Below are 72,089 nucleotides of genomic sequence, written 5' to 3'. Positions count from 1 at the left end.
CAATGAAATTTTAGTAATATTTAATAAATATAATATATTTTAAAGCAAAACAAACAGAAACCATCCAAGTATAATGTCAAGTGTTGCACAACATTATTTAGAAGGAGCCATCAGACAGATAATAATTATGCTATCCTATGTCTCTTGACATTTCCCTGAGAGCCCACGGTCTTCAGGAACCATGATGCTCAAATCATACAGTCTCCAGGCTGAATTACACATTGACATCTACTGGTTACGTGTTGTCCCTCACCTCTTCATGTCACAGCATGCACTGCTCCAAAGCAGGCTGTTGTGACCACAAATGGATTGCAATTTTGAATCTGTTTCTCAGTGTTCTTGGATCGTTAGTGGGATGTGGGAATGATTAAGTTAGAAGATGTTACTCTCTTTACATGTAAGGGGATATTTTCAGAACTAATTTCATATTAATACAATAACAGACGCTTCTTAACACTATCTTGCATACGAGTATCTTGGAATGCTTGTTAAATATACATCTATGAACAATGAGAATGGTTTCTGATTTAGAAATATAACATGGAGAATTATATTTTTATCAAGCTCCACATGATGAAAATATGAATTTGGTCCTCATCATCAAATTACTGAATAAAATGAGATCTACCAAGGCTCTATGTTTAATAGACCATATTGAAAACTGTTGATTTAAAAAAAACTGTCGATTGAGGCTCAGTATTTGTTTATGTATAATGGAAAGGAAGCCCCACTCCTCAACATTTTAGACAGAGAGGGAGCAAGAAAGCACAGTCTTGGAAGGTCACATTGGAGAGATGGATACACCCTGGGAGAGATAAATGGGGTTCATTTCCAAGAACCACTGAACAGGAGAATGGGGCCAGGGAGCTTCACTTCCCATGGTGGTGTTGACTCTTTCACATCTCACTTTCTCTCCTGCCTTTAAAGCCGAGCTTTTCTGAGCCCATGAGGAGGTTTTGTCTGCACCTTCCCACAGATTTAAATCACTGTATACATGTACTACCCATATTTAGTGAACAATAATAGTCTCATCCTCAGGCTGGGCTCCTGTGATGGTGAGGGCAGCTTTCTTCCCAGAGATGGATCTAGTGAAGCAATTAGGGACCCCAGAGGGGTGGCTGTTTGTGCTGTAGATAAGCATGCGAGGATCCCGGCCTTGGGTCTGCTGGTACCAGCTGGGGTAGTTACTTGTAGAGACTGACCCAGAGCTGAGGCCACATGTGAGTGTGACTGTCCCTCCTGGAGACACTGAGAGTGATGGATCTTGGGTGACCACAGTCTGAGAAGCTGCTCCTAAGTTCAAGAGGAGAGAAAGGTGTTGATATGGGAGACAAGGGTCGAATGAGTCCCTGTTTTAAGAGCTCCTCTCAGATGTAAACTCTTTTCCCTGACCTGAGCCATAGGCAAGGAGCCCAAGAAGAAACACTGTCCAGGCCATGGTGGGGACCCTCACAGACTACAGCCTCCTTAGACTCCTGGGATGAAATGGGGTGTCTCTGGACCTTTTCATGTCTCCTGTCCTATGAGGTTAAGAAAGCACTTCATGCAAATCAGCTTCCTCTCTATCCCTGTCTGAGAGTCACCAGCATGTCTGTCCCCTAGGAGACTTTGAAATGAGCAGATACTGGGACTTCACACGCACAAGTGACTGCAGGGTGACCTGAGACACTGGGTGTCAGGAGGACATCTTTCAGCAAATGACCGCCATACTGTCTCTAGTGACCTCTGTCCCAAGGTTCTTCTCTGGAAAGCCTGAGAGCTGAATGAGGAGATGGGTGTGTTCTCACCTCCTGGCCCCACATCTACCTCACCTCAAACCTAACCCATCCCTGGAACATTTTCTTCCATCCCCAGTGACATTCCCTCTTCTGTCCTTGGAGGGTCTTAGTAGTGCCCCTTCCAAGATTGAGGACACTGGAAATCTCAGAGCCCCTGTAACAGAGGTAAGGGCAGTGGTCTCCTCTCAGTTAATCATGGACCTGGTCTGCGGTAGTCCCCGGGGAGCTGAACAGGGATGTCTCTTTATCAGAAATGAGGATGACATTGTGTGAACAAGTGATGCTCATGGAGCATGTTGAACTCCATTCCCTTTTGTGTTCTGCTGTTGATTGTATTGTATGATTGTCCTGTTCATCTATCATTCCATGAAAATCATGTCTGGACAGGTTACTCCATGCTGTAGTAGAGGACGAATTATGAGGCCTGTGTGATTCAGAGCTGAGAGCTCTTGTGGCTCCAAGGCCTTAGGTGCAGGAAAGTCACCCACAGTGAGGTAGCCACTTGCTTCCTCTAGTGTGCAGGACCCAGTCATAGATTTTCTTGGTCTTCCTCACCCAGACCCTGAGTCTCAGGATCAGCCCACTCACACCCCCTGCTGGCTTCAGACACTATGTCCCCAGCCTGAATTAACCTTCCCAGACCTCCTAGAAGGACCTCTGACCTTTGCAGTTGGACCTCTGATGTCACCATCCAGGACAGTAGAATGAGCAGGTCAGCTCTGTGGGGTTGAGCCATTCATTTTTGCAGGGCATCGATTCCCTCAATTGGACAGCTAACTGGAATATTTATGTCTCAGTATGTTTCAGGTTTTCCGGACACTGGAGTTTGCATCTGCCTTGTCCCTGGTATCATTACTGGGACTTAATGCACTTGAAGTAAGCTCAAGATTTAAAGTCTCTAGAGAAGCCCATTGGTTCAACCTGAGTAATAATTCTTCTTGGATTACCCTTATAGGCTGACTTACTTGGTTTTTGCTGTTGCTGTCAGGGTCTCCTGCTAGGTTGATCAGCCTCCATGATGCATGTCTTGGCTTTTATCTCTGTCTTTGCAACAAGAATATCATGCTTTGGGATCCCTGGGTGGCACAGCGGTTTGGCGCCTGCCTTTGGCCCAGGGCACGATCCTGGGGACCCGGGATCAAATCCCACGTCGGGCTCCCGGTGCATGGAGCCTGTTTCTCCCTCTGCCTGTGTCTCTGCGCCTCTCTCTCTCTCTCTGTGACTATTATAAATAAATAAAATTAAAAAAAAAAGAATATCATGCTTTGAGGGATGACATGTCATTTTTCCTTTGGTTACTTCTGTGGGTTCTCATTTATTCCTGGATATTACCTTTACATGATTTATTTTGTAATGACTTGTTGAGACGTTTAAGATATTTTTGGTCTACTTGTGTAATTTTGCTCAGTACAAAGGTTGATATAAAATTACATTGGTCTTGGGCAGCCCACGTGGCTCAGTGGTTTAGCGCTGCCTTCAGCCCAGGGCATGATCCTGGAGACCGGGATCAAGTCGCACGTCGGACTCCCTGCATGGAGCCTGTTTCTCCCTCTGCCTGTGTCTCTGCCTCTGTGCGTTTGTGTATGTGTGTCTCTCTTTAATAAAGAGATAAAATCTTAAATAAATAAATAAATAAATAAATAAATAAATAAGTAAATAAATAAATAAATAAATAACATTACTGTAAATGGTCTATAAAATTGAAATTAGAAGCCTGGGTGGCTCAGTTGGTGTGTGTCCTCATAATCTCTGGATTTAAATAAACTATGAATTTCATAGGGAAAGGATCACCTGTAATTACCTGAGCATTTCTAGACTGGCAACAGCACCAATAAAATAAAAGAGGTTGAAACACACGATTCCTGAATTGACTTTTCTAGCCCCTTTCTTTTTTAAAAAAGGTTTATTTTAATTCCAGTTAGTTAACATACAGTGTTATAGAAGTTTCAATTTATAAGACAGTGTTTTGACACTTCCATACATCAGCTGGTGATGTCTGCCTTCCGTTCAGATTATGATCTCAGAAATCCAGGATAGAGCCTTGCACTGGGCTCTTTGCTCAGTAGGGAGTCTGTTTCTCCCTCTCCCTCTGATCATCTCACTGCTCATGCTCTCTCACTGACTCATTATCTTAAATAAATAAATAAATAAATAAATAAATAAATAAAGTCCTTTACAAAAATTAATATGATACCAGTGCACCCTCAGTTCCACTGCCACTTACTTCCTGAAGAGATAACTGATAAGAGTCTCAAAGATGTACTCTAGTAATATATATAGACACACTCCCACACATACACACACTGTATATATTACATAACATAATTTTGTTTTTGCTGTAGTTCCATTGCTCCTTATACAACATAATCACTAAATTTTTAAAAATATATTTTATTTTTTTATTTTTTTACTTTATTTTTTATTGGTGTTCAATTTGCCAACATATAGAGTAAAACCCAGTGTTCATCCCATCAAGTGCCCCCATCATAAAATAAAAAATAAAAATAAAATAAACTATATTTTTTAAATATTTCATTTATTTATTCATGAGAAAGAAACAGAGAGAGAGGCAGACACACAGGCAGAGGGATAAGTAGGCTTGAGCATGGATCCTGAAGTGGGAATCGATCCTGGGACCCCAGGATCATGTCCTGAGCCAAAGGCAGGAGCTAAACTGCTGTGCTACCCAGGGGTACCCTAATCACTGATTTTTAACAAGCATTAGGATACTTCACAAGCATTAGGATGCTCTCCTTTTGATTCATAGTTCATCATTAATTCATAGGATAATTTACCATAATTTTGCAACTTTTCCACAAAGAAATATTCATTTTGGTTTCAATTATTTGTTATTGTAACATGTCTTAAGTAGATGTACCTGTATATTTATCTTGGAGTATATTAACTAGATAATTTTCATTAGAATTAATTTCAAACATTTGTAACACTGATGCAGGTCATATGTATTTTTAATATTTGAAAAGCATTTAAAATTTATGTTCCAAAATTGAGCAATTTATACTCTCATCATCAAAGTATGAGATATCCTATTTCAGCAGACAATTTCAGTGGATAAAGTCAAACTAAATATCTTCCAATTTTATAATTAAGAAATAATTTCATTGTTCAGTTGTAATCCACTTATTAGTGACATTTCCTAGATCTATATGTTGGTTTTTAGATACACTTTTTTCCCCCAGGGCTGCCATAATAAAGCACCACAAAATTGGTGACTTAAAACAATAAAACTGCATTTCTGCTGTCCATACACAACTCCAAAGTTTGTAGGGAGTGGCCAGATCTGTTTGGAACCTGCAGAGGAGTCCTTCTTGCCTCTTCATAACTGTAAGAAATTTGAAGACAATTTTTGGGGATTGCTGTCTGCAGCTGCAGAACCACAATCTCTGTCTCCACCCTCTCATGGATGCCTCCTTGACTCCATCTGACTGTCATGTTACAAGCACAGGAATCAATTGAATTAGGAGGTCACCCCACCCCCTTCATCACCACATCTGTACCAGTTATATCTGCAGAACCCCTTTTCCATAGAAGGTCATATTCTAAAGTCCTGAGGTCTACAATTTCAATATGTGTTCTTTAGTAGGATACAGTTTAAATGAGGATATTAGGAAAGAAGAATTTTTTTCCAAAAAGGCTTATAATTTTTATTTATTTATTTATTTATTTATTTATTTATTTATTTATTTATTTTAAATTTTTTATTTATTCATTCAAGAGAGACACACAGAGAGAGGCAAGGTCACAGGCAGAGGGAGAAACAGGCTCCATGCAGGGAGCCCGACATGGGAGTTGATCCCAGGACTCCAGGATCAAGCCCAGAGTGGAAGGCAGGAGTTCAACCGCTGAGCCAAGGTGACGTCCCTTTTTTTTCTCTCAAAACATTATCATTACTATTTTTAAATCTGCTACGCAGTTGGATTGCCCTGAAATGCCATCTAATAAAGTAAATATTAAGAGAATACAAAATGAGGATTTTTCTATTTTTCATTTCTTAGCTGTAAAGGAAGATTTTTTAATGTTCCCTTTTTTCTTGAAGAAATGTATTTAGCCTCCATCTATAGTTCTGATCCAACAGACATTTTATAATACAAAATACCTAAATTTGGGTTTTTGTGAACTAATGCCTCCTGAGTCACTCATACACTTACTCGATGTTAGGATTCACACAGGAATGGAAATCAATCCAGACCCTTCCCATCCCATCTCCCTATGGCTGGTCTGCATGCATTTATGGTGCTCTGGGCTCAGGTGTTTGGCCATGAGATGTCAGTAATCACATGATATTTGTATCCACAGTGGATGAAACAAAGTGAATGTCTCCCTTCCTCATCTGGGTTTCTCACTGGGCCCAGCACCACTATAGTGTAGCCGCAGGTGTACTCAGTCTCGGCCTCAGGCTGAGCACTAGCAGATGGTCAAGTCAGACTTGTTCCCAAGAAGGGAGCCTGAGAAATCAGTATTTATTGTTTTTATTATAAATAAATGGCCTAGACTTGGCCAATCTCTTCCTGGATCCAGTATGGATAGTGTCCTCTGCTGGAGGCATAGGTGAGAGTGACTGTTCCTCCTGGGGACATGGCCATGAAGGCTCCTGAGTCACCATGTCCTGAGAATCTGTCACTGAAATGAAAACAGACTCTTATTAGGAATGGAGAAGAAAGACAGTGGAATCTCTCCTAAGGATGCCTCTAAAATCTCTATTAACGGGAGAAGTGTCCAGGAGGGGGAGGAGAAGGAGAGGAGTTAACATCATGATGTGGAATTTCCACATATTCCCCTGCCTTGAAACTGGCTCTGGTCTCTGAGATGTCTCTTTTCTATTTAAGTTTTTCTCTATATTTCAATTATCTAACACCATGTGTAATAGGAGTACAATTTAGTCATTCAAGACTTAAATAAATCAGCCAGTGCTCATCACAAGTGCACTCCTTAACCCCCCACCACCTTTTATTTATTTTAAGATTTTATTTGTTTATTTATTCATGAGAGACAATCAGAGACACAGACAGAGGGAGAAGCAGGCTCCATGCAGGGAGCCTGGTGTGGGACTCGATCCTGAGTCTCCTGGATCAGGCCCTGGTCTGAAGGTGGCACTAAAAACCTGAGCCACCTGGGCTCACCTTTTAGCCCAGGCTCCCCACCACCTTTTAAACCCATCCCTCTACCCACCTTCCATTTGGTAAGCATTAGTTCTCTGGGTTAAGGGTTTGTTTCTTGTTTTACTGTCTTTTTCCCCCATGATACTTTGTTTCATTTCTTAAATTCTACATGAGTGAAATTATATATTTGTCTTTCTCTGATTGACTTATTTCACTTAGCATTATACTCTTTAGCTACATCCACTTCTTTGTAAATGATAATATTTCATTCTTTGTTAGGGCTGAGTAATATTCCATCATTATATATTATATATAATATTCCATCATATATAATATATAATATTCCTTCATATATGTATGATATCTATATCTATATCTGTATCTATATCTATATAAAACTTCTTTAACCATTTATCAGTTGGGCTCCCACTATAATTTGGGTATTGTTGAAAGTGCTTCCATGAAATTCTGGGTACACGTATCCCTTTAAATTAGTATTTTTGTGTTCTTTGAGTAAATACCTAGGAGGGTAATTGCTGAATCATAGACTATTTCTATTTTTAATGTATTGAGTATCCTCCAGACTGTTTTCCAAAGGAGCTCACAAGTTTTACACCCATCATAAGTGCAAGAAGGTTCCTTTTGCTCCACATCATTGCCCACACCTGCTGTTTCCTATGTTGTGTCTATTAGGTGTTATGACTGGAGGGAGGTCATATCTCAGTTTAACTTTGATTTGTATTTGGGATGTTTCCTTTATCTCCTCCTCAGCTCCAGGGATGAAGGGCATGCTTGGTGGTATGTTATGCAAATAGGATCCCACAGTGCCATCTGATTCTAGATCCTCAGCCCAGCTAGTAGCTTCCATCCAGGGAGGAGTTCTGGGGTGGGTGAGATCTATGGGTTTGTCCCCTGGGAGGAGACAGCTGCTGTCATCTCTCCCTCTGCAGTGAGCACCAGTGCAGGGCCCAGGCAGGTGGAACCATTTCAGTGGGTTTCAGTCCTTGCCAGCTCTGAGCAGGTGCACAGCGCCCCCTGCCGACAGCCTCAGATCAGTCAAGATGGTGGGAACTGCGCAGAAGGAATGGAGGCCATTTTTTGTTTCAGCAAATAAGCAAGAAAACAAACAAATGAGAAGTGGTGCCTATCTTGAGTCCCTCTGGAGAGTTTCCCTTTTTCGATGACTTCTGTTACCTTTTTCAGATCTAAAATTTCCATTTGGTTTGTTTTGATGATTTCTCTTTAATTTCTTCATTTCTATTTTTTCCATTTGTTTGAAGAGTGTAATTTTACATCACATGGATTTTATGATACTTGCCTAAAAATATTTGTCCAATAATTACAGCATGTGAATGATCTCAGTGTTGGTGTCGGTCAATTCTCCTTTTTCATTCAAGATTTTATTTTCCTGGTTCTTGACATGTCATATTTTTTTTATTGGCTCCTGGATATTATGGCTATTATATAATGTGATGCTTGGTCCTCAGTTACTTTTCTTCAAACTAGTGATCCTCCCTCTGAGGTGCAGCAGCAGTTGAAAGGTGTTTGTGTTAGTTTCCTGGTGGCTCAAGTGAAAATGTTTATCACTCTGCTGCTTACTCTCTGCTGGAGAAGGTGGGGCAGTGATTGCCACCTCCCATCTCCCATCAGGTGGGGGTGTGAGACAAGCTCTTTTCTGAGCCCTGTCAACACCATGGTGGGATGCACAGGACTGAATGGAGCTGCTTTCTTTCAGGGAGTGGATCCTCTGCCCCCCACTGCATTCCTTGTCCTCACTGACACCAGGGAGCACAGGGTCAAATGCAGGTCCAGCTCCTTTGCTTCCTGCATCAAAGTTCAGTGATTTTATGCTCAGGGAGAGCCCAGGCTCAGTTCCTCAGTGTTCAGACAGTTACCAGGAATGGGTATATGACAAAAACCAGCTTTGCCGTGTACACTGCATTCATTCTCTCTGCTGAGCAATGAGGTTCAGATGGGCTCCCCAGGACCTGCCAAAATCATGGGTGGGAAATACTGGAGTGCAAACTACCAACTAGGCCTGCCTTGTCCAGAATTGTTGATGTTCCCATGCGATGGAGGCTCAGCTATCTCCTGAGTAGCTGACACCATGGTGGGTGGGCTTTGCGGCACTGCCTGCTTCTGCCAGGAGGATATGAACACCATGTCTCTGCTGAGCAATAATGTGAAACCTGCATGAGGCACAGTTTGGGGATTCATTAGTGTGTGCAAGTGTTGGGCAGGTTTGTCCAAATATTTACTCCACTCAGGCCAACTTATCTTCATATCTTCTTACCAGAGGAGTTGTTGCTTTTGGTGTTTTGGTGTTTTTGGTTTGATTTTCTGGATCTCAGGCTCTGGATTATTCTTGTTTGGAGGAACCTACAGCATCTTGTCTTATTTGTGGGGGACATCATACAAGAAAAAGAACCAGGGTATGCACTGTTGTGTTTCCCTCAATTTGTTTGAACTCTTCCTTCTTCCTTCTTCTACCTTCTGATGTCTTCCTATGCTTGTTTGTTGTCATGTGTCAGGACATTTCAAATGTAAGAGAGAGGATCAGGATGAATGGTAGCACTTCCTACTGTCCAGAACTGAGGATCCTCATGGTGCCTGCTCTGAATGCTTTCTTCCAATGCTAGGAGGGCAGGGATCCTGTTGAGCTGCTGCGATGGAGGTGATTTATCTTGACTCTCAAGCTGTATAATTAAAAGACAAAGAACTTGATTTTTTTTTACATTATTCTATACAGGGTAATAAAAAGTAAATATATTCCATAACCAAGAACTCAATGTGAGACGTTTTAAAGGCCGGCGGGAAACCAGCATAGCATAAATGTCTGGCTTTCTGTTCTTAAATGCAGAAGAGTGGAAAGAAGAAATTTTTATTCCTTCTTTCACTTATTGTTTGTGTGTAGAGTTTTTTCTGCAATAATTTCATATTTAGAGAAATAAATGCAAATATAGGATAGATATCTCTATTTTTCACCTAGCTTTTTCTAATGTAACATTTGTGTTCCTATGATATGTTTATAAAAACAAGTACTTGCCAGTGGTCTGATCATCTTGCGAAATTACAGAATTTATCTAGATTTCAAAGTCTATTTATTTATTTATTTATTTATTTATTTATTTACTTAGTTATTTTAACACAGTTTTGCCTGAAATCAATCCAAGTAACAACATTGCATCTATTCATCAGGACATACTAAAATCCTCCAATGTAGGAGTTTTCAGTCTTTCTCTGCTCTTGATTTTGGGAATTTGGAAACAGTTGGTATGCTACTTTTTTAAATGTCCCAGAATATGGGTTTATCTCATGTTTTCTTATGATTATGCTAACGTTATGGATTTGGGGGAAAATAACAAGAGATGAATTGATGTTCTTAATACATCATAGGGAAGATGTGTCATACTAACATGACATATCATTGAGCATATGGATGGGGGCAGTCCAAATTTGCTGATTCCTTTTCTGTTCATAATCTATCTGATGCCAGTCTACTGGATTTTGGCCATTCTGATAGGTGTGCAATGGTAGTTCATTCACGTTTGGATTTGTTTTTCCCCTATGATATGTAATATGTAACAGAATATCACACGTTTAAATTCCATCTGCCTATCTCCTTCTGTGAAATATCTGGTAACGTCTTTTTTCTAATAAATTTATTTTTTATTGGTGTTCAATTTGTCAATATGCAGAAAAACACCCAGTGCTCATCGCGTCAAGTGCCCACCTCAGTGGTAACGTCTTTAACTTACTTTTTATTCACGTTTATTTTTTCTTGTGCTTTGTTTGAGAAGTCCATTGTATAGCTTTTTTCCTTCTTTCTTTCCTTTTTTCTTTCTTCCTTTATATATTTACCTCTCTTTGTATCTTTTCTTTTATTCCTTCTTATATATATTTGTATTTTTGTATTTTCTTTTATTACTGCTCAACTCTCCTGAAGTTTGGAAGTTTATCTGAAATACATTCTGTTTCTGGTTTATTGATGTTCCCTTAGGTTTTATTTTTGTCACTATTAAGGGAAAATGGGACACATCTTCTCTTAGAGATATTTAACATCACATTTTGCAGTCATGCAGATCATACTAGATGTGTTACCATACCAGTCATGGCACCAGCTGTTCTCCATCGGCTCCCGTGTACTTAAAACCCCAAGTGTCTGTGTTCTGCTGCTATAATCTTTGCTATGAAGTTAGCCAAATACACCAGTGTTTCTAATGACTCAGTGAAGAGGAAATAACTCTGCTCTGGAGTGACACCAGGGTTGGTAGTAAAAGTCCTTATGATGATCCCATCTGGAGGCCTAGAGAACACACAGCCTGAATCCATACATGCTGCAAATGAACTTCCAAACAACAAGCCGTTTTGTTCAGGTCCAGTGGATTGAGGACAGAACTAAGGAAGTTTGGTCTCAATTCCCCACATCTACTTGTCACCTCTACAGGGATTTCAGCATAACCTGGCACTGAGTTGACCTCTGCCAGCGCCCAGGGTGATTACCAACCTAGGGCCATCTAAATCCACTATTAATGGTGACATGTCCCCAGAGTATCCCATAATTCCACAACTCATTACAGTTCTGCATAGGTTTCCCTTATTATCTTGTGTGTTACTGTGTTCTTCGTTCTGCTGTTGCTGTATGAGTCCCCCTGTAACTGTCATTTTTTGCTCACAAGTATTGATTTAAATTTTGTTGTGAGAATCATCATAGGCATAAGGATAATGAAGAGGCTAGTTAAAATGTATTTCCTTTGGGGTGCCGGGCAGATCAGTTGTTTAATTTTCCCACTCTTGGTTTTGGCTCTGGGCATGATCTAGGGGACCTGAAACCTAGCCCTGTTCTCAGCTATCTGTTCAGCTTGGAATCTGCTAAAATTTCTCTCTCCTTTCCTTCTGCCCTTCCCGACACCTTCTCTCTTTTCTTTGAATTATTATATTTAAAAATAATATATTATATATTTAACATATATATTTAATGCTTACATATTTTATGAAATATAATTACAAATATATTATATTTATATATATTGATTACAAATTAGATGCAAATATGAATATATTTTTTCCCTAAGTGAAAATCAGTTATCAAGGATGAAAGAATAGCATATTCCAGTTTAGCCCCCTGAAGAAAAGTTTGAATCTGTAAGGCAACAGGAAGACTGGGGTGATGACAATCCTATGCAAATGATGGGAGCAAAGGAATACAAATGACCTCCCTCTGCATCTGCATCTTTTCCCTCATCACTGAAAGGAACTCCTTTTGATGAGGGAGGAGGTAAAGGGAAAAATCAGGACAGGACGGTGAAGCCCCAGTACTCTGCTCCCTGAGGACTCACTGATAGCATTCCTATCCTCCTCTCCTCAAGGGTCTCTCACCTTAGACCCAGGTAGCAGGTAGCAATACTGGTGATTTTTTTTAAAGTGCAAATTTGCCCAGGTATGGGTTTGTCTCCTCCTGCCTGAATATCAGTTCTGAAAATGACTCCATGGGGATTGAGGATGAAATGTGACTGGAGAAAGTGAGTCAGAACTGAGAACTCATGAGACTCCAGGGACTCCTGTGCAGCACAACACACTTCACTGAGGACATGGCCTGCTGAGTTTGCAAGAATTTGTGTATTTTCTTAAATGTCTGTTTTCACAGGACCCATGCGACAGCGCCCCCTGCTGCGCTAACATGCTTAGCTCACCATCCCCTCTGACACCACCCAACACTCCTGGGATGGTGTCTAGACTGTGCAACTGGATCATTTTAAGGTCACTGCCCAGGATATGAGGAGGTGCCCCCTGTCGCCTTTGGCCCTGACACTTATTCTCAAATCACTAATGGCCTCCAGACATTAAATACATGATGTATTGCATGTGCTCATATTACCAGATATTTCAGAATTATCTGACATTGAGTTGTTTCTTCCAGGTGCCTGAGGTCTTTACCAGTCTAACATCATCTTGAAACAAGTAAGGGCACGGAGAGGGCACTTGATGGGATGAGCATGGGGTGTTATGCTATATGTTGGCAAATTGAACTCCAATTAAAAGAAGTATGTAAAAAAATAAAAATAAATATAAAAAATGAAGTAAAAAAAAAAAAGAAACAAGTAAGGGTCATAAGGTTCTCAGGGTACCAAGCTGGTTCATACCTTGTAATTATTCTATATGAATTCTTCTTTTTTAAAAAATTTAAATATAGTCTTTTTTATTTTTTTATTTTTTAATTTTTTTAAATAATAAATTTATTTTTCATTGGTGTACAATTTGCCAACACACAGAATAGCACCCAGTGCTCATCTCGTCAAGTGCACACCTCAGTGCTCATCTCCCATTCACCCCCACTCCCCTCCCTCCTTCCCTTCCACCACCCCTACTTCATTTCCCAGAGTTAAGAGTCTTTATGTTCTGTCTCCCTTTCTAATATTTCTTACCCATTTCTTCTCCCTTCCCTTCTAATCCCTTTAATTATTATTTATATTCCCCAAATGAATGAGAACATATAATGTTTGTCCTTCTCCGATTGACTTATTTCACTCAGCATAATGCCCTCCAGTTCCATCCACATTGAAGCAAATGGTGGGTATTTGTCATTTCTAATGGCTGAGTAATATTCCACTGTATACATAAAATACATCTTCTTTATCCATTCATCTTTTGATGGACACCGAGGCTCCTTCCACAGTTTCGCTATTGTGGACATTGATGCTAAAAAAACGGGGGTGCAGGTGTCCCGGGGATTCATTGCATCTGAATCTTTAGGGTAAATCCCCAGCAGTGCAATTGCTGGGTCATAGGGCAGGACTATTTTTAACTCTTTGAGGAACCTCCACATAGTTTTCCAGAGTGGCTGCACCAGTTCAGATTCCCACCAACATTGTAAGAGTGCTCCCTTTTCTCCCCATCCTCTCCAACATTTGTGGTTTCCTGCCTTGTTAATTTTCCCCATTCTCACTGGTGTGAGGTGGGATCTCATTGTGGTTTTGATTTGTATTTCCCTCGTGGCAAGTGATGCAGAGCATTTTCTCATATGCATGTTGGCCATGTCTATGTCTTCCTCTGTGAGATTTCTGTTCATGTCTTTTGCCCATTTCATGATTGGATTGTTTCTTTGGGGTTGAGTTTAATAAGTTCTTTACAGATCTTGGAAACTAGCCCTTTATCTGATATGTCATTTGCAAATATCTTCTCCCATTCTGTAGGTTGTCTTTGAGTTTTGTTGACTCTATCCTTTGCTGTGCAAAAGCTTCTTATCTTGATGAAATCCCAATAGTTCATTTTTGCTTTTGTTTCTTTTGCCTTCGTGGATGTGTCTTGCAAGGAGTTACTGTGGCCGAGTTCAAAAAGGGTGTTGCCTGTGTTCTCTAGGATTTTGATGGAGTCTTGTCTCACATTTAGATATTTCATTCATTTTGAGTTTATCTTTGTGTATGGTGAAAGGGTGTGTTCTAGTTTCATTCTTCTACATGTGGATGTCCAATTTTCCCAGCACCATTTATTGAAGAGACTGTCTTTCTTCCAAAGGATAGTCTTTCCTCCTTTAATGAATATTAGTTGACCATAAAGTTGAGGGTCCACTTCTGGGTTCCCTATTCTGTTCCAATGATCTATGTGTCTGTTTTTGTGCCAGCACCACACTGTCTTTATGACCACAGCTTTGTAGTAGAACCTGAAATCTGTCATTGTGATGCCCCCAGCTATGGTTTTCTTTTTTAAAATTTGCCTGCCTAATCCTTATATCAGATAAACTAAAATTTACCCCAAAGACTGTAGTGAGAGATGAAGAGGGACACTATATCATATTAAAGGATCTATCCAACAAGAGGACTTAACAGTCCTCAATATATATGCCCCGAATGTGGGAGCTGCCTAATATATAAATCAATTAATAAGCAAAGTGAAGAAATACTTAGATAATAATACACTTATACTTGGTGACTTCAATCTAGCTCTTTCTATACTCAATAGGTCTTCTAAGCACAACATCTCCAAAGAAACGAGAGCTTTAAATGATACACTGGACCAGATGGATTTCACAGATATCTACAGAACTTTACATCCAAACTCAACTGAATACACATTCTTCTCAAGTGCACATGGAACTTTCTCCAGAATAGACCACATACTGGGTCACAAATCGGGTCTGAACCAATACCAAAAGATTGGGATCATCCCTTGCATATTCTCAGACCATAATGCCTTGAAATTAGAACTAAATCACAACAAGAAGTTTGGAAGGACCTCAAACACGTGGAGGTTAAGGACCATCCTGCTAAAAGATGAAAGGGTCAACCAGGAAATTAAGGAAGAATTAAAAGGATTCATGGAAACTAATGAGAATGAAGATACAACCATTCAAAATCTTTGGGATGCAGCAAAAGCAGTCCTAAGGGGGAAATACATCACAATACAAGCATCCATTCAAATCTGGAAAGAACTCAAATGCAAAGGCTAACCTTACACCTAAGGGAGCTAGAGAAAAAACAGCAAATAGATCCTACACCCAGCAGAAAAAGAGAGTTAATTAAGGTTCGAGCAGAACTCAACGAAATCGAGACCAGAAGAACTGTGGAACAGATCAACAGAACCAGGAGTTGGTTCTTTGAAAGAATTAATAAGATCCATAAACCATTAGCCAGCCTTATTAAAAAGAAGAGAGGGAAGACTCAAATTAATAAAATCATGAATGAGAAAGGAGAGATCAATACCAACACCAAGGAAATACAAATGATTTTAAAAACATATTATGAACAGGTATACGCCAATAAATTAGGCAATCTAGAAGAAATGGACGCATTCCTGGAAAGCCACAAACTACCAAAACTGGAACAGGAAGAAATAGAAAACCTGAACAGGCCAATAACCAGGGAGGGAATTGAAGCAGTCATCAAAAACCTCCCAAGACACAAGAGTCCAGGGCCAGGTGGCCTCCCAGGGGAATTCTATCAAACGTTTAAGGAAACCATACATATTCTACTAAAGCTGTTTGGAAAGATAGAAAGAGATGGAATTCCTTCAAATTCGATCTATGAGGTCAGCATCACCTTAATTCCAAAACCAGACAAAGACCCCACCAAAATGGAGAATTACAGACCAATATCCCTGATGACCATGGGTGCAAAAATTCTCAACAAGATACTAGCCAATAGGATCCAACAGCACATTAAGAAAATTATTCACCACGACCAAGTAGGATTTATCCCCGGGACACAGGGCCGGTTCAACACTCATAAAACAATCAATGTGATTCATTATATCAGCAAGAGAAAAACCAAGAATCATATGATCCTCTCATTAGATGCAGAGAAAGAATTTGACAAAATACAGCATCCATTCCTGATCAAAATCTTCAGAGTGTAGGGATAGAGGGAACATTCCTCAACATCTTAATAGCCATCTATGAAAAGCCCACAGCAAATGTTATTCTCAATGGGGAAGCACTGGGAGCCTTTCCCCTAAGATCAGGAACAAGACAGGGATGTCCACTCTCATAACTGCTATTCAACATAGTATTGGAAGTCCTAGCCTCAGCAATCAGGCAACAAAAAGACATATTAAAGGCATTCAAATTGGCAAAGAAGAAGTCAAACTCTCCCTCTTCGCCAATGACATGATATTTTACATAGAAAACCCAAAAGTCTCCACCCCAAGATTGCTAGAACTCATACAGCAATTTGGTAGCGTGGCAGGATACAAAATCAATGCCCAGAAGTCAGTCGCATTTCTATACACTGAGACTGAAGAAAGAGAAATTAACGAGTCAATGCCATTTACAGTTGCATCCCAAAACATAAGATACCTAGGAATAAACCTAAACAAAGAGGTAAAGGTTCTATCCCTAAAAACGATAGAACACTTCTGAAAGAAATTGAGGAAGACACAAAGAGGTGGAAAAATATTCCATGCTTATGGATTGGAAGAAATATTGTGAAAATGTCAATGTTACCCAGGGCAATTTACACGTTTAATGCAATCCCTATTAAAATACCTTGAACTTTCGTCAGAGAGTTACAACAAATTATTTTAAGATTTGTGTGGAATCAGAAAAGACCCCGAATACCCAGGGGAATTTTAAAAAAGAAAACCATATCTGGGGGCATCTCAATGCCAGATTTCCAGTTTTACTACAAAACTGTGCACACGGCTTTCCATCCTGGAAGTATCTGGTGCAAATTTTTCGAAGTTCCTGTTTTTCCAGGACTGGGCTCTCCTGTCCTGGAGGCTCTCTGTGCCAGGTCTTAGCCTAGGGGCCTATCCCCCCTTGATTCTTATTTATTTATTTACTGACTTATTTACTTATTTATTTATCTGTCTTCCTACCTTCTTAGAAGCACAAACTCTTCTCTCTGAGGGTTCCAGCTGTTCTCCCTTTAAGTCTCAGGCTAAATTCATAGTTTTTCAGGATTATATGAAAGTTATCTAGGTAAGTTGGTGGGGACAGGGGACTTGGGGACCCTACTCTTCCGCCAACTTGCTCCATCCTCAATGGCCAGAGTTTCTGACTCACATATTGCCCTCTTCGATATAGCTGTCTTCTTGTCCTGATTCTTCTTCAACAGATCATGAGTCACAGAGTTCTTCACTGGATTTATATGATGTACAGACCATTACCCTGATGCACATTGGTGGTGTCTGCCTACTCTCAGTGCCCATGTCCTCCCATGGCAGGCCTCCTTCACCCATATTTCATGAATCCAGACCCCAAGCTTCTACCCAGTCTGTGTCACTGACTGATACTGCATGCCTGTGCCTCACTCAGACTTCTTTGCTCTGACTTCAAACCAACTCCCTTCACCTCATCCTCCTGAAAGACAGGTGAGCCCTGTGGACACAGCATGATTCTCCAAGGGCTGAAATCCATTCACATGTTTCCATACTGGTTTTTTTTCCTAAAATTTCCCAGCATAGCAAGGACATTTTATTGCAATAAATGTATTGGTTAGTTCTGGAAAATTGACATCATCAACACATTGGATATTTGACACATAAGCTAGATATATTTGTACATGTATTTAAATCCTTAATGTCTCTCATTAATAGTTTCTAGACTTTAGTGCATGCAATTTTCAAAGCCTGTCAAATTTATCCTTACACGTTTCATATTTTAACGATATTATAATTGGCTTTACTTCTAATTTTCATTATTGATCTTTGATGACAAAATAGAGAAGAGAATTCCAACCTACATATGGAGCCTGCATCCCAGCCCCAAAATGAAATGCTCAGACAAGAAGCAAGACTGAGTCTCTCTAAACAGCCTGGAAGGCATTGACTGAGTCAACATTTTAATCTTCACCTGATTTGTTCATTAAGATCCATTTACCTCCATGCATGGGACTACATCTAGTGCAATATTAACAGGGTTAAAGAATACTAGCAATGGATTCATCTAAATTTTGATGTGAACAAAATTAATAGTATCAGTTCAGTGGTCTGAGGAAAATCAGGTTCTAACAGAAGATGACAATGGAAGTCACCCCGTGATCCAAACTTGTTCCTGGTCTTTGCTTTGGGTGGTGCACCAGGTCAGGAGGTGAGATTTTTTTAAGATTTTATTTATTTATTCATGAGATTCAGAGAGAGAGAGAGAGAGAGATTGAGAGAGAGACAGAGACACAGGTAGAGGGAGAAGCAGGCTCCATTCAGGGAGCCCAACTTGGGACTCAGTCCCAGTTCTCCAGGATCAGGCCCTGGGCTGAAGGTGGCACTAAACCGCTGAGCCACCCAGGCTGCCCCAGGAGGTGAGATTTATGTCTCACTTCCTAGTGGGTTTGGAGCACAGAGGAAGCCTGAGAGTTTCCATGCCATGTAGCACACTAATAATCATTTCTTGCTTCATTTACTGGAAAATCAGAAGATGGTAAGTGACTGTACCCCAGCTTAGAAGAAAGTGTCCCAGGTCACAGGGACAAAATTTTCTCTTTCCTTTGAGAAATTGTGTGTCCAATGGGGCTATTCTGAGTGACTCTGACCACATAGAGGATGAAAGACCCTCCATTCCCAGGTTGGTCCCCAGGATGGACCTGGGACCAGGGCATAAGCAAACAATAAGTGGAATCACAAGAGTAGCCTAAGCACACAGCTTCTGGGGTGGTCACTCACTTTGCACATGGGTAAGTAGATTATAGTCTCACTTCCCCACAGACCCTGTAGCACTGTGGGTGCATTGAGATTGTCATCCCATGTTGAACAGTAATAATCAGCCTCATCCTCAGCCAGGAGCCCAGTGATGGTCAGGGTGGCTGTGTTGCCAGAATGGGAGCCAGAGACTTGATTGGAGATTCCCGAAGGTCGATGTTTTTACAACACATGATGGTTCTGGGGCCTGTTCCTGGGAGCTGCTTGTGCCAGCTCACATAATAACTACCCATGCTTGAGCTGCTTCCAGTGCAGGAGATGGTGACCCTCTGGCCCAGGGCCCCAGACACTGAGGGTGGCTATGTCAGCACAGACTGGGCCCAGGACCCTGAAAGGGGGAGAGACACAGAGTAGGTGATGCTGGAGTCTGGAGACAAGAGGAAGAAACAGATGCCCACGTATCCTCACAGGGCCTCTTCCCCTGTCCCCACATCCAGTCACCTGTGCAGTGAGTAAGAAGGGTGAGGAGCATAGGGCACCAGGCCATGGTGGAGGTCATCACTGATCCTGCCTCTGTGGTCCCACAGCTGAGCATACCTCCCCTCATCTCTCCTTCCCTTCTTCATCCTCTAAGAGAGGGAGAGGCCGTCCATGCAAATGAGACCCGAGTTCCCTGACCCCTCCCTGGACCTGGGTCAGGTCTCTCTGCCTGAGGATGTCAGGGGGGTGGGTAGAGGAGGGGCTTTGTTGGGCCAGGGGGTGGGGAAGTCCCAGCTGTGAGTCCTGTGCATATGGCACAGACAGTGCCAGGTGCTGTTCCCAGTTCTGAACAAGCCTGACTCCTCAGAAATAAGTCTCAAGCACATTCTGGAGTCCATAAAGTACCACACCCTGCATAATAATGGGATTAGTGACCATCAGACACAACTCCTGACTCCAGAGCTTTGTCCACTCTCCTCCTCCTTTGTGATCAGGACATGTGTCCCATCACGTGGCCTCTCATCACACATTGTAGATTTTAGGTTTCACTCTAATTGCTCGATGTGAAACAGTCCATGGCTCGCTTGGCTCTTCATGGGCCACTCAGGTCTTAGGTGATTTCTCTATACCAATACCTCTGACATCACTGTCTCATCCAGAGGAGTGAGGGGTCCCCATGTATACATGGCCTCTTCTGCACAGGATGCTAAGACCTTCATCCTATATGATCCCCCTGCTTCCAGCCCTCCCCTTCTCTGAGTTTCCTAAAAAACTGAAGATCCAGGGAGCGAGACTCTCCAGGTTGTGGGTGGAAGCTTTCATGTGCATTCCTGGAAAGGCTACACACTGAACATCGTTGTCATCTCTCACTCTTTTCACCTGTTTAAAATAATATTTCTTCCCATCTTGTGGGCAGTGACTCCTTCCTAGGATCTGTCATCCCTGCATATGAACACAAGTCCGCTGGAGCCCTGCCATGTGGGGTTGTGTGTGCCACTGACTTCAGAGCACAAGTGGCAGATCTGCTGGGAAGTTCTAGATGGGAAGCTGTGACAGTGGCAGAAACTCTGACAAGAATCCAGAGAAAGAGTTTCCGTATTGGGCACCCCCTTGACCAATCATGCACTTAAAATGGATTAATGTTCTTTTCTAGAATCTCTTCTGAATAACACTGATAAAAACTCAATGATGATGTCAATATAAAGATACATGTGGAATGACTAGTATATTGTACCCAAATCTGTTCCTATTGCAAGGAGACTATGGATGGAAGTTGTGGTTAAGACATCAATGCAGGTGCCTGGGTGGCTCAGTGATTGAGCATCTGCCTTTGGCTCAGGTCCAGATCCTGGGGTCCTGGGATTGTGTCCCACATCTGGCTCACTGCAGAGAGCCTGCTTCTCCCTCTGCCTATGTCTCTGCCTGTCTCCGTGTGTATCTTATGAATAAATAAATAAAATATTTTTTAAAAGCTGTGTAGAACAAAGAAATATGAAAGCTTTGGCTTTCATTTGAATAGACGTATATAAACATTTTCCAAAATAATTTCTCTTTTTTTCCACTAAGATTGTATCCTGGGTCTAATCGTTCTGGTAGGAAATCCTGAAGTGGTGCCCATGGGCCACCATGAGGACCCTGTTGTATGAACTTCAGAGCCACCTGAGTGCTGGAATTCCCAAAGACAGATGAGCTTCCAGGATGAGCAATTCATTGTCCCATTCATATCTGGGGTGGGCACAGCTGGGGCCCAGGCACCTGTGTCCAGCACGTTCAGGATAGAGCAATTGCTCATTCAGCCACCTACAAGTAGGAGAATGAAGTTTTATTGGCAAAAGCCACTGGGACCCAGAGTTTCTGTCAAAGGTCTCCTGTGAGTGGTGGAGAGTGGAGATGAGGGGAACGTGTCCTAAGGTCACAGTCCCTGTGGTTCTGACTTGGTCAGAAGACTTAGCAGATGTCCAGCATCTTTGCAGGTGTACTGGGGTAACTTGAGGGAGTGGCAGCCCAGCCCTGAGAGCACAGGGAGGGTGGATCCCACGTCCCAATGTGCTGTGAGCTCTGTGGGAGTAGCCCTAAGGCTGGGGTCCCAAAATCAATGTACTGATCAGCCTCAGGTGTTGACTGGAACCTAGAGATGGTCGGAGGCTGAGCTGACCACAGGGACAGAGACTCCCCCTGGGAATCCTGAGGATCAGCCTTGTCCCAAGGAGCAGGTATTTAGAGCACATCCTGTCTTTCCTGGTGACAGGACCCCATTCACACAAGATGTCACCAGTGTCTCCTGCTACTGTGGATTTGGCCTCCTGGAGATTGTGAAACCAAGGACATCTGGGTAAGCACAGATTATCCTGACTTCTAGATGGATGGAAAAGACCAGAAACTGCATAGCCAAGAACAATATAAAACCATAAAGGAGACAGCTGTGTGTGGGGGTGGGGCACAAAACTAGGTCAAGTAGCCCACACTCCCTTTGAAGCCTTCTCCACACGCTGAAGGTTTTCCTTTTATCTCAGGTCCTGGAGCCTGGATTTCAAGGCCAGTGTCTTAAAGACCTTCTCCATGGGGGAGGATTGATTCACGCAGTGAGGACTCATATGAGAGCTGACCTATGAACATGTCCCTGAATCAGAAGTCTGGATCTAATTGAGTGACAGAAACAGGAAGGAGAATATGAAAGGTTGCATGAAGCCCTACTTTCTGGTCATTCTCCTTCCCAGGGATGGACCCTGGAGACTGGAAACTACAGCAAGGTCATTTCTGGTTTTCACTGAAATACTGACGTGGAGACAGAGCTCAGACCTCAAGAGTCAGAGGGAGAGATCAAAGCCTGAGGGACAGAGGAGCAGAGGGAAAAGAGGAGGGAGGGTGGGGAGGTGTTGTTAGGTGTTGTCAGGGTGGGGACCTGCAGGATCAGGTCCAAGTTAACATGTAGCTGGTTCAGAGAGAGGAGACTGTCCCTGTGACCAGGATTATGGTCAACGTATCAACTGAGGATACAACCATAGTGACAGAAGGTCACACTTTATGGAATAACATCACATAACTGATTGTGGGTGAATATTTGCTGGACAGCAAGTTCAGGTGCAGACACGGTATTTATCCCTGTCCCTCTTCTCCGGACCAAGGGGGTTGTAGTTGGGTTCCGATACCCCATCTGTGACCGTCTTTCTCAGATGTCCCGTGATGTGTCACTCCGCAGACATATCCTGGGTATATCCCTTTCTTCAGTTGAACCAAGATATTCCCACAGATAAGTATCTCCTGCGTGTGTCTCCAGGTCAGTTTCTCACAGACTTTGACTCAATTCCTCTAATGTGAGACACTGTGGGTAAGTATAGCTGCTCACAATTCCATGATGTACAGAACAGTAATAGTAACCCTTGTCCTCAGGCTGCAGCACAGAGATAAGCAGGAGCCCTGAATTGGCTGAGGCATCTTGGATCTAAAGACTCAGCTGGGGTCCCCAGAAACCTGCTGAGGCTCAGTATAACCTCAGCAGATACTCAGGAGAGTTTCTTGCTACTGCTGGAACCAGCGTATGACATAAGTCCCCATACTGTAGCTCCTGCTCAGGCTGCATGTTTGTCTGGCTATTGTTCCCAGAGATGCAGAGAGAGAGGGAGGCTGGGTCAGCACAGGCTGGGACAGGGAATCCGCAGACACATTCCAGTGGTGATGAATCAGGGGCTCAACTAAATCTCCTCAAACCTCTAAGCTAGACCAGCAGACATAGACTCACAGGCTGCTCTGTGTTCCTGAGACCAGTCCTGAAATGTGCAGTAACAGGAGAGAATGAAGGATGAAGTACCCAGGCCAGGATGACATAGACACTGGTCCCCTCCATGGGCTGGGCTGCCCCAGACCTCCTCTTCTCCTCCACCCTCTGCCACAGGACGGGCTGTTCATGCAATTGGATTCTACCCAGTCACTACCCAGGCTGTCCTGAAGCCCTGGTGCTGGAGCTCAGCTCAAACTACATGCTAAGAAGGATGGATATTGGCTTCAGCTCTGGGGAGAGTGCTGGTAGGAAGCACCTGCTGAGACCACACACAGGTCGCTGCTCAGCAGACTCTTCCAAGCCTCAGAGGACAAAGATGCTGAGGCCCCATCAGGTAGCACAGGACCCAGTCTTGATTCTTGAGCTCCTTTGAGTCAGTGGTCCTCATGGAACAGCTGTGTAGAGCCTCAGGGAAGTCCCACAGTGCTGCCTTCTGGTTCTATGTGGAAAAATGAAAATAGTCTGAGATGACTGTTACTGAAAATAGATGAATTCTAGAATTCCCTAAGAAGACACAAAATTGACTCTACTAGAATAAATTGAGTGAATAGAGCAATTTAAAAGAAAAAATGAAATATTTTATTTTTAACAATAACTTCAGAACACATGATTCCAATTTATGTACTTCATATATTTTCCATAGTATCTAAAAGAATGGAATATTTCTTAGTTCTTTTAAAAGTCCTATAACAGTGATAAATCCACCTTCCAGATAAACTATGTGAGAATGGAAATTACAAACCAATAACATTAAATATCAATACAAATGTTGTATATAAAATATTAGAAAGTGACCATCATTTTCTTTTTTTATCATTTCCTGATAATAAATTGATATGCCATTATCAGTATGATCAATTGCAATGGTATAATTCCGGTTCCATATTGAGAAATATTTTAATATTCCACTCCAAATTCTTACATCCAACAATCTGATCATATTATCCCAGTTGGTCCTGAAATAGCCTTTGACAAAATCTAACACTCAATCCTAATATAAGGCACAATAATATACAAAGAAACAGATACCTTTTTCAATGTGGTAATACACATTCTGTCTTGCACACTTATGATGTTTTCCTGAGGCCAGCATCTCAGTTCATGGGATAGTAAAGTTCAGAATGAATTGATGGTGACCATTACTTCCATTATTGTTCAACATTATTTTGCAAGTATCAGAAAATGCAATGAAAAAAGTAAAATCAATGGTAATGACTCATCACTGATGGGAAAGGATAGGTGGTCAATCTTAAGATCCAAGTGGAACTTGTGGCCTTAGATGGGATACAAGTAAGTGATCCCAGAGATCTCCCCAGTTAGTGACTAGTCATTCACTGTGACCTAGTACTGCTTACACTTAGTGAAAGAGGAGTGACAGAGGGAACAAGGGAAGCAGAGAAGAGTTCTTGGTCCATGTGCCCAGGTGGAGAAGAGCAACATGGAAGGTGTAAGGCACTGACCCCAGATCTGAGATGATCATCTGCCTCCCCTCAGGCTGCATCAGAAGTGACAGCAATCACCACCTTTATGGGGCTTGCGTTTCAGAGTCAGAATAAAACAAACTGCTGTGATTTCTGGGGCAAAAAGTGGAGACCTTTGTCCAAGTGACCAAACACCAAGACATGGGTGTGAGTCTGGTGCCACTACACCTGTTTCTTTTTCTTTTCTTTTCTTTTCTTTTCTTTTCTTTTCTTTTCTTTTCTTTTCTTTTCTTTTCTTTTCTTTTCTTTTCTTTTCTTTTCTTTTTTTCTTTTCTTTTCTTTTCTTTTCTTTTCTTTTCTTTCTTTCTTTCTTTCTTTCTTTCTTTCTTTCTTTCCTTCTCTTTCTTCTTTTTTTTTTGCAGTGCACCCTTTGTAATTTTTTTTAAATTGGAGTTCAATTTGCCAACATATACCTTAACACCCAGTGCTCATCCCATCAAGTGCCCATCACCCTCAGTGCCCATCACCCAGTCACCCCTACCCCCCACCCACCTCCCTTTCCACCACCCCTTGTTCATTTCCCAGAGTTAGGAGTCTCTCATGTTCTGTCTCCCTCTCTGAAATTTCCCACTAATTTTCTCTCTTTTCCCCTTTATTCCCTTCCACTATTTTTTATATTCCCCAAGTGAATGAGACCATATAATGTTTGTCCTTTTCTGATTGACTTATTTCACTCAGCATAATACCCTCCCGTTCCATCCATGTCGAAGCAAATGGTGGGTATTTGTCATTTCTAAAGACTGAGTAATATTCCATTGTATACATAGACCACATCTTCTTTATCCATTCATCTATCAATGGACACTGAGACTCCTTCCACAGTTTGGCTATTGTGGACATTGCTACTACACCTGTTTCTTGATGCACTCAGGAGAGGGCAGATCCTGTGTGATCTCAGGGATTCCTTTTCCTAAAATCTGGCAAGGCCTCTCTATATAGCAGACTGAAAGAGAGACTCCAGGACGTGGTGGAGACTCCACAGGCCTCTGTCTCCCAAGGTTCCATTTTAAGGATACTTTGGTCCCAAGAGGAAGAAGGGAGAGTGTTGTCAGTGGATGGTATCATGTTAATTCTACAGACCATTTATAATAATATTTTTTGAATATTAGTCTCTCTACAAAGAATAATTACAAAGGTAAACTTGGTATCTTTTTTAAAATTGTTATTTATTTATGAGAGTCACACAGAGAAAGAGAGAGAGAGAGAGGCAGAGACATAGGCAGAGGGAGAAGCAGTCTCCATGCACAAGGAGCCCGATGTGGGATTCGATCCCGGGTCTCCAGGATCGCGCCCTGGGCCAAAGGCAGGCGCTAAACCGCTGCGCCACCCAGGGATCCCGTAAACTTGGTATCTTAAGTATATTGGAGAGTCCTAGACAATAAATATGATAAAAATATTACTTAATGATAAATGAGAGCCCACCAAAGTAGTAGAGGACAAAAGACATGATGTCCCTGATGCTATGCTATTTTTATGGCAAAGACAATGATAAGAAGCCAGGATAGGGGGAAGCCTGGGTGGTTCAGTGGTTTAAGTGCCTGCCATTGGCCCAGGACATGATCCTGGTGTCCTGGGATCAAGTCCCACGTCGGGCTCCCTGCATGGAGCCTGCTTCTCCCTCTGCCTGTGTCTCTGTCTTTCTCTCTCTCCTTGTCTCTCTGTCTCTCTCTTTCTCTATCATGAATAAATGAATAATATGTATACATATTTAATAAATTTATTTTTATCGGTGTTCAATTTGCCAACATATAGAATAACAACCACTGTTCATCCCGTCAAGTGCCCCCCTCAGTGCCCGTCACCCAATCACCCCCAACCTCACCCACCGCCCCTTCCACCATGCCCAGTTCCCTTATCAGAGTTAGGAGTCTCTCATGTTCTGTCTCCCTCCATGATATTTCCCACTCATTTTTTCTCCTTTCCCTTTTATTCCCTTTCACTATTTTTTATAGTCCCCAAATGAATGAGACCATATAATGATTGTTTTTCTCTGATTGACTTATTTCACTCAGCATAATACCCTCCAGTTCCATCCATGTCAAAGCAAATGGTGGGTATTTGTCTTTTCTTATGGCTGAGTAATATTCCATTGTGTACATAAATCACATCTTCTTTATCCAGAAGTGGACCCTCAACTTTATGGTCAACTAAAATTCTACAAAGGAAGAAAGACTATCCAGTGGAAAAAAGACAGTCTTTTCAATAAATGGTGCTGGGAAAATTGGACACCCACATGCAGAAGAATGAAACTAAACCACTCTCTTTCACCATACACAAAGATAAACTCAAAATGGATGAAAGATCTAAATGTGAGACAAGATTCCATCCAAATCCTAGAGGAGGGAGGAGGGGCAAGATGGCGGAAGAGCAGGGTCTCCAAATCACCTGTCTCCACCAAATTACCTAGAAAACCTTCATATTATCCTGAAAATCTATGAATTCGGCCTGAAAATTAAAGAGAGAACACCTGGAATGCTACAGTGAGAAGAGTTTGCGCTTCTATCAAGGTAGGAAGACGGGGAAAAAGAAATAAAGACACAAAAGGCCTCCAAGGGGGAGGGGCCCCGCGAGGAGCCAGGCTGAGGCCGGGGCGAGTGTCCCCAGGACAGGAGAGCCCCGTCCCGGAGAAGCAGGAGCTGCACCGACCTTCCCGGGCGGAGAGGGGTGCCCAGGGAGGTGGAGCAGGACCCAGAAGGGGGAGGATGCCCTCGGGTTCCCTGGGACAGTAACAGAGCAACTGCGCGCCCAGGAGAGTGCGCCGAGCTCCCTAAGGGCTGCAGCGCGCACGGCGGGACCTGGCGGGACCGGGGCAGGTCGGAGGGGCTCGGGCGGAGGCTCCACGGAGGGGGCTGTGGGGCAGGAGCGCGAATCCAACAGCGCAGGCCCCGGAGCACAGGGCGCCGGGACACAGCCCAGGATCCGGCCTCCCCCGGGACAGGCAGAGGCCGGGAGGGCCCAGGACCGCAAGGACGCTCCTGCCCCGAGCTGAGCAGATCAGCGGCCCCGCCCCAGAGCCTCCAGGCCCTGCAATGGAGACCTCCGGAGTTCCTGCTGGAGCTGAATCCAGGGCTCCAGAGCTGGCCCCGCCACTAGGGCTGTTGCTCCTGGGGCCTCACGGGGTAAACAACCCCCACTGAGCCCTGCACCAGGCAGGGGCACAGCAGCTCCCCCAACTGCTAACACCTGAAAATCAGCACAACAGGCCCCTCCCCCAGAAGACCAGCTAGACGGACAACTACCAGGAGAAGCCAAGGGACTTAAAGTACACAAAATCAGAAGATACACCCCCGTGGTTCTTTTTTTTGTTTGTTTGTTTTGTTTTGTTTTGTTTTGCTTTTTGATATGTTTCTCTCCCCCACCCCCCTATTTTCTCTTTTTTTCTTTTTCTTTCTCTTTTTCTTCTTTTTTTTCGTTTTTTTCTTCCTTTTTTTTCTCTTTCTCTTTTCTTTCCTTCTTTCTCTCCTCTCTTTTTCTCCTTTTCCCAATACAACTTGCTTTTGGCCACTCTGCACTGAGCAAAATGACTAGAAGGAAAACCTCACCTCAAAAGAAAGAATCAGAAACAGTCCTCTCTCCCACAGAGTTACAAAATCTGGATTACAATTCAATGTCAGAAAGCCAATTCAGAAGCACTATTATACAGCTACTGGTCGCTCTAGAAAAAAGCATAAAGGACTCAAGAGACTTCATGACTGCAGAATTTAGATCCAATCAGGCAGAAATTAAAAATCAATTGAATGAGACACAATCCAAACTAGAAGTCCTAACGACGAGGGTTAACGAGGTGGAAGAACGAGTGAGTGACCTAGAAGACAAGTTGATAGCAAAGAGGGAAACTGAGGAAAAAAGAGACAAACAATTAAAAGACCATGAAGATAGATTAAGGGAAATAAACGACAGCCTGAGGAAGAAAAACTTACGTTTAATTGGTGTTCCCGAGGGTGTCGAAAGGGCCAGAGGGCCAGAATATGTATTTGAACAAATTCTAGCTGAAAACTTTCCTAATCTGGGAAGGGAAACAGTCATTCAGATCCAGGAAATAGAGAGATCCCCCCCTAAAATCAATAAAAACCGTTCAATACCTCCACATTTAATAGTGAAGCTTGCAAATACCAAACATAAAGAGAAGATCCTTAAAGCAGCGAAAGAGAGGAAAATCCTGACCTTTATGGGGAGGAGCATTAGGGTAACAGCAGACCTCTCCACAGTGACCTGGCAGGCCAGAAAGGGCTGGCAGGATATATTCAGGGTCCTCCATGAGAAGAGCATGCAACCAAGAATACTTTATCCAGCAAGGCTCTCATTCAAAATGGAAGGAGAGATAAAGAGCTTCCAAGACAGGCAGGAACTGAAAGAATATGTGACCTCCAAACCAGCTCTGCAAGAAATTTTAAGGGGGACTCTTAAAATTCCCCTTTAAGAAGAAGTTCAAAAAAAAAAAAAGAAGAAGTTCAGTGAAACATTCCACAAAAACAAGGACTGAATAGATATCATGATGACACTAAACTCATATCTCTCAATAGTAACTTTGAATGTGAACGGGCTTAATGACCCCATCAAAAGGCGCAGGGTTTCAGACTGGATAAAAAAGCAGGACCCATCTATTTGCTGTCTACAAGAGACTCAATTTAGACAGAAGGACACCTACAGCCTGAAAATAAAAGGTTGGATATCCATTTACCATTCGAATGGTCCTCAAAAGAAAGCAGGGGTAGCCATCCTTATATCAGATAAACTAAAATTTACCCCGAAGACTGTAGTGAGAGACGAAGAGGGGTACTATCTCATACTTAAAGGATCTATCCAACAAGAGGACTTAACAATCCTCAATATATATGCCCCGAATGTGGGAGCTGCCAAATATATAAATCAATTATTAACCAAAGTGAAGAAATACTTAGATAATAATACACTTATACTTGGTGACTTCAATCTAGCTCTTTCTATACTCTATAGGTCTTCTAAGCACAACATCTCCAAAGAAACGAGAACTCTAAATGATACCAGATGGATTTCACAGGTATGTACAGAACTTTACATCCAAACTCAACTGAATACACATTCTTCTCAAGTGCACATGGAACTTTCTCCAGAATAGACCACATATTGGGTCACAAATCGGGTCTGAACCGATACCAAAAGATTGGGATCGTCCCCTGCATATTCTCAGACCATAATGCCTTGAAATTAGAACTAAATCACAACAAGAAGTTTGGAAGGACCTCAAACACGTGGAGGTTAAGGACCATCCTGCTAAAAGATGAAAGGGTCAACCAGGAAATTAAGGAAGAATTAAAAGGAGTCATGGAAACTAATGAGAATGAAGATACAACCGTTCAAAATCTTTGGGATGCAGCAAAAGCAGTCCTAATGGGGAAATACATCGCAATGCAAGCATCCATTCAAAAACTGGAAAGAACTCAAATACAAAAGCTAACCATACACATAAAGGACCTAGAGAAAAAACAGCAAATAGATCCTACACCCAAGAGAAGAAGGGAGTTAATAAAGATTCGAGCAGAACTCAACGAAATCGAGACCAGAAGAACTGTGGAACAGATCAACAGAACCAGGAGTTGGTTCTTTGAAAGAATTAATAAGATAGATAAACCATTAGCCAGCCTTATTAAAAAGAAGAGAGAGAAGACTCAAATTAATAAAATCATGAATGATGGGGATCCCTGGGTGGCGCAGCGGTTTGGCGCCTGCCTTTGGCCCAGGGCGCGATCCTGGAGACCTGGGATCAAATCCCACGTCGGGCTCCTGGTGCATGGAGCCTGCTTCTCCCTCTGCCTGTGTCTCTGCCTCTCTCTCTCTCTCTTCTGTGACTATCATGAATAAATAAATAAAATCTTTAAAAATAAAATAAAATAAAATAAAATAAAATCATGAATGAGAAAGGAGAGATCACTACCAACACTAAGGAAATACAAACGATTTTAAAAACATATTATGAACAGCTATACGCCAATAATAAGGCAATCTAGAAGAAATGGACGCATTCCTGGAAAACAACAAACTACCAAAACTGGAACAGGAAGAAATAGAAAACCTTAACAGGCCAATAACCAGGGAGGAAATTGAAGCAGTCATCAAAAACCTCCCAAGACACAAGAGTCCAGGGCCAGATGGCTTCCCAGGGGAATTTTATCAAACGTTTAAAGAAGAAACCATACCTATTCTCCTAAAGCTGTTTGGAAAGATAGAAAGAGATGGAGTACTTCCAAATTCGTTCTATGAGGCCAGCATCACCTTAATTCCCAAACCAGACAAAGGCCCTACCAAAAAGGAGAATTACAGACCAATATCCCTGATGAACATGGATGCAAAAATTCTCAACAAGATACTAGCCAATAGGATCCAACAGTACATTAAGAAAATTATTCACCATGACCAAGTAGGATTTACCCCTGGGACACAAGGCTGGTTCAACACCCGTGAAACAATCAATGTGATTCATCATATCAGCAAGAGAAAAACCAAGAACCATATGATCCTCTCATTAGATGCAGAGAAAGCATTTGACAAAATACAGCATCCATTTCTGATCAAAACTCTTCAGAGTGTAGGGATAGAGGGAACATTCCTCGACATCTTATTTTTTTTCTTTTTTTCTTTAATTTATTTTTTATTGGTGTTCAATTTACTAACATACAGAATAACCCCCAGTGCCCGTCACCCATTCATTCCCACCCCCGCCCTTCTCCCCTTCCACCACCTCTAGTTCGTTTCCCAGAGTTAGCAGTCTTTACGTCTGTCTCCCTTTCTGATATTTCCCACACATTTCTTCTCCCTTCCCTTATATTCCCTTTCACTATTATTTATATTCCCCAAATGAATGAGAACATATAATGTTTGTCCTTCTGTGACTGACTTTCTTCACTCAGCATAATACCCTCCAGTTCCATCCATGTTGAAGCAAATGGTGGGTATTTGTCATTTCTAATAGCTGAGTAATATTCCATTGTATACATAAACCACATCTTGTTTATCCATTCATCTTTCGTTGGACACCGAGGCTCCTTCCACAGTTTGGCTATCGTGGGCATTGCTGCTATAAACATCGGGGTGCAGGTGTCCCGGAGTTTCATTGCATTTGTATCTTTGGGGTAATATGAGAAAATGCTCTGCATCACTTGCCATCAGGGAAATACTAATCAAAACCACAATGAGATACCACCTCACACCAGTGAGAACGGGGAAAATTAACAAGGCAGGAAACAACAAATGTTGGAGAGGATGAGGAGAAAAGGGAACCCTCTTACACTGTTGGTGGGAATGTGAACTGGTGCAGCCACTCTGGAAAACTGTGTGGAGGTTCCTCAAAGAGTTAAAAATAGACCTGCTGTACGACCCAGCAATTGCACTGTTGGGGATTTACCCCAAAGATACAAATGCAATGAAACGCCTGGACACCTGCACCCCGATGTTTATTGCAGCAATGGCCACGATAGCCAAACTGTGGAAGGAGCCTCGGTGTCCATCGAAAGATGAATGGATAAAGATGTGGTTTATGTATACAATGGAATATTACTCAGCTATTAGAAATGACAAATACCCACCATTTGCTTCAACGTGGATGGAACTGGAGGGTATTATGCTGAGTGAAGTAAGTCAGTCGGAGAAGGACAAACATTATATGTTCTCATTCATTTGGGGAATATAAATAATAGTGAAAGGGAATATAAGGGAAGGGAGAAGAAATGTGTGTGAAATATCAGAAAGGGAGACAGAACGTAAAGACTGCTAACTCTCAGAAACGAACTAGGGGTGGCAGAAGGGGAGGAGGGCGGGGGTTGGAGTGAATGGGTGACGGGCACTGGGGGTTATTCTGTATGTTAGTAAATTGAACACCAAAAAAAATAAATTTATTTATTTTTTTTTGAAAAAATAAATTAAAAAAAAAAAAAACAAATCCTAGAGGAGAACACAGGCAACACCCTTTTTGAACTTGGCCACAGTAACTTCTTGCAAGATACATACATGAAGGCAAGAGAAACAAAAGCAAAAATGAACTATTGGGACTTCATCAAGATAAGAAGCTTTTGCACAGCAGAAGACATAGTCAACAAAACTAAAAGACAACCTACAGAATGGGAGAAGATATTTGCAAATGATGTATCAGATAAAGGGCTAGTATCCAAGATTTATAAAGAACTTATTAAATTCAACAGCAAAGAAACAAACAATCCAATCATGAAATGGGCAAAAGATGTGAACAGAAATCTCACAGAGGAAGACATTACCCATGGCAATTTACACGTTTAATGCAATTCCTATCAAAATATCATGGACTTTCTTCAGAGAGTTAGAACAAATTATTTTAAGATTTGTGTGGAATCAGAAAAGACCCCGAATAGCCAGGGGAATTTTGAAAAAGAAAACCATATCTGGGGGCATCACAGTGCCAGAGTTCATGTTGTACTACAAACCTGTGGTCATCAAAACAGTGTGGTAATGGCACAAAAAGAGACACATAGATCAATGGAACAGAATAGAGAATCCAGAAGTGGATCTTCAACTTTATGGTCAACTAATATTTGAAAAAGGAGGAAAGACTATCCACTGGAAGAAAGACAGTCTCTTCAATAAATGGTGCTGGGAAAATTGGACATCCACATGCAGAAGAATGAAACTAGACCACTCTCTTTCACCATACACAAAGATAAACTCAAAATGGATGAAAGATCTAAATATGAGACAAGATTCCATCCAAATCCTAGAGGAGAACACAGGCAACACCATTTTTGAACTTGGCCACACTAACTTCTTGCAGGATACATCCACGAAGGCAAAAGAAACAAAAGCAAAAATGAACTATTGGGACTTCATCAAGATAAGAAGCTATTGCACCGCAAAGGATACAGTCAACAAAACTAAAAGACAACCTGGGAGAAGATATTTGCAAATGACATATCAGATAAAGGACTAGTTTCCAAGATCTATAAAGAACTTAGTAAACTCAACAGCAAAGAAACAAACAATCCAATCATGAAATGGACAAAAGACATGATCAGAAACCTCACAGAGGAAGACATAGACATGGCCAACAAGCACGTGAGAAAATCCTCTGCATCACTTGCCATCAGGGAAATCCAAATGAAACCCACCATGAGATACCACCTCACACCAGTGAGAATGGGGCAAATTAACAAGGCAGGAAACCACAAATGTTGGAGAGGGTGTGGAGAAAAGGGCACCCTCTTACACTGTTGGTGGGAATGTGAACTTGTGCAGCCACTCTGGAAAACCGTGTGGATGTTCCTCAAAGAGTTAAAAATAGAACTGCCCTATGACCCAGCAATTGCACTGCTGGGGATTTGCCCCAAAGATACAGATGCAGTGAAATGCCAGGACACCTGCACCCCGATGTTTATAGCAGCAATGTCCACAATAGCCAAACTGTGGAATGAGCCTCCCTGTCCCTCGAAAGATGAATGGATAAAGAAGATGTGGTTTATGTATATAATGGAATATTCCTCAGCCATTAGAAATGACAAATACCCAGTATTTGCTTTGACGTGGATGGAACTGGACGGTATTATGCTGAGTGAAATGAGTCAATCGGGGAAGGACAAACATTATATGGTCTCATTCATTTGGGGAATATAAATAATAGTGAAAGGGAATAGAATGGAAGGGAGAAGAAATGGTAGGAAATATCAGAAAGGGAGACAGAACATGGAAGACTCCTAACTCTGGGAAACAAACTAGAGGTGGTGGAAGGGGAGGAGGGCAGGGGGTGGGGGTGAATGGGTGACGGGCACTGATGGGGGCACTTGATGGGATGAGCACTGGGTGTTATTCTGTATGTTGACAAATTGAACACCAATAAAAAATAATTTTATCATTTAAAAAAATAGGGGACTAAAATAGGTTCAACTAAACATGAAATAAGTGGTATTTATTATTAATAAGTAAAAAATAAACACAATGAGATACCACCTCACACCAGTTAGAATGGGGAAAATTAACAGGGCGGGAAACAACAAATGTTGGAGAGGATGCGGAGAAAATGGAACCCTCTTACACTGTTGGTGGGAATGTGAACTGGTGTAGCCACTCTGGAAAACTGTGTGGAGGTTCCTGAAAGAGTTAAAAATAGAACTGCCCTACGACCCAGCAATTGCAGTGCTGGGGATTTACCTGAAAGATACAGATGCAATGAAATATATATTTTTTAAAGAAGCCAGGCTAGGTACCAGGGGCTGGGGAATCTAAAAGGAGACCCTGACAACATAAACAATATCTAATAACTCACCTGTAAAGTTAATCCAGGCCAACAAAATTACGAGGGTCGATCCAATGTGGATTCTCTGGGGAAATTTGAGCCTTAAACATTGTTCAAGTATGAAATGACTCAGTAACATGAAGGAAGGGATTCAGAAGAAGCCTCATTTTATTATAAAAAAGAAAGCGTTTGGCACCCTGGGACCCACTTCTCAGCAGGAACTGAGAGAGGGGACCCTTCTCCCTGCAGGAACTGAGGCTGTGACTAGATCTGATAGGGAGGGGTCTCCATGAGAAAACAGGAGTCAAGGTGGAGGGGGAACATGGTGGAAGGAAAGACTCAGCACTAAATGGAAGTAGTTTATGGGGCATCCAGGAGACCCCAGAAATAGACTTTCAGTGGCTGATCCAGTCTGGCTGTATGGGCTGAGGACAAGGCTGAAACCCAGGGAAAGGGGTTTCACGCTGTCTTCTGTCCCCATTGGGAGTCTCACGTGTCAGAACATGACCTGGACCACCCATTAGTTTGGATGGGCTGTTGAGAGGAGGTGTCAGGGAGAGGCCTGTGGACCTGCACAGCTTCCCCTGAATGTCCACAACACCAAACTCTCTCATGGAAAACATCAGAAAAGTACACTGTTTTCTACCTCTCTCTCTGTGACTCTGCACCTCTCTCTCACACACACACATACACATTCACAACAAACAAACATGTGGGCTGAATCATTTTTCATAAGCATGTGTAACATATAATAACATGAATCACAATCCACTACATTTGCTGTAAACTTGGCAACTCTCATTTTTTTTCTAAAATTGTTACTTGCTTTGTAAATATTACATGTGTTCACCAATAAATATGCATGATTGGGGGCCAAATTATTAAACCAAACACATTTAGTCTTATATTTTGGGGATTATGTAACATATTCAATTTAGAAGTAATTACAATGCTATTTATTTGTTTATTTATTGGTTGGTTTGTTTATTTATCCATGTCATGCTTCACATCAAAAATGCATTGTGGAAATATCTTGATATACCTTTCTAACTTTCTCAGTGAAGAGACACCTCTCATATTATAAGATTTTATTTATTTATTCATGAGAGGCAGAGAGAGTGAGACAGAGAGAGAGAGAGAGGCAGAGACTCAGGCAGACGGAGAAGCAGGCTCCATGCAGGGAGCCCAATGTGGGACTCGATCCTGGGAATACAGTATCATGCCCTCTGACGAAGGTTGGAGCTAAGCTGCCGAGCCACCCAGGGATCCCAAGAGACATCTCTCAATAACAGAGATTGATCATGAATTCATAGGGAGAGAGGTCACTCAGTACAGAGAATGACCTGATACAGAGTAGAAGGGGATGTATAGAATGAGTGGAGAATTTAAAGAATTTGAGATTTTTTTAGAAATTGAAAAATAAGTTTTAATGATTTTATTAATTTATTTGAGATAGAGACATAGAGAACAAACAGTGAGGAGGGACAGAGCCAGAGGAGAATCAGACTAATGGCATAGATGGGGAGCCCGATTGGGGTCTATTCCAGGACCCTGAGATCATGACCTGAACTGAAGGCAGGCAGACGCTTCACCAACTGAGCCCATAAAAATATAGGTTTTAAAATAAATTTCCAAGAATTGTATCTTACAGATATAATGAGGTATGACTAAGAAATAATATGTATATGTATGTTGTACAACATGAGGATCATGATCACATGCAGAGTAGTGATAGGTCCAGATGAACAAATGTCCCCTTTTGTTCAGGATTTCACATTCTTTCCTCTCATATGGGACACCGGTGACCATGGATCCCCTTCCACCTGAACTCCTGCAGCACTGAAGAGAGATGGATATGCTCTCTTGGAATAGGAGGTCATGGAAAGGGCCCTGGGGGGAGTCTCAGTGAGTGATGCTGGGCGAGCCTCTTTGGCTGTCAGTGTCATCACATCTGAGCACTACTGTCATCCACATAGTTCTTAACTTAGGGACTTACACCTAGGAATCACTTCTGCAAGCATAGGACACAGGTCTGTAGGAAGCTGTGACAAAGGACATTCCCTTTAGAAACTAACAGTTGGACGTCCAACCGACTGAGCCACTCAGGCACCCCATGACAGCACATTTTGTCTCACATCCCCACAAGCCTCGAGGATGTGTGAGCACGGAGGCTATGGTAATGGCACTGGCAGTAATAATCAGCCTTGTCCTCATCCCAGAGCCCAGTGATGGTCAGGGAGCCTGAACTGCTGGATGTGGAGCTACAGAATTAATCAGGCATCCAGAAAGATCAATTACTATCATCATAGATGAGGAAATTGGGATCTGTTCCTGGGAATTGTTGGTTCTAGTTCAGAGCATAAGCCCCAAGTTTAGAGCTGCTTCCAGAGCAGGAGATGGTGACCCTCCCAGGGCCCCAGACACTGAGGGCAGCTGAGTCAGCACAGACTGGGCCCAGGACCGTGCAAGGGGCAGAGACACAGAGAGGGTGATGCTGGGGTCTGGAGACAAGAGGAGGAAGCAGGGACTCACACGACCTCTCAGGGCCCCTTCCCCTGTCCCCATATCCAGTCACCTGTGCAATGAGGAGGAGAGGGAACCAGGCCACGGTGGAGGTCATCCCTGATCTTGTCTTCTGTGGTCTCACAGCTGAGCAAAGCCTCCCCTCATCTCTCCCTTCCCTTCTTCATCCTCTGAGAGAGGTAGGGGCCATCCATGCAAATGAGACCTCAGCTCCCTGACACTCCCTGGCCCTGGGTAAGGTCCCTCTGACTGAGGATGACTGGGGGATGGGCAAGGGGAGGAGCTGTGTTAGACAAAGTGATGGAGATCCAGAGATCACAGCTGAATCCTGAGAAGAGGACACAGTGGTGGCAGGTGGCAGGTCCCAGCTCTGATCACTCCTCAGTGTTCAGGAAATGGCCATGATCATACCCCTGGTGTCATATCCAGACATACCATTGTGTGAAATGGTGACTAGACCCCATCAGGCATGACTACTGTCACTCCACTGCTTGATCTCTGTCCCTTTCTTTAGGGGCTTGGCCGGTGTCTCCTCATGTGGCCTCCCATTCCCCTGAGGACAGAGTTTATGCTTTACTGAGACTCTTCAGTTTGAGTCTGCCCATGACTTCTTTGGTTTTCATGGATGAGGACTGAGTTGGGATCTCTTATACAAACTCCTTTAATGATGCCTGGGTGTTTCCATGGTTAAGCATCTGCCTTTGGCTCAGTGCATGATCCTGGAGTCCTGAGATCAAGTCCCACATCGGGCTCCCTGCATTGAGCCTGCTTCTCCTTCTGCCTATGTCTCTGCCTCTGTGTGTGTGTGTGTCTCATGAATAAATAATTAAAATCTTAAAATTTTTTTAAATTTTTATTTATTTATGATAGAGAGAGAGAGAGAGAGAGGCAGAGAAATAGAGGGAGAAGCAGGCTCCATGCACCGGGAGCCGGACGTGGGACTCGATCCCGTGTCTCCAGGATCACGCCCTGGGCCGAAGGCAGGTGCCGAACCACTGCGCCACGCAGGGATCCCAAAATCTTAAAAAAATTATATAAAAAACTCCTCTTTAGATCAGGTTCAAGTCCTGCACAGTGCCAGAACCCTAGGGACACATGGTATTTTCTATGTAGGATGCTGGGTCTTTCTTTTTATTTTATTTTATTTTTATTTTTTTATAATTTTTATTTATTTATGATAGTCACACACAGAGAGAGAGAGAGGCAGAGACACAGGCAGAGGGAGAAGCAAGCTCCATGCACTGGAGCCCGATGTGGGATTCGATCCCGGGTCTCCAGGATCGCGCCCTGGGCCAAAGGCAGGCGCCAAACCGCTGCACCACCCAGGGATCCTGCTAGGTCTTTCAATTAATATGAGTCCTCCCTGGTTTGCAGAGCTCTCCTTCCTCTGAAGTTCCAGTTGCTTTGAGGAGACAAAAACAATTCTTTTGAGGTGACTTTGGAGGCTAATGAGTCACGGACTAAAAATCTTTCTCATTTGTCACTAGTCCCAACTGCTGAAGCAGAAGTTCTCCCCACACACTGTGGGGAGTGATTCCCTCCAGGATCTGTCCTCCCAGCACACAGACACAAGGCTGCAGGAGCCCTACCACGTGAGGCTGTGTGTGCTACCAACTTCAGAGCATGAGGGACAAATGCTGGAACTTCTAGGAGGGTAGTTGTGACAGTTGCAGATGCTCTGACAGGGAGCCAGTGACAGAGTGTATGTATTAGTCATCACTGAGCCTACAGTGTACTTAAAATTGATGCATGTTATTAAACAAAATTCAGCTCAGCAAGATGGATTTAAAATCAATGCCAAGATGAAGATGCAAGTACAATCATGCATATATTTTTCAGATATCTGTGCTTATTTCAGGGAGAATATAAAGTAGAATTTGTCATTAAATGGATGGAGAGAAAAACAATGGAAAAGAATTTTCTGTTCTCAGTGAATAGTTGTTTACACTCTTTTTCTAAAAACATCTTATTTATTATTATTATCATTAATATTCATATTAATATTATTTCATTAATGAGTTTTCTTTAATGGGTCTTACCCTGCAGGTAGGAAAGCATCACATCTTTCCCAGTGGAACCTGATGAAAGGCCTGTTCCTATGAACTTTATAGCCATTACATTCATGGAATTACCAGGAATAGATTTTAGGATGGAACTACTTGGGGTCAGATTTTTTTCTCTGGGATGGACACATCTGAAGTTCCTTTGCCTTGTGTACAGCATATTCAGGAGAGAGGAAGTGCTCATTCAGTCACCAATGACTAGAATGAGTTTCTGTTACCCAAGATCATCTCTATCCAGAAGGTTCTGTCTAATGCCCCACAGCTGAGTGATGGAGAGGTGGAGATAAGAGGGACAGTGTCCCTGAGATCATACACCCTTTGTCTTCCCAAAAGACAGACTTTCCAGCAGAGGTCCAGCCTGGCCAGAGGTGTGCCTGGCATGACTGAGGCAGTGACAGCCCAGCTCTGAGAGCACAGGGAGGGTGTGTCCCATGTCTTCATGGGCCTTGAGCTCCATGGGAGCAGCACTGAGGCTGGGGTCCAAACATGAGGGTACTGATCAGTCTCAGGCAATGATTGGAGCTCAGAGATGTTTGGAGGCTGAGCTTCCCATGAGGACAGAGACCCACCCTGGGATTCCTGGAATAAGCCTCATCACAGGGAAGCAGTTGCTTAGGGCACAGCCTAGCTGCCCTGGGGATGGGCCCCAGTCACACTTGATGTCTCTGGGGTTTCCAGTTAATGGGGATTCTGCATCCTGGATATTGTGACGTAGACTGCTGTGTGAGCACAGGTTGACACTGACTTCTGGAGAAACAGAGAAGTCCAGAAACTTGAGTCCAGGAAACTATACATCCAGAGAGAAGAGAGACCTGTGTTTGTGTGTGTCTCTCTGTGTGTTTGACCAAAAATGAGGCCAAGTGGACTCTTGTGGATCCATATCTAGGGTCCTGGATTCTGGATTTTAAGCCCAGTTTCTCAAAGACCTTCTCCATGGGGGAGGATTGGTCAGGCAATGAGAAATCGTTAGAGAGCAGACCCCTTAACATGTCCCTGAATCAGAAGTCCAGGTCTTATTGAGTGACAGAAACAGGAGGAGAATATGAGAGGTTGCATACAGCTCTACTTTCTGGTCATTCTACCCCCAGAGATGGACCATGGCGCCTGGAAACTACAACAAGATCATTTCTGGCTTCCTCTGAAATACTGACATGGAGTTAGAGATAAGACCTGTAGTGCTAGAGGGAGACCAAAGCTTGAGGGACAGGGGAGTAGATGGGAGAAGAGGAGAGAGAGGTGGGTGTGTTGTCACGGAGAGTCTTCAGGATCTGGTCCAAGCTCATGTGTAGCTGGTTCAGAGAGGAGACTGTGTCTGTTACTAGGGTTCTAGCCAATTTATCCTTGCTTATCTTGGCCAGACCCCAAGGGGATGTGCAGTTGGGCTTTGATACCTCCTCTGTCCTGTCTTCCTGGGATGTTATATGCTGCCTCACTTACCATTCAAACATGAGTGTCTCTTATTCCTTAGTTTAATGGCAGGTCATTCTGCAGAACAGTGCCCCCCAAATGTGTTTAAAAATTAGTGTCTCACTGAAAAATGAAAAATCGGAGACAAGGCGTGTGGACCAGGAGATTTTGTCTCACTTACTCATCATCTGAGACACTGTGAGTAATGGTAGTTGCTCCCACTGCCATGAGCGGAGGCACAGTAGTAGTCAGCCTCATCCTCAGGTTGCAGCCCAGAGATGAGCAGGAGCCCTGCATTGGCCGAGGTGTCCTTGGATCCAGAGAAGCGGCTGGGGACCCTGGAGCCCTGGTGCTTATCTGAGTCTGAGTGGTAGTACAGGAGGTACCAGAGAGGGCTCCCTGGCTTCTGCTGGAACCAAGTTACAGAATAACTGCCAACACTGAAGCCACTGCTCAGGGTGCAGGTGAGTCTGGCGGATGATCCCAGGGATGCAGAGAGGGAGGGCGGCTGGGTCACCACAAGCTGGGACAGGGAACCTGCAAACACAGACACTCATGGGTGATGGGGAAGAAAAAGTAATTTTCCTCCAAAATAGTAGCAGTGCTCCTACACAGATTGGAGGGCTTTCCTGTGTCCCCAGAGTCTTTTATCTACCTGTGCAGTGAAAGACGAGCAAGAGGAATACTGGAATCCATGCCATGGTCACATTGCCTCTGGTCCCACTGTGAGCTGGGCTGCCCCAGGCCCTCTTTTCTCCTCCACCCTCTGCCACAGGAGGGGCTGCCCATGCAAAAAGGCTCCATCGTGTGACTGCTCAGGCCCGTCTGAGTTCTGGTGCTGGAGCTCAGCTCACACTACACACTGAGGAGAATGAAAGCATCCTTCACCCTGGGGAGGCCTGGGAGGAAGCACCTGCTGAGACCATACACAGGTCCCTGCTCAGGGGACTCTGCTGGACCAGAGGGGACATAGTTGCTGAGTCCCAGCAGGAAGCACAAGGGTCAGCCCTCAGGCTTGAGCTCCTTTGAATGAATGTTCCTCCCTAAGCCACTGACTAGGGACCACAGGTCAGTCCTACTTTGCCCCTGCTGGTTGCAGGACATGTAGCCCTAAAACCTGAGATCACAGCTGGTTTCTGTATCTCAACATGTCCCTGCCTATTTACATAATTCTGCATAATTTCTAGATACAATGATTCCAGTACAAGTGCCCAATTACTTTGGTATCTCATTCCAGGAAAGAGTCCTCATCTTTGGGAGATGCAAGAATGTTCATCAATGTCAGCTTAAATTACTTAAATCCCAGAGAAAATACAGTAAACATCATATCACTTCATTGGAATGTAACATAGATTACACATTCATTGTAACTTTTTAAACTATTACACATTAAAATAAGAGTTTAACCTATTGTCACATAAATTGCATTGTGTTTCAATCCTTCATTTTGTTGCAAAATAAATGGTTGCACTAATCGGTATCATGACAGAAGCATCACGCATGTCATTTGCAGTTGCTGTGTTCACAGCATGTTAAACTGTGAAAAAAATACAGTTCGATGAGAGGCTCCATTCTCAGACATTTATTTACTGCTTCCATCTTCTCCTTCTCCACGTGAAGGACCTTACCATGTGTCAAAACGGAAGTCTTGCTCCATCATTCTACAATAGATTAGCCACTACGGGATCTTTTCAAAGAAGTTTGCTTGAAGAGGTACATATTAGTATTTCTTAACCTTAAGATGGGTTTTACAAAATTCAGCCTTATATAAACAAATGACAGTTGTACTGAAACTGAGTAGTGAAACGTTAGCAGATGTTCATTTGCTCAAGGGAATTGTCTTCTGTGCTCCGTTAGTTGTCTATGTTCCAGCTGCTCCCTCTGGATTTTTCATCCAGTAGCTGGAAGCTAATCATGTCCTATTCTTCATCTCTCACGTGAACCCATGGAATCCAGCCCATGATACTGTCACCTTTCCCAAGGAAATTCTAAGACTTTCTTTTTTTTTAAGATTTTATTTATTTATTTATAGAGACAGAGAGAGAGAGGCAGAGTTACAGGGAGAAGCAGGTATCATACAGAGAGCCTGATGTGGGACTCGATCCAGCGTCTTCAGGATCACACCCTGGGCTGCAGGCGGTGCTAAACCGCTGCACCACCAGGGCTGCCCTAAGAATTTCTCTTGTCCCAATATCTGGTTCTTAGCTCACATCTCCTCTCCAATCAACTCAGACCTCCAAAAATAACAAGGTACCCAAGCAGAAATCGTTACATTTGCCTCAGATCTACTCCTTTTCATGGAATTTGTGTTGAGGTGAATTCATATATTCATTCAACAAAACCAGTGTTGAATTTTTCTTTGGTGTCAGGCTGGCTGTTGAGCTTTGTAGGTAAGTAATAACACACATAAACAAGTGGGGGAAAATATCAAGTGTTAGACACACAGTGAAAACAGTTACAGAGAAATGAGTCCATGTGGCTGATGCTACCAGGCCAGTGATCAACCTGGGAATATGGAGCCAACTGATGACTGCTGAGACCCCATCACCTCAACTCTGAACTTCTCCATGCTCTCTCGGTCCACAGCCTGCCCTTGGCCTTCACACCTCCTTGCTCCATTCCAGGTGCCTGGGTGCAGGTACCCAGCTCTGCTCACCTGCTGTTAGTTTCCAACACTCTAGGGAGCTTCTGAGGTATGAGCTGAAACTGGCCCCTGTTCTCACAGGGCAGGGAGGAACCAAAGAGTCAGGTCACTCTATCTAGGTTAGTAGGTGGTTGTTTTCATAAACAAAGGGGACTTACATATGAGGCTTCTCTTGGGCAGCAGCACAACAAAAGGATGCTCATAAATGGCCAATAAATCATGAGCTTATGAAGAGGATTTCACTGGGTTGAGGCCTGTATACATCACATAAACACCACATCACTATCTCAAGGCTCTAACCTTGAAGCAGACTATAGGAGCAGGAAAGACCAGCAGAAGCCACCACCCACAGACAAGAGGGGGCTGGGGATCCCTTGAGTGTTCTGGTCAAATTCATGGGGCATGGTGTGGACACATCATTTGGATGGCATTCCTTGGCACATGGCCATGCAGAGATCCTCCTGTGTTCTGTCCATAGTTTTCCCATTTTAAATCCTTACTAGGAATTTCTGATTATGGCTCCATTTGGAGGCAGGTGATAAACTGCTGGAGGGGAAGGGGCAGTGATATGGCCTGGGAGGTAGGTGCTGGTCTCTGGGGAGACAGGGACCACTCTCCTTACATGAACTGTGATGACGTGGAGGAGAGATACAAGGGCCCAGGCCATACAGAAGCACTTGGTCCCTCAGGTCCCAAACCAAGGCTGAGATCCCAGGTCTCATTCCCTCAACATAGTGTTGAGCTGGGCTTGCACATTCATGCACGTCTAATCTACTCCCTCCAAGTTTGGTATTTGACAAAGATGAAGGCACAGACTGAGAAGTCAGTTCTCTCAGATTCACAGCATATGCTTCGCCCTCATGGCTGCACATAGACCCTACTTCTCACACACAGATATGGACTCCCCGGTTCCTGCACCAAAGCCTGTTTATGTAACTCACATGCAACTCCTTGAAATTCCTCTGGTCCCACTTCATATTTCTTAGGTGTCCCCACAGGACTCCTGCCCTTCTTGTCCCTCCATAGAATGCACCCCCTGATTCTACTACCCTGGAGCCTACCCCAAGCCCTATCCAAGTTCTCATCTTCCATGGCAGAGTCCTTCAGCTTTCACTCAGCAGACACCAACAATGTACTTCCCTTGGGCCAGTACCATCCTTGGCACTGGGGTGAGAAGGGAAACAGACATACCAGTTCTGCCCCATGAACCCTCAGTCCTTCCCAGGAATCACTCCCTACAACTAACTATTCATTTGGAATGTGCCCACCTCTGGAGGAGGAGACACTTCTGTGACCCCTGGGGGTCACAGAGCAGACCCCCAGGACTGTGTCTCTCAAGACAGGCACTGATGTGGATCCCACAGGTGTCAGGCATGACTTTACACACTGTAAAGCAGGACTGTGGTTCCTACTCGATGTCCCTGTGCTCTCCAGCAAGGGCAACAAACACGACTGGTCACAGATGTTGTCAGATGACACACCTGACAGATCTGAGCAGGGTCCTGCCCCACAGAGGTCTGCGGGGTCATTGACATTGCCAGCACCCCTCAGGTTATTGACCCTCCTGAGCCCACACAGTTCCCTGGGGGTCAGAAACATGTCACCTCAGGTTGTGAGGACTCCTGCACTGAAGCCAGAGCCTGGTCCTGCTTTCTGGAAACATCCGTGGCCTCTTCAGAGCTGTGGGTCTCAGTTTCCAATGTGGGGAATCCCATGGCTTTGGTTTGGAATCATGGCAGTCAGGAAAGTTGGCTGTGGTAGGTGAGGGCAAGTTGTGAACAGATCCGGGATTCAGAGGGAAGGGAAAACACATGAACTGAACTAAAATATCATAGTCAGTGCAGGTGACAGCATTCTGACAAATGGTGTAAGAATGTCATTCTGTCTGCCATTATGCTTGAAAATAATAGTAATAATAATAATAGTAATCACCATCATCATCATCACAGTAGGACAGTATTGTAGTCTGGCAGCTGCCATAAGAAAATTACGCAGAATGAGTGGCTGAAACAAGAGAAATGTGTTTTCTCAGAGCTCTGGAGGCTGGAAACCCAAGGTCATGGTGGCAGCATGTTTAGTTTCTCCCAAGTCACCTCTCCTTGGGTTGCAGATGGTCAGCTCCCCACTTTTTCCTCCCATGGTCTTTTCTCCCTGTGCACACACCATACTGTCCTATTACTTCTTATATGATCAACACCTTATGGGAGCCAGATCCTATTCTTGAACTCATGGACCCTTAATTAAATTACCTCCTTGAAATCTATTTCTAAATATACTCACATTTGGGATGAGAGGTCTTGGCATTAAATGTGAGCAGGACACAAATATGTTCAATAACACCAAGAATTAGCATAAATTGTTAATGATAAGGTTATGTTAAAATATGATAAAATATATAAAGATGGGGAGGACATTTTTTGCAGTATAACTTGTTTATATAGTTCTGGAGTTTGGATAAGTAATTCTGTAGTTGTAACAAAATAGACATAACCTAAAATGGATCATTTGAATCATTGCTTAGTGTTCAGCTGCATGGCATTAGGCACATTCAAATGTTTACCACTACCACCTGTCTGAACTTTTGCATCATCCCAAACAGAAACTGTGTACCATGAAAGGATACCCCTTCCTCCCCTCCCAACCACTCCTGTAATGGAATGAGGACTAAATGAGGAGCCCAGGGATCCAGGTGCCCAGGAAAATGCAGGGAGTAGCACAAAGTAGAGAACATCTCCCTTAATTTTTCCCATGCCATACTGTTAATGTAGGGTTGTGTACATGGATTTTCTAGGACCAGAAATAAGTTTAGTCCACATGCTATGTAAAATTTTAGAGGATTTTTCTAGCATATTTGTTATTACTTCTCATGATGTCTTCTGGCTTTGACCTTGTATGAGTGAAGATGTTTGATCCCTGTATATGTATGTATGTATGTGTATATATATATATATATATACTGCATTATAATATATACACATATATACACATATATCACATATATCACACATATATCAATTTATAACAAAGCTATACAAACATTTCTTTTTAAAAAATATTTTATTTATTTATTTATTATTTATTTATTTATTTATTTATTTATTTATTTATTATGAGAGAAACAGAGAGAGAGGCAGAGACACAGGCAGAGGGAGAAGCAGGCTCCTCACAGGGAGCCCGTTGTAAGACTTGATCCCGGGGGATCCTGACCTGAGTCAAAGGCAGATGCTTAACTGCTGAGCCACCCAGGCATCCCAAAGCTATACAAACATATATGAATGTATATACACAGATGCATTTCCTCTCTCCTTGTGTATATATCTATATCTATCTATCTAATCTATCTATCTTATTTATCTATCTATATATCTATCCATCTGTCATCTACCGAGAGAGAACACACACACATAGATGTATTCTACTTTCATTCATAGCCATCTAAGTTTTGTAATGTAGGGGCCAGACCACGGAAGCAGGGAAAGAAGGGAGTAGAAAAAATGAGATACCCGACCACTTGTGCTGAATAACAGAAAGAGAAGTGTTAAAAGGTGCCCCTCACATCCTTTCATTTGCCAAAAGGACCCCTTGTCCAGTGACTGAAGAGGGTGAAAGGGAGAAGTATCCAGGTCATCAGGAGATATCTCCAGAACTCAGCTAATGGGGCCTCAATTTTAGCTTCATCTGTTAGGAAAATCCTTGTCATCTGTCACTTTTTCCTCCTCATTGAATCGACAGTTCTCCAAACACTGTGGGCAGTGATTGCCTTTTAAGATTGGTCCTCCCAGAACAAGGCCCCAAGTCTACAGGAACCCCGCTACCTGAGGTTGTGTGTGGCATTGAACTCAGAGCACAAGGGGTAACTATTTGGGATGTTCTATGAAGGCAGGAAAAAACAACTGCAGATGGTCTGACAGGGATTGAGTGACAAAAATTATGTATTAGTCACAATTGAGCCACCTTGCACATAAACTGGAGTGCTATTTTATATAAATTTGATTCAATTGCAATGATGCTAATGAGAACATGCAGGTACAATTAAAAGGCAGTTTGTACATTTATGGTTTTGATAGGAATTACTTTTGATTGAGTAATTGGTAAAATAATCATAATAGTAATAGCAATAGTATCAATAATGGCTTTGGTAGGCCTCACATTGAACTGTGAAAAGTGTAATATATTTCTCTATTTTATGTATTGACTCAATGTTGTTAGGTTTATGGTTTCTGCTATATGTGTCAAATTTTCTTGTGTTAGAGGGTCATAAAATGTGTTCATATTTAAAGAAAATACCTACCTATATTCTCTTTCTCCATGTATCAGTAGTAGTAGAAGCTAAATGTGAATTATTTATCTTTTGCCAATATATGGAATTTCTAGACAGTTGGATCCATAAACATGTTTTAGAAACAGTCCAGCCATGTTCAGAGCCACAGATCATTGAAATGGTGGTGCCTCAGATAAGAGTAGGGTCACCCTGGATGTGATGTTAGCCACAGGCAGGCAATGGACAGAGTGAGAGGCTGGCAGTAGTTGGATGGAGGAGGGCTGAGTCTTCATTCCTTCAGGGTATGGAGCACTGGGTCAAGATCATTCCATATCTACTCTCTGTGGTCAGCCTCATCTTAGGACAGGATCCCCTCAGGAAGCATTCATTCCCTGACAGACCTGAAACCAGAGGTTCTTTCTGGGATGCTATAGGACAAGAATTCCCAGGGCCACATTTCTGGGGCTTCTTCCTGGGTGCTTTTCTTGCCAGGACACACTATTTGTTTCTGTGTTGCTGCTTGTTCTTCTCTAGAGGATATAGTTCTTGAAGTCTGGCCCCAACATGGTGGATGGACATGTCTTCAGAGTGTGGAAACAGGAACCTACAAGATAGAAAAAATAGGCGGAGAGAAGATTTAGGGTCCCTGCTCACCTTGTTCAAAGCCTAAGTCATGTGAGGATTCGGAGTACAAAGCCCAGGACCCCCAGCAGGGTTAGATGAGATAAGTTCAGTAAAGAGACTCATCGAGTTTGGGAGCCACTATATCTAAACATAAACTGAGAAGAAAGCCAGGATGTCTCTATACTATGTGGTGAGGGGGGGGGGGGCTATAAGGACATGGGTGACCAACTCATTTATCATGTCCTCATGTGACCAGATGAGGAAACGCTCTGAAGATTTAGTAGTCAGAATGATAAGTCAAATTTGTTAGTACTGCAGGTTAGAGATTATTCACTATGGGAGCCTAAGAAGGTGGGATCTCATATCCCCAGACCTGGGGCTTTGAGAGCCCTGGATTCCAAGGGATTTGTGAGCCAGGGATGTCTGGCTTGAGTCTCAGGTGATAACAAGAGCTGTTGAGGCAGTGTGAGGCACAGACAGAAAGAGAACCTGGATCCCAGAGTGCATGGTTGTGCTAACAAGCCCAGGGTTGGAGGAAATATCCCAACACTGATGTGTCAAAGTCACACCATTCTGTCCACTGCTGTTGCTCCTTCCAGGCAGTAAAGGGTGGCTTTTTGTCTTGGGATCCCAGTCCCTGATGGAGGCTGGATCAGTTGGGTGACATGAAGAGATCTGTGAGCAAGGGGCAGGGTCCACATTACATGGACTGGGGCAGGACTGGGGTGGAACCCCTGCCAGAGCTCAAGAACCATTTATCTGGTTGGTGAGTAAGGTCCAGGAGGATGAGGGGAGTCCAGGTTGTGGTTGGTACAATCTGAAATTTTGAGCCTTAAAGCCCCAACTAGGGCACACCTGCCTCACACCTTACCCAATTCCACATCCTGAGGAAAGAGTCGGGGCTGTGATGGTTAAATTCTGTGTAGCTTATGTAGGCATGGGAGCCAGGTGTTTGGTGGACCATTATTCTCAGAGTTTTTGTGAATATATGTTTCAAATGAGATTAAGTATATGTATATTTATATATATATATAAATGTTGGTGGTTTGTTTTTTCTCTACTGAATGTCATTTATTTCTGAATATTGTCTTTATAACCTGAAGCCCAGATTGAAGCACTTACATGAGAAGCATCTGTTATTAATTCCTAGAGCAAGAGGTGGAATCAACAATGTTGGTCCTCTGACATCTCCACTGAGTAATTTCTATCTCTGAGAGTCTACCTTTGAAAACATGAACATGGGGAGAATAGTTTATCAAGTCAAAAATTTAACAAAAGGAAAAGATACAACACTGTCAAATCATCTGTTTCCAGGAAAAGTAAGGGTCTTTAGAGATCTTACAATAGAAGTCAGCCCCTGAGTAACATCAAAGGTGATGTCCCCAGGCCAAGAGAGTGGAAAAAGAGATTTTGTCTCAATTCTCCATGGGTCCAGAACACTCCAAAAGCTTTAGCACTATCTTGGCATATCTAACAGCAATAGTCACCTTGTATGTGTTCTCCTGCTGGAGGTCAGTGATACCTCAACACTTGAATTAACCAAAGCACCTTCTGATCCAGAAAAAAACAGGTGATCAAGGATCCCTGGAGTGTATAAGTGTATATGACTCTAGTTTGAATTTCAGAAGAAACCAGGGAGTGTTACCTGGCTTCTTCTGGTGACAGTATCATCTATCTATCATCTATCTATCTATCTATCTATCTATCTATCTATCTATCTATCATCATCATCTTTTTTAAAAAAATTATTTATTTATTTATTTATTTATTTATTTATTTATTTATTTGAGAGAGAGACAGGCAGAGGGAGAATCAGGCTCCACGCAGGGAACCCGACATGAGACTCAATCCCGGGTCTCCAGGATCAGGCCCTGGGCCCAAGGCTGCACTAAACCACTGAGCCACCAGGGCAGGCTGCCCTATATCTATCTATCTATCTATCTATCTATCTATCTATCTATCTATCTATCATCATCATCTATCTATCATCTATCTATCTATCTATCATCTATCTATCTATCTATCTATCATCTATCATCTATCTATCATCTATCTATCTATCTATCTATCTATCTATCATCTATCTCTCTATCATCTCTCCTAACAATGATGCCACTTCTTTTTTTTTAATTTTTTTGTTGGATTTCAATTTGTCGATGTATAGTATAACCTCCAGTGCTCATCTCTTCAATTGCCTCTTCAGTGTCCCTCACCCAGTCACCCCAACAACCTGTCCACCTCCCCTTCCACTACCCCTTGTTTGTTTCTCAGAGTTAGGAGTCTCTCCTGCTCTGTCATCCTCTCTGATATTTCCCACTGATTTTCTCTCCTTTTCCTATAATCCCTTTCACTATTTCTTATATTCCCAAATGAATGACACCATATAATATTTGTCATTCTCTGATTGACTTATTTCACTCAGCCTGATACCCTCCACTTCCATCCACGTCAAAGCAAATGGCAGGTATTTGTTGTTTCTAATGGCTGAGGAATATTCCTTTTTATAAATAGACCACATCTTCTTTGTCCATTCATCTTTCGATGGACACCAAGGCTCCTTCCACAGTTTGGCTATTGTGGACGTTGCTGCTAGAAACATCGGGGTGCAGGGGTCCTGCCATTTCACTGCATCTGTATCTTTCAGGTAAATCCCCAGCAGTGCAATTGCTGGGTCATAGGGCAATCTATTTTAACTCTTTGAAGAACCTCCACGCAGTTTTCCGGAGTGACTGTACCAGTTCACATTCCCACCAACAGTGCAAGAGGGTTCCCTTTTCTCCACATCCTCTCCAACATTTGTGGTTTCCTCTCTTGTTAATTTTCCGCATTCTTACTGGTGTGAGGTGGTATCGCATTTTGGTTTTGATTTGTATTTCCCTGATGGCAGGTATGTGGAGCATTTTCTCATGTGCATGTTGGCCATGTCTATGTCTTGCACTATGAAACTTCTGTAAAATTCTTTTGCACATTTCATGACTGGATTGTTTGTTTCTTTCCTCTTGAGTTTAATAAGTTCTTTATAGATCTTGGATACTAGCCCTTTATTTGATATGTCATTTGAAAATATCTTCTCCCATTCTGTAGGTTGTCTTTTAGTTTTGTTGACTGTATCCTTTGCTATGCAAAAGCTTCTTATCTTGATGAAGTCCCAATAGTTCATTTTTGCTTGTGTTTCCCTTGCCTTCATGGATGTATCTTGCAAGAAGTTACTCTGGCCAAGTTCAAAAATGGTGTTGCCTGTGTTCTCCTCTAGGATTTTGATGGATTCCTGTCTCATATTTAGACCTTTCATCCATTTTGAGTTTATCTTTGTGCATGATGTAAAAGAATGGTCTAGTTTCATTCTTCTGCATATGGCTGTCCAACTTTCCAAAACCTTTTATTGAAGAGACTGTCCTTTTTCCAGTGGATAGTTTTTCCTCCTTTGTCAAATATTAGTTGACCTAGAGTTAAAGGCCCATTTCTGGGCTCTCTATTCTGTTCCATTGATCTATGTGTCTGTTTTTGTGCCAGTACCACACTGTCTTATTGATCACAGTTTTGTAGTACCACCTGAAATCTGGCATTGAGATGCCCCCAATTCTTGTTTTCTTTTTTAATATTCCTGTGGCTATTCGGGGTCTTTTCTGCTTCCACACAAGTCTTAAGATGATTTATTCCGACTCTCTGAAGAAAGTCCATGGTATTTTGATAGTGATTGCATTAAACGTGTAATTTGCCCTGGGTAATATTGACATTTTCACAATATTAATTCTTCCAATCCATGAGCAAGGAGTATCTTTCCATCTCTTTGTGTCTTCCTCAATTTCTTTCAGAAGCGTTCTATAGTTTTTAGGGTATAGATCCTTTACCTCTTTTTTTTTTTTGATCCTTTACCTCTTTGGTTGGGTTTATTCCTAGGTATGTTATGCTTTTGGGTGCAATTTTAAATGGGATTGACTCTTTAACTTCTTTCTTCAGTCTCATTCTTAGTGAATAGAAATGTCATTAATTTCTGGGGATTGATTTTCTACCCTGCCACACTGCCAAATTACTATATGAGTTCTAGCAATCTTGGGGTGGAGTCTTTTGTGTTTTCTATGGTCAGTATCATGTCATCTGCAAAGAGGGAGAGTTTGACTTCTTTGCCAATTTAAGTGCCTTTTATTTCTTTTTGTTGTCTGATTGCTGAGTCTAGGACTTCTAGTACTATGTTGAATAGCAGTGGTGAGAGTGTACATCCCTGTCTTGTTCCTGATCTTAGGGGAAAGGCTCCCAGTGTTTTCCCATTTAGAATGTTATTTGCTGTAGGCTTTTCATAGACGGCTTTTAAGATGCTGAGGAATATTTCCTCTATCTCTACACTCTGAAGAGTTTGGATCAGGAATGGATGCTGTATTTTGCCACATGCTTTCTCTGCATCTATTTAGAGGATCTTGTTTTTTCCCTTGTTGATATGATCTATCACATTGATTGTTTTTATTTTATTTATTTATTTTTTTTATTGGTGTTCAATTTACTAACATACAGAATAACCCCCAGTGCCCGTCACCCATTCACTCCCACCCCCCGCCCTCCTCCCCTTCCAACACCCCTAGTTCGTTTCCCAGAGTTAGCAGTCTTTACGTTCTGTCTCCCTTTCTGATATTTCCCACACATTTCTTCCCCCTTCCCTTATATTCCCTTTCACTATTATTTATATTCCCCAAAGGAATGAGAACATATAATGTTTGTCCTTCTCCGACTGGCTTACTTCACTCAGCATAATACCCTCCAGTTCCATCCACGTTGAAGCAAATGGTGGGTATTTGTCATTTCTAATAGCTGAGTAATATTCCATTGTATACATAAACCACATCTTCTTTATCCATTCATCTTTCGTTGGACACCGAGGCTCCTTCCACAGTTTGGCTATCATGGCCATTGCTGCTATAAACATCGGGGTGCAGGTGTCCCGGCGTTTCACTGCATCTGTATCTTTGGGGGACTTAATCAAGATAAGAAGCTTTTGCACAGCAAAGGATACAGTCAACAAAACTCAAAGACAACCTACAGAATGGGAGAAGATATTTGCAAATGACATATCAGATAAAGGGCTAGTTTCCAAGATCTATAAAGAACTTATTAAACTCAACACCAAAGAAACAAACAATCCAATCATGAAATGGGCAAAAGACATGAACATTGATTGTTTTTAGAGTGTTGAACCAGCCTTGCATCCCGGGGAGAAATCCCACTTGATCATGGTGAATAATCTTCTTAATGTACGGTTGGATCTTACTGGCTAGTATCTTGTTGAGAAATTTTTCATCCATGTCCCTCAGGTATATTGGTGTATAATTCTCCTTTTTAGTGGGGTATTTGTCTGGTTTTGGAATTAGGGTGATGCTGGCCTCATAGAACGAGTTTGGAAGTATTTCATCTCTTCCTATCTTTCCATACAGCTTTAGTAGAACAGGTATGGTTTCTTCTTTAAACGTTTGATAAAATTCCCCTGGGAAGTCATCTGGCCCTGGAGTTTTGTGTCTTGGGAAGTTTTTGATGACTGCTTCAATTTTCTCCCTGGTTATTGGCCTGTTCAGGTTTTCTATTTCTTCCTGCTCCAGTTTTGGTAGTTTGTTGTTTTCCAGGAATGCGTCCATTTCTTCTAGATTGCCTAATTTATTGGCGTATAGCTGCTCATAATATGTTTTTAAAATCGTTTGTATTTCCTTGGTGTTGGTAGTGATCTCTCCTTTCTCACTCATGATTTTATTAATTTGAGTCTTCTCTCTCTTCTTTTTAATAAGGCTGGCTAATGGTTTATGGATCTTATTAATTCTTTCAAAGAGCCAAATCCTGGTTTTGTTGACCTGTTCTACAGTTCGTCTGGTCTCGATTTCATTAAGTTCTGCTCGGATCTTTATTAGACCTCTTATTCTACTGGGTGTAGGGTTTATTTGCTGCTCTTTCTCCAGTTCCTTTAGGTGCAATGTTAGCTTATGTATTTGAGTTTTTTCCAGTTTTATTTTAGTGATGCTTGTATTGCAATGCATTTTCCTATTAGGACTGCTTTTACTCTATCCCAAAGATTTTGTTTTTTTTTTTTGTTTTTTTTTTTTCTATCCCAAAGATTTTGAATCGTTGTATCCTTTTTAAAAATCTTTTTGAATGGTTGTATCTTAATTCTCATTAGTTTCCATGAATCTTTTGAATTCTTCTCTAATTTCTTGGTTGATCTTTCATCTTTTATCAGGATGGTCTTTAACCAAATTCTTCCAAATTTCTTCTTGTGATTGAGTTCAAGTTTCAAAGTATTATGGTCTCAAAATATGCAGGGGACAATCCCAATCTTTCGTATCAGTTGAGTCCTGATTTGTGACCCAGTATGTAGTTGCTTCTGGAAAAAAGTTCCATATTCACATGAGAAAAACAGCTGGAAAGTGAGAGTTTTCATGGAAAGATGGTAAGAAAGACACTTTTATTGAAGATATTGGAAGCTATTTATGGTAGATTTACTGAGTTGTAAGCAACTTAGAATCAACTGCACATTTTTAAATGTTTTAACTTGATACATTTTGAGAGATGTAGAGACACATGAAATCATCCTCATCATCAAATTGATGAGATAGGGTTAAGAACAGCCCACCCCAAGATGGTCTCCTTTGCCTTGGAAATTAGTTTGAGATAAAAGTGTTCACTACTCCAGCAACCCAGCAAAAGCTTTTCTATTCCCCTCTACTACCTGTTTGTATCAAGAACAGAGCTATTAGCAGAGATCTCTCTTTACCTAATAAAAATATCTGCATAACAGGGCATCATCTGTTTTCCATACATCTCTTCTCACATACCTGCTGATGGACTTCCTTCCATTGTATCCCCAGACCCCTTTCCTTGTCCTTTGCTCAGGATATCAGATAAGCTTCCTGTTGTATGACTGTTTTTTGAATTTCAAATGTGTGTGGATTCCTCATCAATATGAAACTAAATTTGTTAATGTCCTGTTCATCTGTTCCTTGTCAGTTTGATTCTTCTTCCAGCCTGAAGAACCATGAAGAGCCAAGGAAATTCTTCCTCCCTGACAGGTGGCATACTGGGCAGGACACTCGAACTTGCTGGACGTGGCTTGACTCAGAGGCAAGAGCTGAGATCCTGGGACATCTGACATAATCAGATGAAGTTAAGTCAGCAGAAGTTAAGATTTCTTAAGTTTATAGCCCCCCAGAATTTCTGTCTGTTGATTCTGATGAAGGCAAGTGTGGCAAGAGGCCTTTTTTTCTCTCTTTCTAAATTTAGATTAGCAGGAGAATATATTGTGGAACCAGTTTGTTCCTTGGGCTTAGTAACTCTTGGTAAAAATGAAGTAATTCTTGGTTATTGATCCATTTCCTCCCAGCAATAGCCTTTGTTTTTCTCTGTGTCTCTAGTGTCATGTGTCCTATAAGGGAATTACTATGGGGCAGATGGCTGATAAATGTACTAAAAGTCTTCTGTTGGATTTGCTCCACAGATCGATGGGTTCATAGTTCTCATAAAACTGAGATCAGTTTGGATAAACTATAATGTGTTTTGCTGGCTGTTGGTAAGGGAAATCTTGGACGCCAAAGTGCAAAGTTGCTGGCATAGGACAAGTGCTTAAAAGTTCTTAGAACACTCACTTCAAAAAGACTCACCTTAATTTGGAGGAATTGCCAGTTGGCCTGCATCATCCCCACCTTACTCTTGTGACCTCCTGCACACACATCAATGGCTCCACTATTACTAGTTCATGGTTTTCATTCTTCATTGGACATTCCACATGCCCACAAATTCATCAATTTTCCTTTTTTGAAATGTTCACCAAAATCATCTTATTTTGGATCAGTCAGATATTTCCCACGGGGTTTCTGTGTAATACTTCTTAAGTATAATCAACACAATAGAATCATTTTAGTGTATAAATGTCCCTGCCATGTAAGAGCCCTAATAATGCCTAGTATTGTCATTTTAGAAGGATTCCTGAAAAACCATTAATGCCATGTAGAGATGAAAAAGCTGATAATGTCCTATTAGGAATTGGTAGATATTTTCTAAGTGACAGCTACATGTCAGTGCCGCATAGACTCAGTCATGGGACATACATGCCTGGAGTTGTCACCCAAATGCTGGCTGTTGTTCCTGGCAGTGAGGACCTCATGAGAGCAGAGGCAGAACAAGCAGAGGGGTTCACCCTGCTTCCCCAGTGATGTGGAGCAGAGTGTGAGCAGTGCCTCTGTCAGAGCATATCTTACAGGATTGATCAGTTTTATTACTGGAATGATGGCCACAATTTATAAAATATATTGAATTCCGGGATCCCTGGGTGGCGCAGCGGTTTGGCGCCTGCCTTTGGCCCAGGGCGCGATCCTGGAGACCCGGGATCGAATCCCACGTCGGGCTCCCGGTGCATGGAGCCTGCTTCTCCCTCTGCCTTTGTCTCTGCTCGCCCCTCTCTCTCTCTCTCTGTGACTATCATAAATTAAAAAAAAAAAAAGATTTAAAAAAAAAATATATTGAATTCCTCAATGTATCTTTGGATCTTGAAAATCAGCTGGGATCCATATTTGAGATTGAGTAGAATCTCAGAAGATATTGGGAAGAGCTCCCTGGTTTTGGTGCTAAGGCAAGATCATTTTGCTACCATCTTTGGGAAATCTGTGTACCTCACACTCAAGTTTGCTATAAACCTGAAGCATCTCTTAAACATTAAGTATATTCAAAAAAGGGAAAAATAAGTGCTCTGTGGAACCATTTTATAAAGAAAAACACAATCAAAAAAAAAGAAAAACACAATCAAGATGGAGAATGTACTATTCTGTCATATACAAGAAAAGAAAAAATGAGAAATAAGAAATATTACCACATCATAAATAATGTGAAAATAAAGAAGGAAGATTATAGAAAACCAGTAATTCCAATGGACATAATGAAAGCATGTTCTCAAATGTCAGAATAGAATAACCACTTATTATCTTTGGAATGAAAATGGATAATGTGCAAATGTTTGAAATAAGAAATGGCATGTGGAAGAAAATGAAATATGAAAAAAAGTCACTGTTAACCTCCAGTGATAAAAGGTAAAAAGCATACTTTCTTAGGAAGAAAAAAAGTGTTTTTATTAGAAAGAGCTGACTAAACAGACTAATGACTTAGAAGAAAATGGAAAATCTTATATTGGAACTATCCCACAAAAAAGCATACATTTTTCAGGAAACACTCTCAAGCTTTCAGATGTCAAGCTTTCAGATGTCAAATGATTCTATGTTTTGGCTTTTTTTTAAAAAAAGAATTCATTTATTTATTCATAAGACAGAGAGAGAGAGAGAGAGAGGCAGAGACACAGGCAAAGGGAGAATCAGGTTCCATGCAGGGAGCCTGATGTGGGACGTGATCCCAGGACTCCAGAATCAATCCCTGGGTCAAAGGCAGGCACTAAACCGCTGAGCCACCCAGGGATCTCTGTTTTGGCTTTTAATTCAAATATATATTACAAAATGCTGAAAGAACTGGAAATTTTAAATTCTTATAGAAAGCAAATATAATGGTGGTACCTATACCAGAAAAATAAAATACAGACAATATGCAAAAAAAGATTGCAGATAAACGAATAAGTAAATAAACACATAATTTTTAAAAGAAAATAAAAATTGCAGACCAATACTATGAAATATTGAGGTAAATATTCTAAATAAGTTACCAACAAGAGATTACAGTACCTGATTAATATATTAATACTCTGTGTCCATATGTGATCTATTCAAGGAATACAAGTTGAGTTTTACAATGATAAACCTTTACTATAAGACATCATGTTAATAGTTTGATAGCTAAAATTATACTATCTCAATAGATTTGAGAGATTCTTTGACCACAACTTGTTTTTTATTTTTATTTGTATTATTTTTAAAGATTTTATTTATTTATTCACGAGAGGCAGAAAGAGCGAGAGAGAGGCAGAGACACAGGCAGAGGGAGAAGCAGGCTCCATGCAGGGAGCCTGACGTGGTACTCAATCCCGGGTCTCCAGGATCACATCCCGGGCTGCAGGCGGCGCTAAACCGCTGCGCCACCAGGGCTGCCCACCACTTGTTTTTTAAATTCTCATAAAAAACACGTAAACTAGAAGAAGATAGAGACATGTATACCATGGTAACACACTCTCTGCCACATATATAACTCAGCTCCACAGCCAGTGCTTCAGCTAATGGGGTGAACCAGGAGAACGTTCCTACAAGATCATGAACAGGCCAAAGTGACCTTTAACTCCATTAATACTCAACAACATTCTTCACCTGCAATTCGAGAAGAAAAAAAAAAGGTTAGATCTCAGCATTGATTGGAACAAACTGGTAGTCAAGCCACCTGAATGTTCAAATATGCCTGTGGAACAGAACTGACAGAACAATCTCTCCAGTGAGCACAAAAACAGAAAATTCCTATTAGGACTAATGAGAATATGGCACAGCTGTGGAAAATTCTAGAGGCCAGTAAATGAGCAAGGATGGAGACCCCGGATGCCTCAGATGTCAGGTGGGAGACAGCACACTGGACCTGCCAGTCCCAGTCCATGGACATCAGTGCAAAGATACTATGTGTCCCAACCCGATGCAGGATGTCCTTTCTGTCCTCTGCAGCCCTTTGTCAAGGAAGAGGCAACTGTGAGTAACTGGGAGATGGAAAGGAAGGAGGAGCCCTCACTCCCAGGTGGTGCCCCTGGATGGAACTGTGCCCATGGTGGCAGCAGCAGGAGAAGCAGAAACAAGCTACAGGTTGAGCCTGAGCAGATTCTGGGGCCTCGCTCCCACCAGATGAGAAAGGGGATCTGGTCTCAGATCCCTGGAGCTCTGAGTGAGCCCTTAGATACTGTCACAGGAGGAGCTGTGAAGGGCAGCCTCACCCTCTGGTCTCAGCCCAGTGATGGTCAGAGAGCTGGAGTTGCCAGACATGGAGCCAGAGAATTAATTGGGGTCCACAAACAGACTAACCATTATTATAGAGGAGAATTTCAGGACCCATTTGTGAGAGCATTGGAACCAGGGCACAGTGTACACTAAGGGTTACCATGTTTCAGAAAGCCTGCATGCCTGTTTCTGGCTTGACCCACATGAAGTCACTCCCTGGGGCAGCTTGTCCCTGGAACCAAGGCATGTCTGCCCAATTTGGTGAAATTGTATCGTGTGTTCATGCCAAGAACAGGCTTTGGGAGCTGAATTTAAGAGAATGGGGTCAGGTTTTGTATACAAACTTCCCTGGAGTGTATCTCAGACTCCAGCTTATACCAAATAAACAAAAGAACCAGCTGCAGGCCAAGGAGTAGGGGCTGCAGGGGAAACTCCATTGTTGTGGAGACAACAGGTTTGTGTCTCACTTCCCCATTGGACTGGAGCACTGTGTGAGTATTGAGGCTGTCATCGTAGGACTGGCAATAATAATCAGCCTCGTCCTCAGCCTGGAGCCCAGTGATGGTCAGAGTGGCTGAGCTGCCTGACTTGGAGCCAGAGAATCGTTCCGGGACCCCAGATTCTCTGTTATCATCACCATAGATGAGGAGACTGGGTGCCTTTCCTGGGAGATGTTGGTACCAGTGCACATAATTATCACCACCGATGTTGTTTGTGCTTCCAGTGCAGGAGATGGTGACCCTTTGGCCCAGGGATCCAGACACTGAGGCTGGCTGAGTCAGCACAGACTGGGCCCAGGACCCTGCAATGGGGAGAGAAACAGAGAGGGTGATGCTGGGGTCTGGAGAAAAGAGGAGGAAGCATATCCCCACATGTACTCCCAAGACCCCTTCCCCTGTCCCTACGTCCAGTCACCTGTGCAGTGAGTGGCAAGGGTGAGGAGGAGAGGGAACCAAGCCATGGTAGAGGTCATCAATGATCCTGCCTCTGTGGTCCGACAGCTGAATGGAGCCTTCCCTCCTGTCTCCCTTCCCCTCTTCATCCTCTGAGAGAGGGAGGGCCCATCCATGCAAATGAGACCCCAGCTCTCTTACCCCTCCCTGGTCCTGGGTCAGGTCCCTCTGCCTCAGGATGTCAGAGGGTGGGCAGTGGAGGGGTTATGTGGGGCCAGGGCTTGGGGAAGTCCCAGCTTTGAGCCCTGAGCCCAGGCCACAGGCAGTTCCAGGTACCAGGTGCCAGGGATCACTGCAGCTTGAGTTCAGGAAGCAAATTTATATTTGTCGTAGAATCATCCTGTCCACCTATCTTTCTGTGAAAATCAGGTCTAGATGATTTCCTCCATGATGCAGTGGAGGACGAAATATGAGGCCTGTGTGATTCAGAGCTGAAGGCTCATCTGGCTCCTGGGGACCCAGGTGCAGGGTAGTCAACTATCATGAGGACCCTGCTTACTCTAGTGTGCAGGAGTCAGCTATAGATTTTCCTGATATTCCTGACCAAGACCCTGACTCTTGGGAGCACCCCACCTGCACCCCCTGCTAGCCTCAGACTCCATGCTAGCCTCAGACTCCATGCCCCCCAGCCTGTGTCACTCCCCAGCCTTCCGAGAAGGGCATCTGACTTTTGCAGTTGGACTTTTCTTATGTCACCACCTAGGGTAGTCAGCTCTGTAGAGTTTAGGGTTGAGCCACTCATTTTTCCAGGTCACCAATGCCCTCAGACAACTGAGACCTTTATTTTATGAGATATTTCAGGATTTCCTGATTATCTAACTTTACTTCTACCTTGTCCCTGGTTTCATTAATGGGACATAAGACACTTCTGTTAGGTTGGTCTTCTGTTAGGTTGACCAGCTCCTGTGATACGTATCTTGGCTTCTTATCTCTGTCCTTGACAAGAGAATACCATACTGTCAGGACAACATGTCTTGTCCTTGATCACTTTTCTGGACTTTCATTTACCCCTGAATAATTATTTCTGCATTATTTCTGCATTATGGCATTTAATTTTTTTATTGGAGTTCAATTTGTCAACTTATATCACCTAATGCTCATCCTGCCAAGTTCCTCCCTCAGTGCCCATCACCCAATCACCCCAACCCCCACCCACCTCCCTTTCCACTACCCATTGTTAGTTTCCCAGAGTTAGGTGTCTCTCATGTTTTGTCATCCTCTCTGATATTTTCTCTCATTTTCTCTCTTCTCCCATTCATTCCCTTTCACTATTTTTTTATATTCCCCAAATGAATGAGACCATTTAATGTTTGTCCACCTACAATTGACTTATTTCACTCAGCATAATACCCTCCAGGTCCAACCACATCAAAGCAAATGGTGGGTATTTGTCATTTCTAATGGGTGAGGAATATTCCATTGTATACATAGACCACATCTTCTTTATCCATTCAACTTTCTATGAATACCGAGGCTCCTTCCACAGTTTGGCTATTGTGGACATTGTTGCTAGAAACATAAGGGTGCAGGTGTCCTGCCGTTTCACTGCATCTGTATCTTTGGGGTAAATCCTCAGCATTGCAATTGCTGGGTCGTAGGGCAGGTCTACTTTGAACTCTTTGAAGAACCTCCACGCAGTTTTCTGGAGTGACTGTACCAGTTCATATTCCCACCAACAGTGCAAGAGGGTTCCCCTTTCTCCACATCCTCTCCAACATTTGTGGTTTCCTGTCTTGTTAATTTTCCCTATTCTCATTGGTGTGAGGTGGTATCTCATTGTGGTTTTGAATTGTATTTCCCTGATGGCAAGTCATGAGGACCATTTTCTCATGTGCGTGTTGGCCATGTCTATGTCTTCCTCTGAAATTTCTGTTCATGCCTTTTGCCCATTTCATGATTGGAATGTTTGTTTCTTTCCTGTTGAGTTTAATAAGTTCTTTATAGATCTTGGATCTTGGATACTAGCCCTTTATCTGATAGGTTATTTGCAAATATCTTCTCCCATTCTGTAGGTTGTCTTGTAGTTTTGTTGACTGTTTCTTTTGCTAAGCAGAAGCTTTTGATCTTGATGAAGTCCCAATAATTCATTTTTGCTTTTGTTTCTCTCGCCTTCATGATGTATCCTGCAAGAAGTTGCTGTGGCCAAGTTCAAAAATGGTGTTGCCTGTTTCTCGTCTAGGAGTTTGATGGAATCTTGTCTCACATTTAGATCTTTCATCCATTTTGAGTTTATCTTTGTGTATGGTGTAAGAGAATGGTCCAGTTTCATTCTTCTGCATGTGGATGTCCAATTTTCCCAGCACCATTTATTTTTTTTTTTTTCCCAGCACCATTTATTGAAGAGACTGTCCTTTTTCCAGTGGATAGTCTTTCCTGCTTTGTCGAATATTAGTTGACCATAAAGTTGAGGGTCCACTTCTGGATTCTCTATTCTCTTCCATTGATCTGTGGGTCTGTTTTTGTGCCAGTACCACACTGTCTTGATGATCACAGCTTTGTAGTACAACCTGAAATCTGGCATTGTGATGCCCCTGGCTCTGGTTTTCTTTTTTAATATTCCCCTGGCTATTCAGGGTTTTTTCTGATTCCACACAAATCTTAAGATGATTTGTTCCAACTCTCTGAAGAATGTCCATGGTATTTTGATAGGGACTGCATTAAATGTGTAAATTTCCCTGAGTAACATTGACATTTTTCACAATATTAATTCTCCCAATTTTTTATTGGTTCTCTGTTATATTTAAGATATTTTAGTCTAGTTATATAAATCATCCCAGTACCAGCCCTCATATTAAGTAACATTTATATAAATTGTCTATATAATTAATATTTCATCCACTGACTGACAGTTCACTCCTACAGAGGAGTGCCACTTCCTTCCTGAATGAAAAACTCTAAATGACGTGCTGTAATAATTTTTAAATACACACAAACACACATTATTATATAGTTATATCTTACTTTTTGTGTTCCATTGCACCGTGTCCAGGTTTTACATATAAAATATAATTGGTGATCATTCTTTCCCAGTACATGTGGTGTCTCTCATTTTGATTCATCTTTATTCCATAGGTTAATATCCTATATTTGGCAACTTTTAAAAAAATATGTATTTATTTTTTTGAGAGAGAGAGAGCATGAGTGGCTGGGACAGATGAAAGGGAGAGAGTATCGTAAGAAGACTCTATAGTGAGTGCAGAGCCCAACATGGCACTTGATCTCAAGATCCTGAGATCATGACCTGAGTCAAAAACCAAGAGTCAGACTTCAACAGATCACACCAACCAGGTGCCCCAATTTGACCTCTTTTCTATTCAGAAATATTCATCTGGATTTTAATTATTTTTTATTGTCAAGAACTCTGAACTTGACATACCTGTATATTCATTCCTAAATGTGTGAGTTAGAAATATTTCTTTAATAATTGAATTCTGAAAATATAATCCTGAGGCAAACTATGTATGTATTTAATATTTTGATAAAAATTAGAATTTATGTTCCAAAATTGTTTCACCAATTTGTCATTTCACCCTCAATGTATAAGACATCCTATTTAACCACACATGATAGCAGATAATATATTGATATTAATATTTACCTTTTTTGTATTTTTTATTGGAGTTCAGTTTACCAACATATAGCGTAATACCCAGTGCTCATATTGTCTAGTGCCCCCCTCAGTGCCCATCACCCAGTCACCCCATCACCACACCCACCTCCCTTTCCACTACCCCTTTTTTGTTTCCCAGAGTTAGGTGTCTCTCATGTTCTGTCAAACTCACTGATATTCCCACTCATTTTCTCCCTTTCCCTTATAATCCCTTTCACTATTTTTTATATTCCCTGTATGAGTGAAACCATATAGTGTTTGTACTTCTCCAACTGACTTACTTCACCTAGCATAATACCCACGTTGAAGCAAATGGTGGGGATTTGTTGTTTCTGATGGCTGATTAATATTCCATTGTATACATAGACTACATCTTCTTTTTTAATTTTTATTTACTGGAGTTCAATTTGCCAACATATAGCATAACACCCAGTGCTCATCCCAGCAAGTGCTCCCCTCAGTGCCTATCACCCAGTCACCCCAACCCCCCCACTTCCCCTTCCACTATCCCTTGTTCATGTCCCAGAGTTAGGTGTCTCTCATGTGTTGTCACCCTCACTGATATTTTCACTCATTTTCTCTCCTTTCTCTTTATTCCTTTTCACTAATTTTTGTATTTCCCAAATGAATGAGACCATATAATGTTTGTCCTTTTCTGATTAACTTATTTCACTCAGCATAATACCCTCCAGGTCCCTCCATGTCGAAGCAAATAGTGGGCATTTGTCATTTCTAATGGCTGAGTAATATTCCATTGTATACATAGACCACACCTTCTTTATCCATTCACCTTTCGATGGACACCGAGGCTCCTTCCACAGTTGGGCTATTGTGGACATTGCTGCTAGAAACATCAGGGTGAAGGTGTCCTGCCGTTTCACTGTATCTGTATCTTTTGGGTAAATCCCCAGCAGTGCAATTGCTGGGTCATTGGATAGTTCTATTTTTAATTCTTGAGAAACCTCCACACAGTTTTCCAGAGAAATAATTGCATTTTCAATTTGTATTTCTGCACTTATTATGGATATTTTCCATATTTACCCATATTATTGTTTAGGGTATTACTGCCCTAGTGGTACCATAACAAAGCAGCACCAACTAGATGTCCTAACAGCAGAAATGTATCATCTTCCCATCCTAGAAGCTGGAAGTTCAAAACTTACAGGGTAGGTCCATGTTCCTTCTGAAACCAGTAGGGGAGTTCTTTCTTGTCTTTTCCATGTCTACTAGAGGTTTGAAGGCTTTCCCTATCTTACCCCTAAAATTTAACCTCTGCCTTCTTCTTCCCATGGAGACCTCCTTGTCTCCATAGAGCTGACCTGTTAGAATGACACCAGTCATATTGGGTTAGGAGGCCAGCCCACCCCAGGATGGCCTCATCATATCTAATTCCATCTGTAACAATCCTATTTTCAAATAAAGTCATATTCTTGATTCCTGTGGGTTAGAACCTCAACAGACCTTCTTTGGGTGTGACATGATTTTACCTAGAATGTTAGAGAAGGAGAATCTTTTCCAAAATGTTTATATTGGTTAATGATCCTTACAAAGTATGTGATATCCTCCAAGGATGTGATTGATCATTCATTACACAAATGGGCACCTAACTCCATTTGATTCTGGATCCTCAGCCCAGCTAGTAGTTTCCCTCCCAGGAGGACGTCTGGGGTTGATAAGGCCTCTGAGTTTGTCTCCTGGGAGGAAGCAGCTGCTGTCACCTTTCACTCAGGCAGTGAGCAGGGGTGCAGAATCCAGTCAGGTGGAACCATTTCAGTTGGTCTCAGGCCTTGCCAGCTCTGAGCAGGTGCACAGCTCCCCCTGGTGACAGAATCAGGAGACTATTCATGGTGGTAGTAATTATGCAGAAGGGATGTAGTCCATTTGTGCTTTCAATAAACAAACAACAAATAAGTGTGACCAATTCTTGAGTTTGTTTTTTTAATTTATTTTTTATTTTTATTTATTTATTTATGATAGTCACAGAGAGAGAGAGAGAGAAAGAGAGAGAGGCAGAGACATAGGCAGAGGGAGAAGCAGGCTCCATGAACCAGGAGCCCGATGTGGGATTCGATCCCGGGTCTCCAGGATCGCGCCCTGGGTCAAAGGCAGGCACCAAACTGCTTCGCCACCCAGGGATCCCTATTCTTGAGTTTGTGCAGAGACTTTTCTGTATCCATTTCATCTATTGTATTTTTTAGTTCTATACTTTTCATTCAGATTGGTTTTGATGACTTCTCTTTCAATTCTGCATTTCTATCTTTTCCATTCATTCCAAGAGTGTTTGTAGCCACTCATCAGATGGATTTTATGATTGCTGCCTAGAAATATCTATCCTATCATTTCAACAACTGAGTAGCCCTTGTGTAGAGGCAGTGGATCTTCTTCCTCATTCAGGATTGGATTTTCTTGGTTCTCAACTTGATATCTGATCATTTCTACTGGATCCTGGAGATTGGGAGTATTATATTGTGAGATCCTGGGTCCCCAGTTTTCTTCCTTTGAATCCTATCTTTGAATCTTCCCATTGGGGGGCAGTAGGAGGCCAGGCAGTGTGTATATCAGCTTCCCGGTGGCCCCAGAGAATGTGGAGCATTAATTTCCACTTCTCTGTGCTGCTGATTCCATCTTTAGGGAAATAGGGCAATGACCATCACCTCCTATATCACATCAGGTGAGGGAGTGAGACAAGGTCCCTGCTGACCCCACAGAGGGATGCAAAGGCCTGAATGGAGAAGCTCTGCCACATAGAATGGATGTTCAGTTTCTCACTGGGCTTCCTGGCCTCGTTGACACTAGGGGTCAACTACTTGAATAGCTCCCCTCCCTCTCAGTCCCTTATTCAGTGTGTTAATGCCAGGCGGGTGTCCAGGCTCAGCTGCTCTGTGGCACCACTGACACCAGCACTGAGTACAGGAGCGCAGACCAGTTTTCTCTGGTAAAATTCCATTCAGTCTCCCAGCTGAAGGATGGTGTTGAAGTGAACTCTCCCAGGGACTGCCATAATTATAGGTGGGAAGAACTGGAGTGCTAACTATTCCAACTGGCCTCACTTTGACCAGACTTCTTGATACTCCCATGAGATTGAGGCTCAGCGCCCCCCTGAACCAGTAACACAACACTCAGTGAGTAGTAGGGAACTGTTTGCTTCTCTAAGAAGGAGATAAACACCAAGTCTTTGCTCACTACTGCTGAGAGACCTGCAGATTTGCACAGTTGGGGAATTCATTAGTGTGTGAGGGTAGGTGATGGGCAAGTTTGTCAAAATATTTCCTCTGCTCATGCCAACTTATCTCCAGATTCTCTGACCTCGATCATTGACATTTTTAAGTTTGGGGGAGTTTTTTTTCCCATTCTGGAAGTTGGAGGCTTCTATAGCATCCTGTTTTACATTAAGGGACAAAATGGAAAAATAAAGGAACCCAGAAAACTCACTGCTGTGTTTTCTTCAATGGTCGCGGTTTGTAGAAAGTCTTCCTTCTTTTTATACCTTCTGGAGTCTGCCTCTACTTGCTTGTTGTCTGGTGTGTAGGACATTTCAGTTGTCAGAGAGAGGACCAGGATGAATGGAAGCACGTCATGTTGGACAGAACTGGAGATCATCATTGTGCCTACTCTGAATGGTTTTCTCTAATAATAATAAGATGTTGGAGATCCTACTTAGCTGCTGCTGTGGAGGTCATTCATCGAGACCCATAAGCTATTTACATGAAAGACAGGTCATGTGATTACTATTTTCATACTTGTCTTTACAGAATAATAAAAAATACTGAATGACAAAGGACTGGTTTTGAAAAATTGTAGAGTCAGGGCTGGGACTCATCAGAGCACAAATGTTAACTTTGGGGTTTGCAAACACAGAGAAGGGAACAGGATATGTTTTTATCCTTTTATTTTCACGTGTTTGTGGTTGAAACTTATATTCTGTAATAACTTTACATTTACAGGAAGAAATATAAATCCAGTACAGTGAATGCTCACATACCTTTCACTCAGATTATTCGTACCTTGCATAGCCACAGTAGTACTATTTTAAAAAGAACTGGACTGCAGTCCATTGAATATTAATGAGATTGCAGAGTTTAGGCAGGTTTCACGGGGTTTTGTCATTGTCATTCTTTTCTTCTGAGATCCAAGTCAAGTAGCCACGTTGCATAACATACATCCTACGGTGTGTGAGTTTTCCAGGCTTCCTTTGTTCTTCTTGACTTTGGGTATGTTGAAGATTCTTGGTGTGGTATTATGTCTCAGAATTTATCAGATGTTTCTCATGATCATACTAAGGTTGTGGATTTTGGGGATATATAACACAGAGTTGGACTGGTCTATTATAATGTTTCATAGGAGAAAATGTATAATACTAACACAATTTATGGCTGGTGTAAATCTGGATCATATGGAGAAGAGGGTATATATTTGGGGGCTATTATGAATGATTCATTTTCTTGTCATACTTCAGCTAGTGTCAGTGTACTGGATTTTTGAAAGATTTTATTTATTTATTCATGAGAGAGAGAGAGAGAGAGAGAGAGAGAGAGGCAGAGACACAGGCAGAGGGAGAAGCAGGCTCCATGCAGGGAGCTCAACTGAGGACTTGATTCCAGGACTCTAGGATCACTCCCTGCACCAAAGACAGGTGCTAAACTGCTGAGCCACCCAAGCGTCCCAGTGTACTGCACTTTGGCCATTCTTTTTTTTTTTTCATTTGCAATTTTTTTTATTGAGATAAAATTCAAATAACACAAAATTCACCATATAGTTTGATGGTTTTCAGTATTTTCACAGTATTGTGTAACCATCACTGCTATCTAATTCTAGAACATTGCCATCACCCAAGAAAGAAACCCTGTGCCTATTATTTTTTTTTTATTTTTTTAATAATAAATTTATTTTTTATTGGTGTTCAATTTACTAACATACAGAATAACCCCCAGTGCCCGTCACCCATTCACTCCCACCCCCCGCCCTCCTTCCCTTCTACCACCCCTAGTTCATTTCCCAGAGTTAGCAGTCTTTACATTCTGTCTCCCTTTCTGATATTTCCCACACATTTCTTCTCCCTTCCCTTATATTCCCTTTCACTATTATTTATATTCCCCAAATGAATGAGAACATACAATGTTTGTCCCTCTCCAATTGACTTACGGACTCAGCATAATACCTTCCAGTTCCATCCACCTTGAAGCAAATGGTGGGTATTTGTCGTTTCTAATGGCTGAGGAATATTCCATTGTATACATAAACCACATCTTCTTTATCCATTCATCTTTCGATGGACACCGAGGCTCCTTCCACAGTTTGGCTATTGTGGACATTGCTGTTAGAAACATCGGGGTGCAGGTGTCCCGGCGTTTCATTGCATCTGAATCTTTGGGGTAAATCCCCAACAGTGCAATTGCTGGGTCATAGGGCAGGTCTATTTTTAACTCTTTGAGGAACCTCCACACAGTTTTCCAGAGTGGCTGCACCAGTTCACATTCCCACCAACACTTTGTCCATTCTGATAGGGGTGTGGTGGTAGCTCCTTGATGTTTGTATTTGCTTTTCCCAAATGATATTTTGTATGGAACAGAAGATCATGTTTACTTTCCATCTGCACATCTCCTGTGAAATGTCTGGGAATGACTTTGATCCAATTTTTGTTCAGGTGGTTTGTTTCCTTTTACTTAGTTTGATGAATTTATTTTCTAGTCCTCCCTCCTTTCCTTCCTTCCTTTCTCCCTCCCTCCCCCTTTCTCACTTTCTCTCTCCTTTCTCTTTTTTCTTTTTTTCTTTCTTTCTTTCTTTCTTCTTTCTTTCTTTCTTTCTTTCTTTCTTTCTTCTTTCTTTCTTTCTTTCTTTCCTTCTTTCTTTCTTTCTTTTTCTTTCTTTCTTTTCTTTCTTTCTTTCTTTCTTTCTTTCTTTCTTTCTTTCTTTCTTCTTTCTTCTTCTTTCTTTCATTTATGCAACATATATATGTATTATATATGTATATAATACATATATATGTATTTGTGTTCTTATTCATTTTTGGTTAACTCTTTAGAGGTTTGGAAATTGATTTAAAATATATTAAAAATATAGGAATCCCTGGGTGGCGCAGTGGTTTGGCGCCTGCCTTTGGCCCAGGGCACGATCCTGGAGACCTGGGATTGAATCCCATGTCAGGCTCCCGGTGCATGGAGCCTGCTTCTCCCTCTGCCTGTGCCTCTGCCTCTCTCTCTGTGTGTGACTATCATAAATAAATAAAAATTAAAAAAATATATGTAAAAAATAGTGAAAGGGAATAAAGGGGAAAGGAGAAAAATGAGTGGGAAATATCAGAAAGGGAGACAGACCATGAGAGACTCCAAACTCTGGGAAATGAACAAGGGGTGGTGGAAAGGGAAGTGGGTGGTGGGTGGGGGGTGGAGGTGACTAGGTGACAGGCACTGAAGGGGCACTTGATAGAATGAGCACTGGGTGTTACGCTATATGTTGGATAATTGAACTCCAATTAAAAAGTATGTAATAAAAATAAAAATTAACAACAACAAAAAACAACAGTAAGAAATCTTCAGAGATCATAGTTTCATTTTTTAGAGAAACTATTTCTATTTATGTGTTCTATGATGATACCATATTGCATTACTACATATATGAAGACTTATTTTTTAAATAAATAGAAGTCACTGTTGCTTTACCTAAAATTATTTTAGGTTGCAAAGATTTTCTCATATTATTTTTGTTAAATAAAGTCTAATATGATGGCATAGTGTATTTGAATGCACCACATTGATTTAAGCACTCTCCTACTGTTGGATGATGAGATTATTTTTTATTTTTCATGGTTACAAATACTACTTGGTTAAACATGAGAGGGTCTCTAAAAAGTTTGCAATGTGAGTTTTGTTTTCTGGTGGTTTTGACCAAAGAGTCAAAGGTTGTGTAGGGACAGAAGTATATAGAAGAAGCAGTAGATTGTACCCTAACTACCTAGTATATTGGTGACATCATCCCTGGCATTTTCTGAGACATTCCTGATTTGCAACATTACACTTCAGTGGGGCCATATATCCTGAGTTTTTGTTTGGAAATATTATTACCCCTCCATGCCATGGACTTTATGCTTCAGCAACATGGACTTGCTTTTTCACATCCCACACCTGCTATGCTGTTCAAACTTCCTGGCCTTTGCTTAGGCTATCTACTCTGCCTGTAATGTCACCCCCTCCACTTTTCTGTCTACTTCCTTTTCACTATTCTTTGACTCATCTGAGATATCTCCTCCAGCAGCTTTTCCTAATATTGTTTTACTCCAGACAGAGTTAAGATCCTCTTCTCCATGTCCTGTCCTGTCCTGTGCTTACTTTAAAAAAAAAAAAAACTTAGCATTTTATGGCTCAGCCATGAGGTCCTCAAGAGCAGGTGATCACAGATTTCAAAAAACAGAACAAACTGTTACTTTATATGATGACTGAATACTTTGGGCATTGAGCAAAATTTTAGTGCAAGGATAAGTGAATCAATGAGCCCCAATGGAAAAGGTGAGTAGTTGGACTGCCTTATGGCTGGAGTTTTGCTGACAAAGCTAGCTTTCCAGGGCAAGAAAACTGTAGTTGCCAAGAGAATTGAAGTAGTAGACCATGGAGTGTGTGCTGGTCAGGAAGGAATTGAAGACAGGAAGGGCTGTCGGAGAAAATGCAGAAGAGTCAAGAACAAGAGGGCTCTGTGTATTTGAAGGACAGGTGTGGTGAGAGAAATGCCAGGGCTTGGCCCATAGGTAGTGGAAACTGATGCTGATGACTTTGGAAATCTTTCCCCTTTATTCCTTTTCCCTACTTTTTATTTTTATTTATTTTATTTTTTTAATAATAAATTTATTTTTTATTGGTGTTCAGTTTGCCAACATACATAATAACACCAGTGCTCATCCCATCAAGTGCCCCCCGTAGTGGCCATCACCCAGTCACCCCCACCTCCTGACCTCTTCCCTTCAACCACCCCTAGTTTGTTTCCCAGAGTTAGGAGTCTTCCATGGTCAGTCTCCCTTTCTGATATTACCTACCAATTTCTTCTCTATTCCCCTATATTCCATTTCACTATTATTTATATTTCCCAAATGAATGAGACCATATAATGTTCGTCCTACTCCGATTGACTTCTTTCACTCAGCATAATATCCTCTAGTTCCATCCACGTCGAAGCAAATGCTGGGTATTTCTCGTTTCTAGT

The 72,089-nt window shown here is 42.1% G+C and overlaps 1 long non-coding RNA gene and 1 gene segment (V, D, J or C); both read right to left on the bottom strand.

Annotated features, from left to right (window-relative positions):
* Positions 1-41,114: 41,114 nt before the first annotated feature.
* On the bottom strand, positions 41,115-41,631 carry LOC140619028 (probable non-functional immunoglobulin lambda variable 5-48). The segment is given in 2 exon segments: positions 41,115-41,467; positions 41,586-41,631. Coding segments are annotated over 2 exon segments (399 nt in total).
* An 18,429-nt stretch (positions 41,632-60,060) lies between these two features.
* On the bottom strand, positions 60,061-60,569 carry LOC140619072 (uncharacterized). Its single transcript, XR_012018992.1, has 2 exons — positions 60,252-60,569; positions 60,061-60,138 (listed from the first exon to the last, which is right to left on the bottom strand). It is a non-coding gene; the product is annotated as an uncharacterized lncRNA (long non-coding RNA).
* Positions 60,570-72,089: the final 11,520 nt, after the last annotated feature.

The sequence above is a fragment of the Canis lupus genome, chromosome 27 (assembly GCF_048164855.1).
Source record: "Canis lupus baileyi chromosome 27, mCanLup2.hap1, whole genome shotgun sequence".
Taxonomy (NCBI): Eukaryota; Metazoa; Chordata; class Mammalia; order Carnivora; family Canidae; genus Canis; species Canis lupus.
Note: the sequence above shows the minus strand (reverse complement) of the source record. Positions and strands in the feature narration are given on the sequence as shown.